The 72,089-nt window shown below is 39.7% G+C and overlaps 3 long non-coding RNA genes across 4 annotated transcripts; 2 read left to right on the top strand and 1 right to left on the bottom strand.

The window, feature by feature from the left end:
• Positions 1–4,843: 4,843 nt before the first annotated feature.
• On the bottom strand, positions 4,844–22,012 carry LOC143442417 (uncharacterized). 2 transcript variants are annotated; one of them, XR_013110612.1, is made up of 6 exons: positions 21,887–21,997; positions 20,474–20,553; positions 20,034–20,146; positions 6,830–6,953; positions 6,503–6,664; positions 4,844–5,511 (listed from the first exon to the last, which is right to left on the bottom strand). It is a non-coding gene; the product is annotated as an uncharacterized LOC143442417 (long non-coding RNA). The 2 variants fall into 2 exon arrangements; XR_013110611.1 differs by lacking the exons at positions 4,844–5,511; positions 6,503–6,664; positions 6,830–6,953 and adding an exon at positions 14,236–15,539 and having other exon boundaries at positions 21,887–22,012.
• Positions 21,881–36,914, top strand: LOC143442416 (uncharacterized). The gene is made up of 3 exons (XR_013110610.1): positions 21,881–22,020; positions 27,656–27,753; positions 36,781–36,914. It is a non-coding gene; the product is annotated as an uncharacterized LOC143442416 (long non-coding RNA).
• Positions 36,915–56,600: 19,686 nt separating this feature from the next.
• Positions 56,601–59,815, top strand: LOC143442230 (uncharacterized). Its single transcript, XR_013110243.1, has 3 exons — positions 56,601–56,738; positions 59,498–59,600; positions 59,721–59,815. It is a non-coding gene; the product is annotated as an uncharacterized LOC143442230 (long non-coding RNA).
• Positions 59,816–72,089: the final 12,274 nt, after the last annotated feature.

Raw genomic sequence — 72,089 nt, forward strand, 5'->3', positions numbered from 1 at the left:
ACTGCCAATCCTTGAGAGGGTTTGCAGACTTAATCTTTACTAAATTCAAAGTGACTATTTACTTGCTGCTAAGAGTCACATTTCTCTAATTATTCCTCTAATGAACAATCGTGTTTATGACTCAACAAGGCTTCCCTTTCAGGACTAGACTGCCCAGAGTAATTCATTTTCAGGCTTTATCTTTATTTCTAGAAGCTCTTTATATATTCTAAAGACAATATGGTTTGTTTGTTTGTTTGTTTAAATTAAAGTATTAAATTATTTTCTTCCACTTATGGCTTTTTACTTTGTGGTGTCTTTTGATGTACAGATATTTTAAAGTTTTAACAAAACCAAACTTCTCTAATAGCTTCTGGTGTGTCTCTTGCTTATGTGACATTAATGGTTTTCTCTAACTTGGGCTTGTGTTTGTTTTGAGTAAGATTTATTACAGATTTAACAGTTCCTTTATGAGGTCTGTTTTTGTGTGTTGAGAACTGTGCTTATCTTGGAGAGAGAGAGAGAGAGAGAGAGAGAGAGAGAGAGAGAGAGCACAGAAGTCACTAGGCCTTAGATATTTTACTGGCAGGAGGAAGAGGAAACATCTTTTTCTGAAATCTAACACTACCTTGTGAGACTTGGGAAAAAACTGGAGTTACTGGCTTTATCTTTTGACCTGGATGGTTCCAACCATTAGACTTGATGAAAACTTAAGTGGCCCTTCCTTCCGTGGAGCTTGGCTGTGTCTTGCTAAGCTGGCTTCCAGTGTGCAAATGTATTCTTCATTCTTTGCTTAACTTGTCTATGATTTCTTAGTATATTGTCATTGGTTATAAAACAGTGGTTTGTGGCTTTCAGAGACTGAACCAACAATCAAAGAACACGTATAGGCCTGATCTAGCCCCTCACCTCTTCACCCCCCACACACATATGTAGCAGATGTGCAGCTCGGTCTTCATGTGAGTCCACCAACAACTGGAGCAAGGGCTGTCACTAAAGCTGATGCTTGTCTGTGGATCTGTCTTTTCGCTATGAGAGAACATTTATTACGGGTTCCAATCTTCCCTTTTCCTTCATTCCGCTCCTTCCTAAATTACTGCTTTATGTAGTTTTCTCTCTCTCTTCAAATGTTTCAAACTTCCCTCTTTACCATTCCGTTTCTATTTTCTCCTGCAGATTAGCCTCTGCTGTAGTAAGTCTTTTTCATTTTTCTTCTCAGACTCAATCCATCAGGAATCCCATTGTTCCAATGAAAACAGACTCAGAAACTGACTACTCCCCCCCCCATCCCCCAGCCTCACCCCCCTGTGACACCAAGATTATCTTTTTGCTTCTTGCCTCTCCCTGGGAGTCAGTTATTAGCATCTGAAGTTTTGTACTCTACTCCCAGCCTCCCAGCTCCCTGCAGGCTCTGTCTTTTCCGGTTTTCTGCGTGGTACTCACCTTAACTAGCATGACCTCATCCCTCATCTGTAAGACTTTTTATCTTATTTCGATTCTATTTGTCCTCTTCTCAGAAGTTTATAAGTACTAATGATAAGATAAAGATTTTTTAAAAAAGAAGAGTCAAGATTTGCGTTGATTTTCTTAACTGTGTGTGATCAGCGCCTAGAACGTTGCTGCTTGTATTAAGAACTCAACATGTGTCTGTGAAGTGAGTACATATATTTGAAGGAAGAATGGACTTGTAGACTTCAATCATGAGCATTTCCTTTTGAGTTGAGAATTGTTCTGATTAGACAAGTCTCCCTTTAGGTAGACAAAAGCTGAGAAACTCAAACACACAATGAGAAAAAGAACCTGACATAGTTTTGTTTTGTTTTTTTTTTTTAACTGTGCCAATATTTCAAAGTCTCAGAAGCTCCTGGATCCTCACTATATCTGATATTTAAAATCAGGGCCTGGTGGCTGCATCGTAAATGAGGAGAAAGTGAGATACACAGACTAAAAGGAAGTAGGAAGGAGCCACCAGCCGCCCAATCGGAAGCTAAACAAACAAACAGCCAACTGTTTTTCCCACTTCCGCTGGAGGTGCTGGGAATCACAGGAGACTTTCCTGGGACATGTGTTGTGCAACAAATCCTGACAAATACATGGATCATCAAAGAGGTTTCTATTTTATATACTGAGAAGCTTTATGCTCCAGGAAATGGGTAGGCCATCTGCGCTCTGCTTATCCAGATGGAGTTCTGATTGAATATGTGAGGAGAAGAGAGGCAAACTTGGTTGTCGTGTGAACACGATCTGTTTGGAATCAGCATGGGGGTGCATCAAAGGTGGTGGTGAAACAAAGGGATTACTTTTCCCACCCAGCGTGTTCAAGGAGAGGCAGTCTTGGAAGTAAAAAAGACAAAAACGGAAAGATCGGCTTCCATTTCCTCAAAGTGATGATGTTATTGGTTGCTGTCATTGGCCTTGTGTCTCCTTGGAATGGGGATTTGGTGAGAGAAATACACGCAAGTATCATGTTGTGAGAAAAGAAAATTATTTTTAACTATAGGATCTAGGATGCTCCCTTCAATAAAGAAGAATAATTTGTATCTATATAGCATAATGTATACACCTTTTTCAGAGAATATTTGATAAATTCAACGCTGTTAGTCTGAAAACAGAACCAGAGCCAGATTTCTTAACCGTGTCCCAGTCCCACCCCACCAGACTCCAGTATACGGCCAGATCCACAAACCGTTTCCCAATCATTCTTTATTATATGAATCTAAATTAGCAGCTGAAATAGAGAGAAATTATGCAGTCAAATATCAACTGGCCTTGGCACAGCTGGAGCCGGGAGCAAGGCTCTTAATTTTAAGTCAATATTCCATTATATGTGTTGCCAAATGCACCAGCGTCCAAGGACCACACTGATGATGCACGAACAGAAAATACAAGTGTTCTTGGCAATTATCCTGTGCCAGGGTCATTGATCTTGATGAAGAGTCACTGTTGATTTACCTAAAGTTCAGTAATCTACCAATGAAAGCACTATTAAGAATTGCTTAATGTCAGCACAACCTGCCAGTTAGGGAGAGCTTGGCACATCTGACGTACTGGCTGGAATGCCGGAGTCCATCTAACTTAGGAAATTTCATTAAAATCTCCAAGATTGGCCTAGTTTCAGTGAAGTGATGCCAAAGGAGTAGAAGGAACAAAGCAGTGCTTCTCACTGCCCTAGGTGCTCACTCAAAAGGGACTCACTTTGTTTCCTCCTAAAACTAGTGCCCACTTCCGACACTGGTATAGGTCTCTTTTCTTGAGGCCTCCACTGTACTTTATACCTCAATGAAAACTCATGCAACCAGCAGAGCATCCACCTGCCATTATAGGAACTTGCCCTTATTTTATTTATTAGTGATGCATATACAGCCTTTTAAATGCCTTCCCCTAAGTGTGTTAGCAGTGTGTCTTTCTGAAGCCATTTGTTAACAGAAATACAACAGATGGCTACCCCACTTCAATGAACAATTAAAAAAATAGGGGTTTGAATTTTTTTCTCCATGGCTCTCCCATATCCCTATACAACAGCAGAGTAATAACTTTCACTACATTTGATTTTTAGTGACTCCCTAACTTTCTCATTTTCTTAAAGTGAGTCAAGCCATTAGCATGTCAGCACCAGGATGGCCTGCTCCTCGGTGCAGCTGTTTTCCTTGAGATCCAAATAATTCTGAGTCTCCCCTGAGCCTGAAGCTCTGGCTGACACTTGACACCAATCTATGAGACTTACAGGTGGAGAATCCAAGCAAACTGTGCCTAGACTTCTGACCTACAGGAATGGTGAGAGAGAAATATGTGTGTTGAGTAAGATGCTAAGTTAGGCCGTATAACATAGAAAGCTACTACAGCCGGGCATGGAGAGACACAAGACTCGTGCTGGTAAGTTCTCTGTTACTTTAACAGAGCTAGAGTCATTTGGGAAAAGGGGACCTCAACTGAGACAATGTTTCATCAGATTGGTCTGTGGATGAGACTATGAATTTTCCTGACTAATGTTTGGTGTAGGATGCTCAGGCTGTTGTTGGTCCTGCACAGGGTTGTATAAGAAAGCAAGCTGGAAGGGCCATGAAAGCATGCTAGAATCGGGTGTTCCTCCATGGCCTCTGCTTCCGTTCTTGTCTAGAGCTCCCGCCTTAGCTTTTCCTGATGTTGGACTGTACTCAGGGTGTATAAACCAAATAAATCTCTTCTTCCCCAAGGAACCTTTGGTCAGAGTGATCTATCACAGCCATAAAAATGCAAACCATGCCAGGACCATGCTTATGGACTGATCTTATACGAGCTTGAATAAGTTACTTTAAAACATTCTGCACCAGTGCCAGCAAATTCCAGGAGACGACTATATGCTAGCCGTCCCTATTATAGACAACTACTTGTCTACAAACCTGTGAAACACAAATATAGAACCCCCCACTCTGAGGATAACCCTTTCTGGGGGCAGTTTTCAGTGCCTTCAGTAAAACCACAAGTGTATGTGGGGGGTTGGTTGTGGTAGTGTCAAGATGTGTTTAATGATAGCCATCATAATAATGGGGGCATTAGAAGTCTTGGGGGAAAGTAGATTAGAATAATGAAGTCTAATTATAGGCCAGGGACACAGAAGGGTTCTTTTGTTTGAAAATCAGGGGTCAAAGCTAAAAGACACTATTGCTAGTTGAACAAAAATACGTAAGACAGAACTCAGGGCTATTTAGATGTGAAAACCCAAGGAGCGGGTGAATGGGTGGATCTGAAGGTCTGGGGTTGTTGTTGTTTATTTACTTGTTTATCTTTTTCCTCCATAGATGGTCATTTGCTATTCAGCTGGGCCTAGCTAGCCCTCAGGACCCCTGTGCCACCATCTGAACAGCTGAGATCATAGGTGCGTGCCATTGTGCCCCTAGATTTAGATTCTAATGCTGGTGGCTTGTCTCATTATAGTTTGAATTATTCTCATCTGGCATGTCTTCTGAGCTCAAGGTTCAACACTGTGAACCTACCTTCACACCACGCCACAGATCATATGCAGAGAAGAGAAGGCATATAGGTTGCCTAATGCAACATAGGAATAAGTTTGGGGTTTCTTATGTCTAACGTCTGTTTTCTTTGAGATTCCTGGGAAAGGGATATAATTGATTTAACAAAGTGCTTGGGGGAATACAAAAGTGGAAGGTGCTGAAAGTTCCAGTGAAGACAGAAAAGCAATACAAGAGCAAACAGAGATCAGGCACATAGGCAGGAAACAGCCAGACGTGCTTCAGATTAGAGAAAGCCAAGCCAAAACATCTGGGGAACAATAATCGGAAACAGATATTCTCCAAGTGAGAGCAATCTGGAAAGCAGTAATGTGGTGGGAGACCTGGGCAGTGCTGCTATGAAAAATGGGTTCTTGAAGGTTTGTGTAGCAGCCAAAACCGCCTGGGAAGTGTTTGGAAGCCATAGCTGGGCTGAGTCCATTGTACTTCAGTAAGTGCTCAGATCTGAAACCGTGCACTTCCAGTCAATCCTTCCTGGCTGTGTCCAATGATCCCTCTAGATGGGAAGAACAGAGCTGATGCCCTGCAAAAGAAGAAAAGGGGAGATTCTGACACATCCTCTCAGTTCAGGGCGGCTCGGTCTTGAGACTAACAGCTATAGTCCTCTGGCCAGTATTGGGCTATATCAACACCAAGACTGTTCATCCATCATGACCTGAGTGTACCTTTAAGACCTCAGCCTCTAACAGCTTCATTTTCTCTCTAAATACTGATTAGTTAAAATAATTACATTTATTGTGTTGCAAATATAGAGAATATATGTAATAAGCTTCTAACTCAATAAGACAACAAAGTGGGCACAGTTGTGGAACCTTAGCTCACTTGGGGCACTGAATGTCACCAGATTGCAGAAGTAGCACCCTTTCATTGTCATCTTTTTCTACAGTCACCACTCATTCTTGCAAGGGTAGCCATTCAGCTGAATCCTAACAACATATACCAGGGGTCTCACTGTGAACTTTATATAAATAGAATAACCACCAGCAATATCTTTGCCTGGCTTATTTGACTCAAGTTTAGATCACAGGTTCTTTTTTATTCATGCTGCTGTATACTCTTGTGGCACTGTACCACATTTGATTTATGCATTTTGTTAGCAATGGTCTTTGGTTTGTTTCCTTGTGGGGCTATCACCAGTAATCTTCTTGACTATTGGTCAACATCTGCATGCACATATTTTCCTCCTCACCTTCCTCCTCCTTTCTTGGAGAGAGGATCATACTATGCATCCCAGGCTGTCCTAAAACTTACAGCAGTCCTTCTGCCTCAGCCTCCTGAGTGTTGGGATTATAGGTTTGCATCACCATGCCAGACTTATTTCCTTTAGTCTTAGATAGCTTTAAAGAGTCTTAGCATAATTTTCTCTAAATTCCTTTTTGTATATACCCAAAGACCCACAAGCTTAAGGTACGCTTAGTTATTTTTTCTTCATTCCTACTTGGGGAAAAGTTCGAAACAACCAACTGCAATTATTAGTTAGTATTCTCAGCTAAGATACAAGAGTATTTATTTACCTTTCCAGATGCATTAAAAAGCAAATGAAACATACAATGCTTCCAAGGATCCTTTGAGAAACCTTTGTTTTAAATGTCCGATAGCTTTCTGTTCAGTGGTCCTGAAGAGCAGATTGATAGCTGTCCATCTCACATGCCAGGGATGAGGCCTGGATGCCATTGCTGTCCAAGGGGGGAGAACAAAAGAAGGTCAGAACTGGGGGCTGCCACCACAATTGTCTTTTTCAAACTCCTGAAAAACATTGGCAAACTTCTTCTTGACATTTTTTTAAACAGAAATATCTGATAGTTCTTCCCTCTCCACTAGAGATGATAGAGTTTTATTACCTGTTTGAGGCTTGGGTGCATAGAACACACAAATGTTGTGTGTCTATTTTCTGGCTCCTCTCAACCAGTTCTTGACTTAGACAAAATTTATTTCCCAAGGAAGACAAAGTGTGTTCTCCAGCTCCTATTCAGAAGAAGAGACACAAAGAGAAACTAAAATCAAGTTCAGCTTCTGACAGGTCATCCCATTCTTCCAGGGCCAGCATTTCTCTTACAGCACATGTTTTCCTGAGGCAAACCAGATCCAACATGATGCATTATTTAGAGAACACATTTTGCATTAGTCTGACTGCCCAGGGCACTATTGATGTGGTGAACTAACGTTGCAATGGAAAATGAAAAAGTGAAACAAAACTTTCTTGCTTTGTTCAAATGTCTTTGTGATCTATCATTAAAAAAAAATTAGATCCATAAATTAAGGCATTGTCATCCTACTTTCTGTACTAGGAGGGGACTCAGGTTAACTTGAATAACAAGAACAAAAAGACTTATCAGGTTATTGAAGACTTGAATTAACAGCCAAACAATAAGGTCTCAGGCCCAGGAACCAGTGTAAAAAAAATTGCCTGCTTTCTGTTTATGGGACAGACCCACACAGTTTAGATTTGTGCTCATGACTCAGTGACTCAAGGACTGTGGCTGCGATGGGGGGAGGGGGAGGTAATGGGAGTGGGTTTACTTAGTCTCTGCTCTGTCTCTCTATATCAGAGATGGGTCTGTTACTAGAAAAGGTGCCAAGTAGGTGCTGGCAGACAAAAGCAATAGCCTCATGCCATAAGGGTGACAGCTGAAGCCATCACATCACTGATGGGAACAGTACAAGAAACAAGGAAACATGGCCTGATAAGGAGGTAACTTGGGTAAGTGTTCAGAAGTCCTGGGTAAGTGACAGTTCCAGAAGTTGGAAGAGTTTACTTATACACCTGATCTACCAAGGGATAGATTTGTTCACTGTGGCCACATGACTTTCCTACTAAAATCACTGGGCTCCCTGTTACTTTTATAACATGCCCTTCCTTTGTTCCTGTAGCTGTGATGAAACTGCCCGATGGAAAGCAACTTAGCTCATAACTGCAGGTTACAGCTCATCAAAGAAGGGTAGTCAGGGTGCTGCCACCTTAAACTTAAAATATCGGGTCATATCACATCCACAATCAAGATCAGAGAGAATGAGTGCACACATACCTATGGCTTCACTCATTTTCTCTCCCCATGTACAGTTTAGAACCCAAATCCAGGCAATAGTGCTGTCCCCAGCAGGCTAGGGGTCCCTACATCAAAATGTAATAAAGACATTCTTGCACAGGCATGCCCTCAGGCTACGCATCCCTTACTTGGACTCTCTTCCTGGGTGATCCCATACTATGTCTACTTGACAAAAGTAACAGTTATCAATAATGTGGAGGGTTCTTGGTGGTGTGGTCTGAACATTTATGCCCCTGACAGAATGTCTATGTTAAGACTCACATTTCTAAAGAAATGACATTTGGGGGCATCCTTCAGAAGGTGACACCATAAAGAGGACCTAGCCTTTATTACTAATAGTACCCTTAGCCTTTAACCCTGGAGAGCTCTCTGTCTTCTTCTACCATGTGAGACATACCAATAAATGTCTGTTCATGAACATAGGTCCTCATTAGACATAGAACCTACCATCCCTCTAATCTTGGTTTTCTAATTGTCTGGATCTATGAGAAACAAACCCATGTCATCTAGTCAATAGTATTTTGTTATAGCATCTGAATGAATTAAGAAGAATAACCACTCCAGCGTGGTTGACCAGTTATACATTCTGGATATAATTTTTGCATATGTCTATATACAAGAGACTGGACTGCAATTTGCCTTTGCTCTATTCTGCTATGGTAGCTCCCAGTTTTCTCAGTCCTTCACCAGACTTTATTGAGTTACACTTGTGTGACAGCCTTTATGGGAATATATATGCTAGGTATAAGCCAATATTGTAGACACAGCTCTGGTCTTTGTTATACTTAGAATTTATCAGGGAAGAGAGATAACAGTTAGACGACTTACCATTATTGTGAACTATAGCTACCATGTGGTATACCAGTTCTCTAGAGTTGACTCATTTCCCTTGACCAAAACTTTATGCCCCTTGACTGGTAAGCCCCTCTCCTTTTAACTGTTCCCAGCCCCTCAACTAATACTTTGTGTCGAGGCCCTCTCCACTCCACGCTTGGCGGCCACTGTTTCCTGGCCCAAGCTGGCGCTCCGGTCTGCGGGTCAGGGTTCAGCAAGATAGAGAGTGAGGACGGACTCGAAGAATGGAGACCAGACAGAGTATGATTCAATCCCATTTATTCTTCAGTCTCTCTTCCTAGTCCAAGTCTCAAGTCTTGAGTTCCTAGTTCCTAGTTGTACTCCTTCTAGTTCCTAGTTGTACTCCTTCTAGTTCCTAGTTGTACTCCCCCTAGTTCTTAGTTGTACTCCTAGTGTCTGAATCTCTGTTACTCCAAATTGTTCTCTCTCTCCTGTCTGCCTCTCGCCTTTTATATGTCTCACTTCTAAGCCATGCCTCTAAGTCGAGCCTTTAAGTCATGCCCTTAGGTCTTGTCTCTAAATCTGATCTCTAAGTCACACCTTTAAGTCACACACCTTTAATCTCACACACCTTTAATCTCACACACCTTTAATCTCATACACCAAAGGAAAGTCCTGGGTATCTAAAGCAAGATGTTATCAGAGTGTGCTCAGCTGTTGTAGGCTATTGTAATCCAAGTCTCATGTCAGGGTATATGGCTCAAGATGGCTGCAAAGCTGATAGCCGCCTTCTGCTAAAAGTCGGCTCCCAACAACTTTGACCTCATATATTAGGTGGTGTTCCCTACAGCATTGTTTCTAATGCCCAAAATGTGGAAATAAACTAAATATCCTTAGATGGATGTATTCCATCTAAGATAAAAATATTCTAGTGTGTGCATGCAATGAAGAAGTCAGAAATTTTTCTATTTGTGACAATAGAAATAAAATTTAAAGACATTATACTAGGTGAAATTAGTAAGTCACAAATGCAAATACTCCCTAATTTCATGTATGATCTATGTAGCAAGGTTCTTAATAATAATAAAAAAAAAACAGAATTTTTCTTTACCCCATGACTTGGTGTGAACAGCTGGGTGGAAGCCTTAGTGTAATGAACACAATAAATAAAAATAAAAGACAGAAAACCCCACACCCCTTTACAAGATCAGTGCCAATGTCAATTAAAGTAGCGAACACCTGTTAGAACTTTGCATGTTAGGGAAAATGCACCTGGCAGGGTGGTCCAGTGAGTGGAGATATCTGCCACCAAGTCTAATTACCTGAGTTTGATCCCCAGGACTGATGTGACAGAAGGAAAAAAGTGAATCTCAAAAGTTCATTTCTGACTTCCACACATGTACCATGGCATGCACACGTGCGTGTACACACACACACACACACACACACATGCACACATGCACACACATACACATGTACACATACATACCATAATAATAAAACTTTACATATCTTTTCCTGCTAGCTGTTTTTGAAGACATCTTAGAATCTGATGTGTGTTTAATAGAAAGATGTGCATTTTCTGTAGTGCCAAGGTAGGCTTCTTATATAAAAACTAAATTTCCACGAGGGCCAGGACTGTTTTGACATGATGGACTAGTTTACTTCTCTTGTTGGAGCTGAGGACTCCAGTACTACAATGTGGACTGGCTTCTTGCCCCCTTCTCCTCCCTATAAGCCATCACTGTGTCTTCCATGTGCAGAAGAACCTGCATAATGAATTTGTCCATCTTTTCTTCTCTTCTTTAAATGCTAGTTAGCCAAATGTTTCTCTTCTGTCCTTGCCTTCCTGGTGGGTTTTGTTTGTTTGTTTGAACCATTTGGTTGCTGTCATGAATTACTTTCTGACTGCCAGACCTTACTTTATATTCTGCAAGTGCTCTCTATGGGAGGCCACGGTCTGTCTGCCACTCAGCCAGATGCAGGTGGTATTAAAAGAGTACCCCTATGGCAGGTGTGGTGGTACATGCCTGTAATTTCAGAATCTGAGAGGTAGAAGCAAAGGCAGGCAGTTTTCTGTGAATTTGAGGCCAGCCTGGTTTATAAAGCATATCCTGAGACAGCCAGGGCTACATAAAGAGATCCTGCTTCAAAAAGCCAAACCAACTAAACAACAGCAATGAAAACAACAAGCCAAAATGCCACCCAAAGCAGCCACTGGTGTCCTCAGCCTTTTGATACTGTGATAGGTTCATTCATCCTGTATGAATTCTAATCTCAGAGCGCTGAGTTTTTAGAATCCAGGAAGAAATAGTACTTCTTAGAAACCCTGACACCGAACTGTCCACAGACTTGACTGTCTGCAGATTTTAAAGTGTTGCAAGGATCTGAGCAGTTTCTTGCAGGGTTGAGATAGTCTGGAAGGGAGTCCATGCAAAGATCAGGGGAAGCTTCGTTGTAGTAAGTTCAGATCCCTGACATGCTTTAACCAAATGTACACTTTGACAGCCTTTTTTGTTTCTTCCCAAGGGCAATCTCAATGTTTTTTTGTTTTTGTTTTTGTTTTTTTTGTTTTGTTTTGTTTTTGTTTTTTGTTTCTTTTTTCCAGAATGAAGTTTGTCTGGATCCTGGTTCCATGGTAGGTTAGGTAAGAAAGAGTCGCTTTGCTTTTGACTTTAAAAGGTTCATACTTGGGAAAACATCAGAATCTGTGATCCCTTTGTGTTCAGTCCAGTCCCAGGGTTAGCATAGATGGCATTTGGCTTTGAAGTGTGGTAGAATGTCAAATGAGGACTATGACCCCTCTCAGATCTGATTGGGGCACATGAGCCTCCAGTCTGAGGGGGTTAATGACTGACGTGAGTGAGCACTGAGCTCCTCAAAATCGCAGTGGCTCTTCCCGGAAGTAAAGAAACAGTAGATCCCGTGAAGAGAGGTTTTTAGATATGATTAGAATAGAACAGAGATTTTCTGTTTTCATAGGAGATAGATGTTATTTTATGCATAATAAGAAAAGGGGGAAAAGGTTTTTGTTCGTTTGTTTTGTATTTTTTGTTTTTTCCCTGACTTACTTGGCTAGGCTTTTATAAAATGTGTTATCTGCATGAAGAATAAAATCAGGGTGATTTGTTACTAAAACTATCCTTAAGATGCCAAACAATTGTTTATAGAAGGTGGTAAAGTAGTCAGCTTATCTGTTCCTGGGGCTCAGTCTCTAAGACTTTGAAATACTCTTGGCTGACTAAGTCCCTGTAGACAATCTACATTAACAGGTGATATTTACTTTGCTATCAGCTCATGCAGCACTTTTGACACTTTATAATAAATGTAACTTATGTCTCTGTTGTACAATAGAGGATGTGAGTGATAGGCTAAATGATTTAATGCAACTCCCATAACTAATGAACCTGAGCTGGTGTTTGAATCTGCATTAGAACCAAATACCTAATAGGGCTTAGGCTGTGTCAGCTCCTATTTCCTTGCCCCATTCTAAACCCCCAAGAGGAAGTGTTGGGGAACTTGGTAGCTCCCTGGCATGGATGGCCAGTCTCAATGGGGAGTGAGTTTCTCCTAGCTACAGTGCAGCATTCTGTGGCTGTGACTCCCGGTTCTGTTTTGGCTTCTAGGCAGACGTCAGGGGCTCTATGCACTCAGCTTGCAACCCGCCATAGTTGGGCTGTTTTTTCTTTATTTATGGTTTGTGATCACTGCCAGCAATTTTTTTTTTCCCAAGGAGTGCATTTAAATATGCCACATTTGTATTACTCTATGTGGATGCTGGGTGAACAGTTATGATAAATCAAGTTTTAGGTGCCCTATGGGGAAAGCGCTGATGGAGAAATACATTTGAAGAAAACTTTTCTCTTAGCAGTAGTTACTTGAGGAAACAGGCTCCATTTATCTTTCTGGGGCTTATGTGAGATGAATACAGACCACCCAGAATCATGGGTCTGCATATCAGAGGAAGAAAATGAGGACTGAGCTTAGCTCTGGGTTTCTTCAAGCGTCTGTGCTGTGATATCTGAGTTCCGCTTCTACCTACTCTCTCCCTGCCCCCAAAGCTCTCCACCTCACTTTGCAAGCCTGATAAATTCAGCATTCACCTTGACCTTTCTACCTCTGCTGGGTCACAGCCCTACTGCAGCTGGAAGCCACTGTCTCAGAAACACCTTTGCCAAGCCTTTCTCCCTCACCAATCTAAAGTACCCATGATAATGATATCTTATCACCAGTTCCCTTTCCTGACTCTGCTCACCATTTGTAATTGGAAACTTATTTGTGTAATGGTTGTCTCCTTCCAAGTCTTAAAGGGTTCATATGTCCATTAGTGACTTGACAAGTGGCTTGCTCTGTGGAATGTATTTTCAACATTTTCTGGAGGAGTGTGTTCATCCTGGACTCTTTAGGAACTTGGACATATATATTTTTCCCAATTATACTTTCTCATGTTCTTTCTGTCTCTCTTGTTTAAGGCAAATAAAATTGAATGGACCTTGTACGATTTATACCTGCTCTTTAACAGTGTGGAAGAAAACATTTCAATTTAGTCTAGCTAAAATTTAAAGCACGCATTCATGCCTAAAAGTTAGCTGCATCATAGAATCTGAAGGTAAGATTTCTTTTTGTTCTTGTTATAGTATCATTTTAAAATGTATTGGTGTATCTTCTACTTGGGTTGATTCTATATAGATGGTTCTGAGGGTAAAACTTTGTTAGCTGGCAGTACCACAGGACACACAAGACAAGAGTTACAATGTTGCAAATTCAGTATATAAAATACAAAGAGAGCGGAGCTGTAACACTGTCAGTGGAGAGGAACCTTACTCCCCAGCTATGTCTGCATCTGAAAACTTCAGAACTGGAATTGTAAAGATTTGGTGAGTCTAGTTGTGGGTTCTGGGACCTGAGGAGGATGGCAGAGTGGCTCAGTAAAAGGTGATACTGCTGAATCCTGAAGTATGAGGCAGGGAACATGGACAGCAAGAGTCTGGAACGACAATCATAACTGATCTCAGAGGGCATCTAAGAAACTGATCTTTGTGGTTTTCTCCATAGTCTCTGGTCATTGTTATTACTGGAGTTTTGATTTTGTTTTTGTTTTGTTGTTTCTCCCATAGAATATATACTGATCTACTGCTGGAGTTCTTGGCTAGTGAGACTGAAGCTTCTGTTGCAGAATTCAGGAGCATTTTAGATTCTAAAGTTGAATATTTCACTCATTCCTTCAAAGAATGTCGATTTACTCCCCCAGTAAGTACTAGGTACTGAGAATAATTAAGTTCACACAGTGTTTACTCTCAAAGAGATCAGTAGAATGAAGGACAGACAGATGAACATGGGTGAAAACATAAGAGTAAGTATCACAGTGTTAAGTCAGCAATTCTCAAATAGTCTTAGGGCTCCTTTATTCTTCTGAATATTGTTGAATATATCAAAGTATTTTAATGAGGCTAATGTATATCAATATTTATAATACTATACAGTATAAGGAAATTGAGGAAGATTTACTAGCAGAAAATCATAATCTAATTAATATTAACCCAAGTGCTATATATTTAATATTTCTAATAAAATTTAACGAGATGAGCATTATTGTTTTATAAGCCTTTGAGACTCTTTGACTCCATAGATGCTAGATTCTTAGGATATCTGCTTCTACATTCAGTCAGCTGCAATATGCTGCTTTAATTGAAATACATGAACTGATTCTGGCTTCCAGTTATGAAGCTAGAAGCAGGGGTTAGATTATTGTTACGCTGTCCTCTGAATTGCCAAGTGGTAGTTTTTAAAGTTAGCTGTAATATGGGATCTGAAAACAATGAGTTTTTTTTTCTTTTAATCAGGTCACAGTCACAGTTGGTCTGACTTATACTTTGGGTAAATATTTTAACCAAGCATCTTTGCTAATATCAGACATCGTTCGTGTGAAAAATACTGACTTACAGAGAAAATGCAGGTGCATTTTATCATATAACATCAAATTGTAGAAACATAATGATATAAAATGAAGACATAATCCACGGGAAAAGCCAGTAATGTCATGCCCAAGCTCACAGGAAGACTCTTGAAGAAACAGGATATAGCCAGGTTGATGGTAGTAAGCTTTCCATAATTCTAAATTTTGTTTGAAAATATAACTTTAGCCACCAACAAATACCAACAATTGTTTCTTTAGAGTGACAGGTTCATTTCCTTCCTTTTTGAGATCTGAACAGCCATAGATTTTATGTAAGTCTTTTTTTTTTCAAGTCCAAAAAAGACGTTCTCTAAACAAAAAGATTGATATAACGTATAGACCAATGGCATGGGTACTTTTCTTTAAGGTATGCATCAAAGAGAACCAAGGCATCCCATCTGGATGAAGAGTTCTATGTGTACTTCCCATTTTGCCATCTGGTTACAAAGTATGTTCTGAAGGATCAAGTTTACTACAGATATACTTTGTAACGACATCAAGCATGACTGAAACATATTTCCTGTTTTCCCACTTTTAACTTTATAGCATGTTTCTAAAGAACACAATAGCTACTGGCATGGTTAGCTCTGGTACCACAGTCCAGGCCAACTTGCCACCAGCTTGACACAGGATTCTGTTGGCAGCATCAGCACCAGTGTCAACAAAATAACCTAATTATTCCATACTTTGAGCATCTCAGCACATCTTGGGGTTCCACATGTTTGTATGAAAGACAGTCCTCAGTTGGTGTTGCTGTTGGACAAACATAAACAAAATGGTCATGTATGTAGGTTCTCTCACGTGTGAAGAAAATGTATTGTTTCGAGGAATACATAGTAACTCCGCTTTTATGTTTCAATCCAGTTCTTTAATCCAACAAGGTATTATGTTGCTGGATAGCAGCAGTTCTGTGAATTCTTTTTGTATAGAGCAGGGCATTCATCAATTCATCTGTAGAAAGGCTTACTGTCTCTGGTCTTCTATAGGTTTCTCTGGCTAATGAAATTTAATAGCTTTCCTTATAAGCTGCCTTTGGGGGCTTCTTTATTTCTAGTTTAAAAGATGTACGTAATCATACAGAGTATTACATTGAAAGATATAAGCAATTTTTAGATTTGGGGAACTCATTACATTTATGCTTTAAATATTTCATCCCTTTATCTTTAAACTCAGAATATTTACATATATTTTGATGAATTTAATTCAGCCAAGGAGGGGAAATTAGTAACACCAATTTGTTTATGAATAGGGGATTTTTGTTTTATCAGAAAGGTGTTCTGCCCATTTTTACTAAATATACTTTTTATAAGCATTAAAAAATATTAGTTTGTGATCTTACAAGTCTGTCAATGTGTGTACTACCATAAACCATCTCAGCAGACAGTGAAGGGATGATGAATCCCCAGAGTTTGGTTTGTGTTGTGACTTGAATCTCAAGTGTCTTCCTCATGGGTTCATGGTCTGAGCCCTTGGTTCTCATCTTGTAGTATTCTTTTAAGAAAGCTTGGGAGATGAGATCTCACTGATAAAATAGAAGTGTGCTTCTGGGAGCAGGCCTTCTAATCCTTTGCCATCCCCTAACACCCATCTAGTTGTTTCTTCATGGTTATCATCATGTCACCAGCCTCTGCCACAGGCTCCTGGGCCAACAATTGATCTGATATCCCACAATGCCTTCCCTCATGATAGACTTAGGTGAGAGCCTCTGACACCAGAAACCCAATTCCATTATCCCTTCCTTAGGTCATTTCTGTCAGGTTACTCACAGCAGTATAAAAGTACCACAAACTTGGATGGATATTTTTTTCCAGATTATGAAGATATGCACATTTTTTACCTGACACTCACTGAGCCCTGGTCTAGAGTGGAAGCAGTAGCTGCTAGCTCCAGAATGAAGCCAAATACCTCCTTAAGTGACCCTGTCACTGGACTATGATATAGCAGACAGTTAAAGCCCACTATGGGGTTATCTACCCGCAGAGTAGGTTTTAACTGAAGTGGTATGGACTGTTAGGGCCAGAGAGATTTATAGGCTGGCTGCTCTGTAGTGGACATCCTACTGGCTTATGTTACAAGCCTGAGCTCACTTGCTAATGAATGGGGGAGCTGAATCAACATGCTAATGCTTTGATATAATGGAATTGAATTAGGAGCAATTTCTTTCTGCATGACAACTTCCCTATCAGAAGAACTATACTGCCTAGTTAAATTCCATCACAGTGAAAGGATCACAATATGGAGACAGGTAATAGGAGAGCTAAGCTAAGTGGGAGGGGACTTCACCACATCACTCTAAACACTCTAGAGACTTCAACTTTTCTCCTAAAGGAAAATGATTTGCTAAGCCTTGCCCCTGCCTTTTGTTCCTCCACCTCCCTTCCTCTTCTCTCCAGCTTTCTTCCTCTTCCTCTTCCACTTCTAACTTTTGTCCTCCTATTTCTCCTTTTGGCTGACACCTCTCGATTGTAGTGTGTATAGAAAGTATTATTCTGGAAAGGCTGACGTATATATAGTTCAATGGTTGAATGTGTCTAGAGCATATCTGACACACGCCAAATTTGGCTCCTAGAATTGGAAAAATGAAATGGTTATTGTTTAAGAATATTTAGTGGTATTAAAGTCAATTTTTCTAATAAATAATAATATCAACTTTAAGACTATTCTTTGGCTGCAGTGGAAATCTTCTACAGTTCACCAAAAGATTTTTAGCATTTAACACATCTGAGAGTTTTATAAATTGAAATTTTGAATGCAATTTCTAAAAACCTGAAGTTGGAATGCATTTTGGTAGAATTCTGCTGCCTTCCCTATTCTTACTAAGCCCATCCTATCCATGCTATGCACCAAAGGGCCTAATCATAGCTGCATGATGTAAGCATTTACCCTTTTCTCTTTTCAGGCAATGCAGTTAGACATACTACTCATCTTTCTTCCCTCTCTTTCCTGTCTCAGATCACTTTTCTTTGAAGCATTCTAATATCTCAGGCTGCAAACACTAACCGCCAAGCTGGCATTTATAGAGTTTTATTTTAAACATGTATAGTTCAGCAACCCTCCACCCAGCAATTTCTCCTGCCTGAAATTCACAACTGTCCCCTCTGGCCCCACCATGACTGTTTTTTCCCACCTGGCAAACAGTCTCACTGAATTCTGGGTGGCAGGGATTCACCAGACTTCTATACTAATGCTCCTGTTGAAAATGGCACCAAGTTAGGTAAAGAACAAAGACTCTCTGGCTTCAAAGGGGAACCTCCAGTTTCTGCACAGAAGGAGTTTCACACCATTTCAGTCAATAACAACCACCACCTCAGGGGAAGAAAAGCCCCTCTTCCCGACTACAAAGAAATGCCAAACAAGCAGCATTCAGCCTCCACTTTCTCTTTCTGGTGTGTTTAGCATAAAACCTGACCAGGACAGCAGTTCTGTGATAATTATTTGGACCATGACCACTGCTTGTCACACTTCTTCTGCCTCATATCCCAGCGATTTGTGGAGCTCCGATGTTCTTTGCTCACCCAGGCTTAGAGAAGTGCTGTGGATGGCACATGTGTGTACAACTCCCCCCGCCCCCCCCCCCGCCCCCCCCCCCCCCCAAACACACATCCATGCACTGGAATTGGTTGGCTAAAGAAGATTCTGGTAATTTACAGGATGAGTGATGAAATAATTCTCCTCCTCTTCCTCTTCTTCCTCCTCCTCCTCCTCCTCCTCTTCTCCATCCTCCCCTCCCTCTTTCTCTCTCTCCTCTCCCCATTCCAGTCAGCTGCTAAAATGAACCTTTGTCCTAAATGCTATGTATTTGAAGTAAAAAACAAACAAACAAACTAACCAAAATGGTGGAGAGAAGAAAAAAAGAACACATTTAAAAAATTACAAAAGTATGTTAAATGTTACCTTTCCCTCTTTCAAAACTCAAAGAAGAAAGCGAGAAGTTGTTTTTAGCTTGTTATAACCCTGATTTAAAAGGTAAAGGAGGCAGAGTCCTGTGTGGCACAGGCAGGAGCCAATGAAGTTGCTACATTTCCATTCTTCTTTCTCCTTTACAGCAGATCTCTTTCTCAGGTTCTCACTCCCCCTCCCCCTTTTTTCCCCCTTCATCCCAAATATTCAGGTCTTTTCTATCTCTTCTCTAACCTTCATCTCCTCCTGGTTTCAGTTATTTCAGAGGTGGACAGGTTTAGATTCAGCCAAAGTTCTTTGCCATCTCAGCCACACCAATTGGTGATGGAAATCTGGCACTGGGAGATGAGGCCATCTGTGGTGACGGTGGCATTTAAACCTATTTACTTCCCTGGAAAGCTGGTCAAAGCCTCTCTTTCTCTGTACCAAGTGAGGCTGAAGATTACAAACACACTGGGATTAAAGCCATGAGATGAAGTTTGGGGCAAAACAAAACCTTCTCCAAAGACATTATCAAAGCAGCCATTAGCTGCAAGTGATAAGCAGATACCCAATGTCTGAAGCAATAGCAAGGGATACTCCTGCCCCAACCCACTCTGCAGTGGAAGAAAGCAGCCAATTGGCTGAGTTACAGGCTGGATTTTGGGTACCAGTGATGAAAAGGAGAACCTGTCACTTTTTTTGTTAAATGCCCTTGAAATAATTCTGGCTGCATTTTTGTGGCTTGCAAGGTAAATGAAACTCTCTTATTCGGAGAGAACTGTTCTTGGGTTTAGTTAATGAGCTGCAGAAGAAAAGGACCACACTTTTGACCTCCAAACAGGACCCCACAGCTTGACCAATTACCTAAACCACAACACTGGAGTCCAAAGGGCTTCGGTTGTTTCCAAAACCCAGCCAAGCCTCCAGGCTGCGAGTGAGGCTATTCAGAGAGGCATGAAGTAAGCCCCAGAGCAATGCCAGTTGCCTCCAACAATGGTAGCACCCCTGGGCAGAGGCCAATTCACCATGAAGCTGCTAAAGCAGTTAGGCCTCTTTTGAGACCCTTAGACAGCTCCCAGCAACGTGCTCAACGGTTGCATTTCTATTGCAAAATTTACAAAAGTGGGTTATTTAAGATGCAGTGAGTTCATTGCTGTCTCCAGTTCAGCTTGCCTTCTGCTGAATTTCTCCTATTGTATGGAGTTGGAGAGATCTAAGGTGACTTAGAGATGAGTTTAATTTTGACATAGTGGGATAGATTTATGAGAATTAATGTCGCTTCAGTGTATGGCTGATTTATTCTTGGCTATCTTGCTATAGAAATGGCTTCTAGGCCCATGTCAAGAACAGACCATGTTCACTTACCTGGCAACCTAGCAGTGAACTGGGCTGTGAAACAGTCCCACGTCGCTTGTATACATGGAACGCTGGAGGCAAGTGGAGGACAGCCAAGGTTCAAAGTGTCTGAAGCCTGAGACCTGTTTGTAGAATGAGTATAAGAGCATCTTATTAGTAAGGTTATTATAATGATTATATAGAATACAGTATGTGACAGTGCTAATCACTGCTTGGGTGGCAGGAGAGGTTACTCTTCCTTCTTACTGAAGAATCTGAGACATCACTATGAAAAGATATTAGAAAACTTGGTGATTATGACTCTGGAAATTTTAAAATGACCTCATTATTGTCCAGATTGCGAGAAGAATGTTGAAAATCCCAGTATTTGAATAGCAGATGATAGACATGTCTCCCATTCTAAATGATTGAAAATGTCTCAAAACACCAAACAAGGTTTGGAGGCTCACCTATATAATTCTGGCCTTTGGGAGGTGAAGGCAGGAGGATTGCAACATGTTCCCAGCCACATGGATCATAGAATGAGACTCTGTTTAAAAGAATTTTAAAAAACATCTTCAAGATGACTTACAGTAACATTTATAATCAGAATCAGGACCCCCTCCCCCAAATGTCACTGTCAGAGGCAAAGTCTGTCTGATACTGTTAAATGGCTCTCTGCTTCATTGATTGCACAGTTCTCTGAAAATAGGGAGAGTGAGTGACTTTGAGTTTAATAATATATGGTGCCTGTCTGGGGACATAGGTGCTCAACAATGACTAATACTCCTCTCTGATTGCTCTTTTTATTGGTCCTTCATACATGGCCTCTATTCAGTCTGAGTTTTAAAGATGAAGTTGAAATAGACCCACTTATTCTCCATTTGGTATCATTTCTAAAGTAATGGTTGAAATCATCTCTAACGGGAGATTTTTTTTTTTTTAAATGACACCTTGAACATTTTTGTCAGTTAATAAGCAATAGGCTGGCTGGAAACAAGGGAGGCCATGTATTCTTCTTTCCTGCCTAGCCCACATTCCATTTCTCTCTTCCTCTCTTCCCCTCCCCCTTCTCTCTCCCTCTCCCCCCTCTCTCTTTCTCTCTCTCTCTTCTCCCCCCCACCCCCCCCCCCACATACACACACTCTAAAAGATAAAAGGTTCCTCATTTAACTGCAAGCCATTTTCCCCACACTGGACAGCCCCGTCTTCATCCCTTTCATCCCACATCACCTTGGTGAAACTTAAAGAATGTGCCCATACACAAAAGAGACCTCTCTTCTGGGAGGTTGCACCCTTGGGGCCCCAGTAGGTTTGTCAGGCCAGCTATAGTTCAGGGATCTTAACTGTGATTCAAAACATTAGACATATTGCCATGCAGGCTCCTAAGTATGAACACCTATGGGTGGTGGATGGCAGAGAGAGAGAGAGAGAGAGAGAGAGAGAGAGAGAGAGAGAGAGAGAGAGAGAACCCACATACACCACAAGTGGCCTTTCCCACTTGCACCCACCCAGCCAAGAGAGTAAGGAAATAATTCCTCTTTTGTCTGCCAGCTGGCTTTCAAAGCCATTGGGATGAGCCTGCTGGACCTGTCTGGGAAGCTTGTTAAACTGTACCGAGTAAGTCAGGAAGAGGGAGGGGTAGGGAAAAGATTAAAGGGCGAATAACAATCCGTGTGAGGCAGTGGCCCCACTCTGAAGAAGCAGATGATCTAAGGAAAGGAAGAGTATCCTTCTCAGACCAGAGACTGCCTGCAAAATGCAAATGACCCGCTCACAGCTGCCTCTGGCAGACAGCCACCCTCCTCCCAGGGAATAACGGGAGAGCAACAATTCCTTCCTGAACCCCAAAGCTTACAGACTTCAAACAAGAAAAAAGAAACCTGACATGCTCTTCTCCCGTATCCCAGGGAACTCATCCAGCCCCCAAATTGTGCAGATGACCTCATCATCCACAGCTGTGTGCTCCAGTCGCCCACCCTCAGCCCCGGAGAATCACATCTGGCACGGAGCTTTGGTACCTGGGGCTGCCCATAACTGGCTTTCAATCACATGATGCAGCCAAGGGCCAGTCTGTTTCTGAGTAATGGTCTTGGTTTCTTGCATGGGGGAGGGGTAAAGTAAGGCCAGGGCTGGGTACGTTTTCATTTTTCATCTTTACATTTATGTGCAATTATAGACACGGCCTTAGAAATAAGGTTTAGTCTCTTTGAATCACTTCTGCCTCTCTTTTATTGTGGTAGAGATAACACTGTTATGCATTCGGCTAGGATAACGGCCAGATCAACAGACCCGCTTAGGAGTATGCTTGAGGAATCACATAGTTCAGGTCGTTTGTAAGAAAACAGTGAAGCAGTATAAAAACCATCCTCAATGGACTATGGATAATTAATTAAAAAACATGAGAAGAAGGGGGAATGGTACAAGACCTTTTTGCAGCACATATAATTGATTAAAGATTATTGTTGAATGTATATAAAGAATTACAATACATTGAGAGAAAAGGACAATGATAAAAAATTGAATTGAGTTGACAAAAGAAGTCCAAATGACTATTAAATATGTAAAAGTTTCCTAAAACATATACATCAAGTAAACAAATTAAAATACGAATAAAGCCCACTATCAGGTGTTTACTATACCAGATTTTTATGATTTTTACATGCTTACTCTGTTGTTGTTGTTGGTTTTTTTTTTTTTTTTTTTTTTTTTTTTTTTTTTGTGGTTTCACTATTGTTACTGTTTGCCCTGGATGATCTTAAAGTCATGAGACTACTGCTTCTGCTTCTTGAGTGTTGTGGTTACGGGCACGTGGCATGGTGCCTGACTGGTGCTAAATATTTTTGAGGGTGTGGAATATCAGGAATTCTCATAAATTCTTAGTGGGACTTACGACCATTTTGGCAAAAGCATCTATTATAGAAACATATCTTTTACACCAGAAGATTAATCTATATATAATATAGATTCATATTCCTAGAAAACTTGTACTTGGGGTGTGTGTATGTGTGTTTGTGTGTGTGTGTGTGTGTTAGTTTTATGTGAACCTGACAAGCTAGAGTTAGTTGAGAAGAGAGATTCTCAATTAAGAAAATGCCCCCACAAGATCAGCCTGTGGGCAAGTGTACACAATTTCTTAGCAGCACCTCTGGACAGGTGCTCCTGAGCTGTATAGGAAAGAAGGCGGAGCAAGGGCCAAGGAGCAAGCCAGTAGGCAGTGTTCCATGGCTTCTGCTTCAGTTCCCCTTCCTCTTTCTCGTCCCGACTTTGACTTTCTTGAGTAACAAGGAGTGACCTGAGCAATGCAAACTAAAACAAACCTGGTGTGTTTACTCCTTGTGGTGCAGACCTGTAACCTCAGATATTCGGCAGGCTAAAGCATAATCAAGAGGATCACAAGTTCAAGGCCTGCCTGGACACAGTTAGTTCACGGGTAGCCTGGGCAGCTTAGTGAAACCTTATCTTAGACCAAAGACAAAAGATGTGATCAGTGGCCGTGTACTTTCTGCCTGCATGAGGCACCAGGCTCAAACTTCAGCACTGAAATAAACAAGTGAAATATCAAACAGGATACATATGAACACATTGAGTTACGTGGTTAAATCTTATCAATATGTTTTGGGAAGGAAAGCTGAGACACAAGGAACATACCCATTTTCCCACGAATAAAATTTAACAGAAACCAAGTTGTGTGATGTGGGGATGGCTACACTGGTGTAAGGCTGTAATGAAACAAGGTCTGACTATCTAGGAATGTTGGTGGAGAGTGGTCATGATGGGGAAACTCTCACCTAAAGCATTATCTGTCTATCTTGTTCTAGGTGTTTACTGTTTGGTTTGTGTGTCTTTCCAATGCAGATGATATTTAGCAATAAAGTAGAAATTAATAAAATCATAGAACTGTAGTGAGAAGAAACTGTGTGAGAGAAGGCACTAGACTGTTGACCAGGAGCAGAATCTGGCACAAAAAAAAAAATCCAAAAAACAACAAAACATTGTTGACTGTACAGTCCTTGTGTTGGGAGTTTACAGAGAAGGTTTTATGACAGACTATTAGCTTTGATTTAAAATATTTCATCTCATTCTAAACCTTCAATAAATTGCTTTAAATGTAGAAATGCTTTGAATAAGATTGATTTCCTTTTGAATAAGAGAAATCAAAGGAGAAAAGGCAGATTAGCACAGAAAAGAGAGAGAAGCATGTATGCATTCAGACCAAAGAATTTTGAGTGAGGTATGACACAGCCGTTAAGAGTGTGAGCTGATACATAAGCACAAAAAATACTTTTTTTCCCCCATGAGACTTGGGCAGAGTCACATGGGGAAAGTGGGATTAGAACAGGGAGACAGAGAAAGCAGAGGGCGCGGGCTCGCCCTCTGCAGGCGGCTGCCTAAGCCGCTGCGCCACTGCTCGTTCAATAATACTTTCTTTTAAAAGAAAATCTATTTATCTATCTAATTAATTAATTAATTAATTTATTTATTGTGTGTGCACATGTCTCTCTGTGTGTATGTAGTACCTGAAGAACCAGAAAAGGGCAACAGATCCCCCTAAAGTTGGAGTTACAGGTGTATATATAAAAGTAATTATCAATATTATGTACATATTAATTAATGCCTGAAATTAATATGGCCGCAGTTATTCCTTAACTATCTAGCTCCCCAAATAACCACACGGAAATGTTTTACCTCAAAGCTTAGGCCTTATCTGGGCAGACTCTCAACTAGCTCATGTAAGTTAACCTGACCATCTAGCTTCATCCAGGCACATGGCTAGCTATATTTTCCAGGCCCTTAGTTACTTCTATCTCTTAGACTGTCTCCTGCTAAAGGCTTCCTCTTTCTGCTTCCCAGAGTTTCTTTCTCCCTCCCAGGAAGTCCCGCCTAGCTCTCGCTACTGCCCAATCACAGGGTTTAGCATTTTATTACCCAATAAACTTGGAGAGCAAGGTTTGCACATCAAAAGCTGGTATGCAGAAGAATTGGTCCTCTTGGGAACCCTAACTAGGGCTATAGAATTTAACATCTGAATACATAGCAGCCCAAGACCAATGCCAGCAAAGATGGCTGCTAGCTACTCAATATCTGTGCTGTGAACCTAGCCTTAGTCCTCCACAAAAGCAACAAGAGCTTTTAAGCTTTGAGTCATCCATCTAGCCACAAATACAGAAATCTTCAAGAGGGCATGGTGTTATGTAGAAGTTTTCTCTGAGAGTAAAACCTTCCATCTTGGAGTCTCCGGAAACCTCTTAAGGCAAAATGTTCACAGTGAGGTAAAACAACAGGATATTCTAAGGGGAAGTGAAATACTGAAAGGATGCTCCTTAAAACAGAAAGTAAACAACTCAAATTAGCTTCAGGAAGTCCCTGAAATTGACCAGATTCATTAGGATTCTCCGCAGTAAAGACTGCTAAGAGTCACTGTCAGACAAGCCCACTGCCTGAATGAATCAGAGTCCGGAAAGAATCAAGAGTCCTCTGGCCGCCCTGCCAGCTGAACAGCCTAGAGGAAACACAGACCAGTTGAGCTATTTGGAAGAGGCTCAGACCAGCTGGATGCCCTCTAAAGAATACTGTGTGGTGGTTTGAATGAGAATGGCACTCCCTAGGCTCATATAATTGTTTACATAGTCCCCAGTTGGTGAACTGTTTGAGTATTACCAGGATTAGGAGGTGTGGCCTTATTGGAGTAGGCATGGCCTTTGTTGAAGTAAGTCAACTTGGGATGTTCCTTGAGGTTTCAAATGCCCACACCAGGTTACATCTATGCTCAGCCTGCCAGCCTCTTGGTCAGGATATAGCACCATGCCATGTGAGCCTCCATGATGACAATGGGCTAACTCTTGAAAACTGTAAACAAGCTCTTAATTAAATGCTTCCTTTTATAAGTGTTGCCTTGATCATGGTCTCTTCACAGCACTAGAACAGTGACCAGGACACTATGTACAACCTGTTAAGCTGCCTCAGGCTGTACAGTGTGCTCCAGGCTCCCAGTTTTGTGAGCTGTCACCCTTGCTGGGGTGGGCTTTGGTGATGCAGTTTTCTTAGAGTCATTTCTGCTCCTGTGAGTAACCCTCCACCCATATTCCTGTAAGTAATCCCAATAAAAATTAACAGTTCAACAAGTTGGACTTTAATAGTATCTGTGGTTTGGTCTGTTGTCGGTTCCTTATCTAGGGTGAGTAGACATTTGTTCACATTTCTCAAGGAAAAGTCTATCATCACATAACCCGTGTGGTGTCACTTGGAATCTGGAATGTGGCTGAAACTAAATGGGCTTACATCCTCAAAGCATGGCAACCCAAAACATCTTATCTGATGTTTAAGATCCTGGCTTATGGCAGAGCTCTCTTCCTTTCGTTCTTCTCTATTTCATACAGAAATCTTTCATAAACAATAAATTTTATCTATTGTATATGTGTGTGCACGAACGTGGTATGTGTGGGAAATCAGAGGACAGCTCTCAGAAGTTGGTTCTATCTTCCCACCCTTTGGGACCTGGGGGTTGTAGTCAGATTGTCAGCTGTGGCAGCAAGCAACCTTACCCACTAAGCTATCCTGCTAGCCTCCTGCCTACAAATCTGAAATTTATGCTTCATTAGGTTTTACTGTCTGGTTTATCATTTTATAATGCGCTTCATGGATATTTTGTCATTTTAAAATATATAAATGCTTAACTTGCCTATGATTCCACTTAGTGTGAGGATAGAGAGTGCTCAGTCTGTTCCTCTAGAAAACCAGCTCAGTATTTTTTTTTTCTGTTAATTAGAAATGTTTTGTGTAAGCATGTATTTAATTTTGATATTTATGTATTTCCACCTCATTCTATTGATTCTGTTCTAGTGCTGAGACTGGTTCTTGGTTTTGTACTTCTGTGTGTGAAGTTAGAACACTGGTCAGGGAAGACTTTGTTGTCACTACATTCCTGCTGCTTTTGATTTTTTTTTTCAAATACCCTCAAAATCATTTTGCTATACTACAAAATAAAAGTAGACAAAACCAAAACACTCAACCTTTTTTCTTTCTTTTTTTCTTCCCCTCCTTTTTTCCTCTCCTCGCCCTTCCCTTCTCTTCCATTCTTTCCTCCTCCCCATTCCCATTTTCCGTTCCTTTTTTGTGTGTGCTAAGGGGTCACATCCAGACCCCTGGACGTGCTAGACAAGCACTCAAGCACTGCTACATTACTATCATTTCCCTCCTTTTTTCTTTTTGCAACAGAATCTATGTAGCTCAGGTTGTCCTCAGACTTATGGTCCCTCTTCTGCACAGAGGAATGCTGGGATTTACAGGTGTGAGCCACCACACACCAGTCTAGTTCGTATGTTTTTCTACTGATTATGTGTATATATGTATGCGTGTGTATTTTTAAAACCTCAATATTTCTCATTTTAAACAGTTTTATTTATCAATCTTAGCATCTAGCATTAATTCTAAAACTTAATTTTAAAAATATTTGTTTATATATTATCAAAATATGAGTTGCATTGTGATTGAGGGAAGTCAGGTGGGGTTTAAAATACATTACTTTTTTTTTTTTTTTTTTTTTTTTTTTCTATTTAATAGAGAGTCTTTCCCGTTCTGCCACTGAGTTGCCAGAGGCTGTTTTGGCTTGTGTGAGTTCTCAAGTGTGCTGTACCTTTTCTTCTCTGTAGATGCTTTACTGGGAAGAGAAGATACCCCAGAGCCCTGGATCCAGGTCCCATTTGTAACAGAAGCATATTCACTGACTAATAAGTCATCAAATCTCAAGGTATAATTTGTGTCTTAGTGCTGCACGGGGTTACAGAGCCACTGTTGCTTTCTTTATTTCAGCCCTATTGCCAGCACCTTAACTTGCTCTATGCAAGATGGGTACATGTCTGTTTTTGATTGTCTTTGCAAGGTGTATTCACTAAACAAGGCATGCTCATGCCCGGCTACCTGCCACTGGTGCCTTTTGTCAGATTCAACTCCACCAGAGATCCTGCTACTTTTATTTAATTCTAACTTTATCCTTTTTATGATAATCAAATGTCAATTGCCCAAGGCCAGGGATGAAGAAGTACTGTAGAGTGTGCCTAGGGGTTTCTGAAGTAAAGGATTGGGTAATTTATATTTTTAATATAAGTGATTTAGAGCCTGCGGCTTTGATCCAATTAAGTCGAGAATCAAATTAGCTGAAGATAAAATGAAGATGGAACGGAGGGAGTCTTCCTGGCTCTCAAGTTTCCTAAAAAGAAGCTTGTCGGGGGACAGACGTTCCTGTCCTTGGCTGCACACTGGCATTAGTTGAGCAGCTTCTACCAGTGCAGATGACCAGGACCTGACCCTGCAGACTTCAGGGCAATTGACATGCTTATTGTTCCAGATACCAGATAATTCCAACTCTCCTCACATGGTTTTAATATGCACTTGTGGTTGAAAGTAACACAGTTTCTGATACTCAGTGAGCTAAATATCCAGGAGACTAATGTAAAAGTGGAGGCTTCAGAGGTCTGGCTCCACACCTTGTGGTACATGGACCAGAGTCAAGTTTAGGGATCTGTACTCCTCACACATACCCAGAGGATGTGTTCTACACAGAGATGTAGCTCTCTGACCACACATGGCCCCATCTCCACCCCACCATATGATACTGACTCAGTTCTTGCAATATACACGTATCTTTTCCCAGCTTGAAACATTCTCCGGCTGCTCAGTGTCTTCAGAGGGGCTTCCAGGCCCCCACCTGCTCTACCTGTTAGTCATCATCTAGACTTTTTCAGATACCCAGTTCCAGCTACTTCCTATGTGTACAGTACATCCTTTCCAGAATTAACTTGTGCCCTCTTTGATAGTGTTTGCTTAAGTAATTACCTCTCCCTTCAAAGGCCCTTACTCTCTTTATCCACCCACATCCTGCCCTCCAGCAGCTAGATGCCAGGACTTTCAACCTGATCTGTTCACATTAATATCTTGATGCTTCCCCTGTGTGCCTCATGCTACTCGCTTTGCATCTTACTTGCATTTTGCTTGGTTTGTTTGATTCTGAGGTGTGGAAAGGTGAACCAATCATATTTTTCTATAAATGGCACACACTGTCTCCATTCATTGATATCCAGGGATTCTTATATCTATTGAATAGTTGTAATATGAGGTTAAATGTTTTCAGCTATTATCTAAAGTTTCACCTAGCTTAACAATAGGGCCAAGATCTAAAAATGCATGGGGGCATGCATTTAAGAGGAAGGGACACTAGAACGATTGCTTTGGCAAACCAAAGGCAAATCTGGTCTATTTAGGGTCTCCCCGAGGAAGGCCCTGGCTGATGCTTTTTCTGAGCAGTCTGTATGTTACCTGCCTGATCTCTGGAGATGGAGAAAGTAAGATATGGTGGGAATGACCAGAAACTAACTCACTTTGCTCCTTTCCTCAAGCCTCATGCAGGGAGTGTTGTGGGTTCACAAAGCTAAGTACCAATGTTAACTCTCCCAGGAAACTGCTGGAGAGGAAATTAAAATCCAAGCATCCAAGAGGGATGACAGCTTAACCTCTGCCAAGGCTTCCCAGCTGCAGGGCAGGAATTAAGCTGTCATCCCTCTTGGATGCTTGGATCAGACCTGCTTCGGCTGGCTCAGCTTCTGAATGAACAACCTGCTCTTCTCCTCTTGGACTGCCCTTAGACTGAGAACACTGCTCCAAGCAGGTAATATGGGCATTCTCTTTCTGGGGCAGAATTGTCCAGCCCCTGCCACTTGTCTCCAGGCTTGAAAACTCAGTAGAAACCTCTTCCATGGGATTCAGCTGCAGCTACCCATAGCTGAAGTAATGCGATTTGCAGAGGCCTTGAGAAAGTAGCTTTAGCTATGCACACCAAGGGAACTTTGGCTGCTTGGGATCCTCTGGCATCTAGACCATTGTTAGCTCTCCAGAGGGAGGCTCATGCCTATGAAAATCAAAGCTGCTGAGGGCGCCACTTTTAATGAGATCTTTCAAAGGGATCAACCTAAATGGTCCATCAGAATCATAATGTCAGGTGGATTTCATGCTCTAGACAGATCTGACTCTCTCTCTCTCTCTCTCTCTCTCTCTCAAGCAAATGGTAATAAACATAATTTAAAATTCTTCTGAGAAGATACTGATTTATTAATAGGAGCTACTGGTTTTCTGCATTGATGGCTCCAGAGACTTTCACTGTAGGGTTGCAATGCCTGGCTCTCCCCACCAAGCCTCCAGAGCTTCCAGCCATCAATTTATCAAGCCAGGATGACAACTTCATTGTTGTTCTTTGGAAACTCTGGCTTTTCAGAAGCTCTCAGAGTGTCAGGCTCCAAGATGCTTTTGGAAAAGTATTCTTGTGTAGAGTAGGAAATCTGTTAGAAAAATGCTGCGTCTTTTGAAAATCAAGATAGAACCCACTTCTTGCTCTCTTTTACCCCAAAGAAAGCATGCCTTTTTCTGGAACTTCCTAAAAAAAAATTAGATGGAAATAAAAACTGTTCAGGTTGTGTGCGGCTGTGGGCAGGCCAGATGTTATCATATTCTTTGGCTTGTGGAAAGGAATTTTGCATTAATGTGAAAAACCCATGAATTTTCCAAAATTGCTGTAACACATTACTACAAGTTTGGTGGCTTAAAATAACTTAAATTTGTTCTCTTATAGTTCTGGAGGGAAGACACTCACCCCTAGGTGCTGGTAGGCCTGGGTCTTTCAACAGGGCTCCAGGGGAGAATGTTTCTTCACCTTTTGTAGTTTCTGGTGGCTGCCCTCATTCCTGGGCTCATGGTTTCTTCTTATACTGTTCTGACATCTGTGTCTGCATTCATGTCGTCTGCATTTTAGATTCTGACCTTCTCTTTTCTCTCTTCATTCTGGCTAGCCTGATCTCCTTAGATCTCAAAAGAAAACACACACACACACACACACACACACACACACACACACACACAAACACACACAAACACACACAAACACACACAGAGAGACACACATCCATAAACACACACACAGGCACACAAGAGGAAGGAAGGGAAGAAAAAGGTTTGGAGACGGAGCGAGTCCTGCATTTATAACATATTAACATATTAGACACTACTCATGAACTTTAGGATTAGAATGAGGCAACCTAGGGTCCATTATCATGCCCCCCCCCATGCTATTCTTCTGCCATTAGCTCATGCTGTATCTTTCAACCCTGTAGTTGTCACAGAAATGTTTCCATACATGCTCACGATGGATTATCTGAAGGCAGCTCATTTTTTTTTTTTTTCAAAATAGGTGCCAAGGTCAGATCCCAGGGCTACATGAACTAGGAGTGCTGGACTCTGGGCAGGAGTAGAAGCTATACTTCTGACTTGGGCCTATTCTTTACCACATGAGCAGGACTTCTACAAGACCTCCTTTGAAAACAGGTTCTGACCCTTCTCAAGGAGGAGAAACCAATGCACCTGGCCAAGTGGTGAGCGGGTGCTGGCACAGTGCCTAAGTTTTATCCCCATATTAAGCAGGCACCATGTCACTGCTGGAAGTTCAGAGATAAAAGGCAGCCACAACTCTTAAAGCTTCCTTACAGTCTTACCTATTAAAGCAGGCTCCTCACACTCCAGTGAGCAGAGGAATCACCTGGGAGCTTGTTAAAGCAAAGGCTTGGTTCAATAGGTGTGATGTGGGGTGGAGATTCTATGTCTCTAACATCTCAAGTAGCAAGGGTCTAGAGGGGGCAAACCATCCACAGGTATTTCATTTATAATATGACTTAAGTGGTTTGCCACAAATGAGAGAGTAGGGGAATGTATCTAGCCAAAGCTTGAAAAGAGAAAGGATGAATCCGAGGGGGAGTGAAACAGTCTGTTTTCTGAATAGCAGCTTGCCTGGCAAAGAGCTGGGGAGAAGGAAGGGAGGGAGACAGAACAGCACATGCAATGGGATGGAGACAAGATCCTCAAAGGGCAGGAATAGAAGCAGGACTGTGGCAGAGTGTAAGGTTGGAAGGGTAGCATGAGCTGAGGTCACTGGGCCAAGTAACGTGAATCAGATCACATAGGCTGTGTTCCTCTGGGTTTAGAAGTTTGGACTTGGTAGAGCAAGGAACAGAGAAAACAGATGCAGAGAATGGCTTCTGTTGCTATCCATTTTGGCAAATGACTACATAGTTTTTATTGGTAGATGGCAGGGTACTTAAAGGAATAACAGGTGATATACTTTTCAAACAAAGGTTTTGCCATGTATAGTGGCTCTTGTGTGGTGGCCAAAACAGGAGGACTGCCATGAGTTCACAGACAGCTTGTGCAACAGAGTGATGTCATGCCTTAAAACATGCATAGTATAGGTGTGAAGGTATTATTTAAAACCCATGGGCATACCATAGCAATGCATATTTGAAATTAGCTGAACTCTTCTCTTCCACAGTGATGACAGGGCATAAGGGAAGTTCTGGCTCCTTTGGAAATACTGATGTCTAGATAAGCTGGGGATAGCAGGCCAGGATCAGCAGGGATGGAAGTACTGTCTGATTTCTGTGCTCAACCTGCCTTACTCTGCCTTACTCTGAACCGTATCTGGTCAGCATAGAACGTTGGAAGTTGTTGGAAAGCTGCCTCTTTGCATTCCCATTCTCCATTCTTATTCCTACTACTGCCTCACTATTGGAACAGAAGTTGTAGAAACTGACCTAGGATAAGGGGCCAAAGGAAAATTACAGCTCCGGGAAATAAGGAGACAACTAAGATCGATACAAATGTCCATCATTGATTTGCTGGTTGATATATATCTGACTTGGCACTAGGAGTTTGACATCTAAGCATTTCATCCTACATTATCCAACCAGACAGACATTCGTTTTCCCTTTTTAACATTTACTGATGAGAAAACTAAGGCTCATAGAAAAAGAATGCTACTTTTCAATGTGGTGTAGCTAGGAGTTGAGATCATGACTCTTTGACTCTAAAGCTGACTCTACAGAATCACCTAAACCAACAGTCAAAATGGGTTCTAATTCAGCTAGGGAGTTTGTTAAATATTCAACATGTAGGGCAGTGATGTGGTCCAGGCGTGGTGGCTACAATCAGGAAGTACCAGACATCAGGCTCCATGAAGGTACACAGAGAACAGTCTGTATTAGAAAGACCAGCTGGCCAGTTAGTATGCTCTAGTCAGAATGGACAAAATGCAAACCATTACAGAGAGGTGGCCAGAAAGCTGGCAGTAGGTAGAAAGGGCAACACAATGAATCAGAAACTACTTATCTGCAAGTAGGGGCAGTAGGTGGAGATGTGTCTCAAAGACAATGTCAGAGCCACATTTCTAAAACTGGTCAGGTGGTCAGAGGCAGATAACAACTGTCTTAATTAACTGTTGTAATTAAGGGCATAACTCATCTTCTCTTGCCATCACTGGATCCAGGCAAACTTAGATCCACCCTAAGCAGATGACTGCAGGAGTGTATGTACACGAAATCTGCTTTTTAAATTGATTTTTCTTCTCACATCTATCTTCTCTTCTGCATTTTAGTCTCTAGACTATAATGTAGAGCCCTTGTGTATCTCCTTAGTATTGATGTTCTACTGTCTTGAATGTACCCTATCCTATCCAAACAGACACTAAAGAGCCAGACCTGGTTAGTGCATGCACTGAGTGGGAATCACCTGAGGGAGCTATGTTAGAAAGAAAATCTTTGGACCCTTAGTCTGTACAACCGATTGGTATTGAGTAACTTTGTTTTAAACTTTTACTTGATAAAACTTGTATATATTTATTATATATAGGATGATGTTTTTAAAATGTGTATGTCTCTTGGAATAGGTAAACAAATTAATACACATATGCTTCTTCTCTCTCTCTCTCTCTCTCTCTCTCTCTCTCTCTCTCTCTCTCTGTAAGGAGAGCCTTTTAAATGTGTCTTTTAGCTATTTTTTAAGAATTTAACACCCTGGAATTAGCTACAGTTATCATGTTGTACAATAGATCTTTGAGTTTATTTATCCCGTCTAACTGAAAATTTATATCCTTTGACAAATATTTGTACCCTCTGACCCTGTTAACTTCTATTCTTGTCTCTGCTTCTATGAGCTCAACTGTTTAAGTTTCAATATGTAAGAGAAATCGTGCAACATTTGTCTTTCTTCGATTTATTTTTACATAACATTGTTGTGGTTTGTCTCTGTGGTCATAAATGACATGACTTATTTTTTTAAAGGCTGAAGAATATCCATGTATGTGTGTTCTTTTATCTATTCATCAGTCAATAGGCATTTAGGTTAATTCTATATTGTGACCTATGAATAATGCTGCAATGGGAGGGGAGGGAGTGCATTTTTGACTTGTCAATATTATTTCCTAGAATGTATGATGAGACTTCTGGACTCTATCCAGAAGTTCTATCAACCTTTTTTGAGGAATCTTCATACTGTTTTCCATTACAATTGTATAACTTTCTATTTCCATGAACAGTGCATAAGGGTTTTTTCTCCACATCCTTTCCCACACATCTCTCATCACTTTTGATACCTATTTGAACAGATGTGCAGTGATATCTAACTGTGGTTGCAATTTATCTTTCTCTGATCATCACTGATGTTATGCACATACTCGCCATCCACTGATATGTTTTATTTTGAAAAAAAAAATATTTTCAGCTCTTTGCTCATTTTGTAATGTGGTGGTTTTCTTTGTTTTGATTTGACTGCTTTAATTTTTTTATATTAACTCCTTGCCAAATATATGATTTAAAAATATTTTCTCCCATTCCATATCTCTATGGCTCTCAACTGACCATTTCTAAGCTTTTTAATTTGACAAGGCTTGAGTACTTTTGAAAAAGAACCCACTGATGCTGGTGGACCCGAGCTGGCCTTTTTAAAATCCCTATCCTGTTCACCTTTGATGTTACCCTGGAGCCAGACGCATGACTCTCCTTCTCCCCTGTGAATCTCAGGACCCGTTTTAACTCTATACACATCTTGTGTCTGCTTTCACTGTGGAGGAGTCCTTCACCTTCTGAAGCATCCTCCATCTATCCTTTGCGTCTCTGGAAATCATCCCTTCTTCAACTAAGTATACTCACCCTCTTCATAAATCAGTTTCTGTTAGTGTTAGCTCCAAAGTAGGGCAATTCCATGAGAGCTTTTGTTCTCAAAGACACTGGCTAAAGGTAATTACTTAAAGTATAAAAGGCCCTTTACTACCACCTTGTCAGAATGGTCAATAGAAGACAAAAGAGGAGTTCTTGTGTTTCTAAAGAAGACAGTGTGGGATGTGTTTTTTCATTCCATGTTTACCCCATCCTCTCTGAGCTTCTTTTTGATATTTATGTTCTATAACATAAAATGGGCCACTTATTTATGCTTTGTCTAATCTTCTCTTTCTTGTCATTTAAGCCCTTCTGGGATCTGAAGTCAGGTATTATAATCAATCTCTTATGCCTTCCCCCTCCCCTGTATTGAGACTGATAACATCCTCTGAGGCTGATAATGCTTCTGAATTAAGGAATGAAAACTATGTACATTACAGGCTGGAATGACAAAGTGCTTCTCAAGATGCAGGAGGAGCACCTTGCTTTCAGAATGAGGGTTAAATGAGGGTGTCATTGTTTAAAAGGAAATGGTTTCCATAGACTCAAATGTTAGTTTCTCACTGTTTGGAAAGGACTAGGAGGTGTGGCTTTATTGGAGGAAGCATGTCACTGGGGTGTGCTTTGAGCTTTCAAAAGCCCATACCAGTTCTCAGTCTTCTCCCTCCCTCCCTCCCTCCCTCCCTCCCTCCCTCCCTCCCTCCCTCCCCCCCCCCCCCCCTCCACCTCCTCCTCCTCCTCCTCCTCCTTCTCTCTCTCTCTCTCTCTCTCTCTCTCTCTCTCTCTCTCTCTCTCTCTCTCTCTCTCTGCATACTGCCTGTGGATCAGAATATAAAACTCTCAGCAACTGCTCCAGTACCATGTCAGTCTGCTCCCTGCAATAATCATGGATTAAGTCTCTGAAACTATAAGCAAGACCTAAATTTAATGCCTTCTTTTTTTATGAGCTGCTTTGGTCATGATGTCTCTTCACAGCAATAGAACAGTGACTAAAAGAATGGAGTGGCAATTATGCCCCAGTCTGTAGATTCTGATTGTTAATATGTCTAGAACCACAAAGCAACCGGGAATGTGATAATCAGACTGTATCAGTAATGTCCATGGAACCACAGAGGACATGTAGGAAAAATAAAGGATTTCTGAAAATGTCCTGAGCAAAAATTTGGGGCTGGATTTTGAGGTTTGGAGGTATCATTAGAGAACTCTTAGAGAAGTCAAATAATTTATATCATGTTTTTTGTAACTTACAGAATTTAGATTTTTTTCTGATAAGACCTGTACCTATTTCTTACATCACATCCTTCACAGACATTGAGAATGTTGGTTTCATCCAAATGTTACTGTAATCTTTAACATCACTAATTGGCACACAGTATTTAAGTAGTATAGTGTGGATAATGATCAGATCAAGGTAACTGGTGTATCTACCACCTCAGACATGTTACTTTTTTGTTGATGGAGTACTCAGATCTCCTTTTCTCTGTTCACTGTTTTGAAATATTCAGTTAATTGTTGCCAGCCAGTACTCTTGTATTGTTCTATAGAACGGTCAAACTTATTCTTCAACTATCTTCTCTCTGTTTCTCTTTTCCCTACACCTTTCTCAAGCCCTGGTAGCCACTTTTGTATTTTCTACTTTTCCTTTTGATACCAACTTTTTAGCTTCTGGATACAAGTAAAAACATCTGTTGTCCTTCTATGTCTGACCTCCTATATCTAACAATGTCCTTGTCCTCTAATTCCATCCACAGTGCTACAAGGACAGATGGAATCTACAGACAAATGGAACCTTCTCCCAAAGCTACAAGGGAACTTAAAGCTCTAAACTTCTAAGCTGAATATAAGATTTCATAAAATATATTTATATTAACAATAAAAGGGTAAAGTCTTTGAAAGAAGAAGAGTTTGTGTGTGTGTATGTGTGTGTGTGTATTTTTTCTATGTTAAAAATAAAAGGGAAACAATGTCACAGGACATCTGGATTATATATACTCTTGCTATACTTACCACCATGAAATTAATTATTATAAATTATACATATTTTAAAAGAGATAAAAATATGACAAACAAAAAGAATGAGACTGAGAAAATAGATTCTAGATTACAGGCCATAAAGCAGAGATTAGAGGAATTGGAACCTACAGCTACAATAGAAAAGGCAGTTACAGATAAGAAAAATCCACAAAGGCTGGAGAAATTAGAATGGCAACTCATAGACATGCAATATATTGAATTAAGAATTCAGATCCTTCTTATGGCTACTGCCTTAAAACAGTGTCATATAATAAAACAAATGTTTCATTTTTATACAGTTTGAAGAATTGGGATATGTACATATGTTGGTGCATCATATTATTGATGCATATTAGAAATTCCAATGGGCTTCTGCCATAAATTCTAAAGGAGATGATTCTGATATTATACATTTATTGAGATGATGACTGCTTTGGAGATGCCTTTGCTGATCAAAGCTGATGATGCTCAGGCATATATGGCCATTAGAATATAACAATTTTATGGACACTATGGCATGAAGACTATTCCAAAAATAGTTTACAGTCCTACGGGCCAAGTCATGTAAAAACCTAGCAGAAATTTAAAGGAGATGCTCTTAGAACAGAAGGAGAATAATAAATATCCCAGGGACAGATTAAATGGATGCTTTGTTGATTTTAAATATTTTAAAAATCAATAAGACAGATAACACAACTGTTAAAAAACCAATGGATTTTTAGAAAGGACTGATGAATTAGATCAAACTATAGACATCCTAATTACAAAATGGAAGAAAGGAAATATGTTGCATTGGAGAGATTTTACATTTGTTCCAACAGGAAAAGAGAAACTATGTCTTCCATCCAAACTATTGGAAATAAGCTTTGGTCAGGGAAGACCTCCTGAAGATCTTGGCTACAGAGAAGAAGAGGGAGATTGGCAAGATGAACATAATAGGAAATATATGTTTTCTTCTGCTATTTGGAACAGCTGTGAGATTGGCTGAGTCATGAAAAAATGTCTATACAAAGCCAATGGAGAGTCCTTAAGACTTATTATGTCATCCTTTCATATGGTGTAGATAAAAATTTATATTATAGTTTTGATTTCAATCCAAACTAACTTAAGAAAGACAGATGTCATTCACCTGCTAAGACAGGGAGCGGAAGGAAGGTCATATTTGGCCAAACTGTGCACCTTGCACATTCTGTACATCATTGGTACAGAACTATGTATTACTTGTGCTAAACTATTTTCACAGAAAAATGACAACCAAGGAAGCAGCCCTGGCAAGATCTACGCTCAAGGATGCTGGGACACCTGGTCCTGCCTCAGACTGTTTTGATGGTGTTTCCTTGGGAGACTTATTGCAGAATGGCCTCAAGGACAGTTGCTGATCCCAGATAACTTCGCTTGATCCAGCCTTACAGACTGATCCAGTCAAGACTTCACTCAAACCTGGACTTTCTCAGTATACAGAGACTGGACAACAAATACTACAACTGGCTTTCTGAAGACCATTTCCCAATTTTCCTTGGATCCCCAAAAGGAAAATACACCCCCAAATTAGCAGGAAGCAATTTTAAGAAAACTTTGTCCTTTCCCCAAGAGGTGGGGTAGAGAAATTTTGGTCACTCATTGGATATTGGATGTTTGTTGTTGTTTAAAAGGGGATGGAGGATATGCAATAGGGAGGATCCTCCCTTCTCCAGTTCCCCAGTACTGGAGTTAATGTCCCAAGCCCACTTCCTTCACCTGTGTGCTGCGGATGGAGCTCGAGTCCATATGTTTGCAAGGCCAGCATACTGAGCTGACTACCTAGTTCATCTTGGTTTTCTCCCTAGTCTATCTCATTGCCTTTTCATTAACTTTCAAGTAAAGTGTGCTCTTTCAGAACCCTTTCTCCTTCCCTCTCTTCCCTCCTCCTCATGGAAGACATGCACACAGAGAGAAGCTCACAGAAAAAACATCATGGCTGTGGGAGGAGGGCTCTCCAGCTCCTAAATCTGTTGGTGATGAAGTGGGTCCCATCTGGCCACTGAGTATGGCCCATTTTCTCCCACTAGGAAATCCTACCACTGATTCACTTGAGATAACCTTACCGTCTGGGTCTTCTGCACACTGGTCAGGTTTGTAGGGCACAGTGTTCCTGCACCACAGGACAATTTGTGAATTATTGTTTTCCAGGCAAGTAAGACACAATTTCCCTGGGCTCTGAGGCTTCCTCCAAGACTCAAAATTTCAGTGCTTTTCTGATCTAGCTGCCCTGAACTCCTAAATTGAGATGGTAAAAGATTACAGCAGATGACGGTGGTTATAATCCCTCTGTAGGTCTGCCTAAGGAAAAGAACTTTCCAAAAGTTTCAGGGAAATTTCTTTTGCAGTAGAAACAGCTTTGGACACAAGGTTGTCTCATTGTAAATGCTTGGGTGTCATAATTGGGTGGTGCTTCTGCTGGGTTTTTTGTTTGTTTGTTTGTTTCTTTCTTTCTTTCTTTTTTTTTTTTTTTTTTTGTCAACTTGACACAAACTAGAGTCACCTGAGAAGTAAAACCTTAATTCAGAAATTGCCTCCATCACATCTAAGGCATTTTCTTGATTACTAATTGATGCACTGTGGGTGATGTCATCTCTAGGTAAATGGACCTGAGCTGTATAAGAACTCAGGCTGAACAATTCTGGGGAAGCAAGTCATTAATCAGACTTCCTCTGTGGTCTCTGCTTCAGTCCTTGAACTCCTGTACCGACTTCCCTCAGTGAGGAATGGTAACCTTAAAATAAAATAAATCCTTTCCTCCAGTATGTTGATTTTGGCGACTGTGTTTATTACAGCAACAAAAGGTGAACTAAGCTAATGCTCAATAAATGGTAGTGGTTCTGAGCATGCTCCTAGGCATTTAAGTCGAGAGCACATCTGCTAAATGGCTGAGCTTCCTTGTGGGGCCTTGAATGCTCTCTACTTGATAGAGAACTCAGTTGTACCAGCTCATCTTTGAACCCTCATGCTTACAAAAGCAGGATCCTGAAGCACTAGCTGTTATTTTGTTTTGGTTTATTGTTTGTTGTTTTAATTATTGCTTGTTCTTGTTTGTTGAAATGCTGAGGAATCAAATCCAGCCCCTTACACATGTCAGGCATGTGTTTTACCACTGAGCCACATCCCCAGCCCTGTTTTTTGTTGTTGTTGTTGTTGTTGTTGTTTGCTTGTTTCTTTTTTTTAATTGGCCAAGTATTCGAGGTTCTTCCCCACCTTCTCTTCTATTAGTTTGAGTGTATCTGGTTTTATGTGACGGTCCTTTGTCCACTTGGACTTGAGCTTTGTACAAGAAAATAAAAAAGGATCAATTTGCATTCTTCTACATGTTGTCCTCCAGTTGAACCAGCACCATTTGTTGAAAATGCTGTCCTTTTTCCACTGGATGGTTTTAGTTCCTTTGTCAAAGATCAAGTGACCATAGGTGTGGGTTCATTTCTGGGTCTTCAATTCTATTCCACTGATCTTCCTGCCTGTCTCTGCAATACCATGCAGGTGTGTGTGTGTGTGTGTGTGTGTGTGTGTGTGTGTGTGTGTTTATCACTATTGCTCTGCAGTACAGCTTAAAGTCAGGGATGGTGATTTCCCCAGGAATTCTATTATTGTTGAGAATAGTTTTCACTATTTCATTATTCTGGGTTTTTTTGTTATTCCAAATGAATTTTTAGAATTTATCTTTCTAACTCTGTGAAGAATTGAGTTGGGATTTTAATGGGGATTGCATTGAATCTAGATTGCTTTCAGCAAGATAGCCATTTTTACTATATTAATCCTGCCAATCCAGGAGCATGGGAGATCTTTCCATTTTCTGAGATCTTCTTCAATTTCTTTCTTCAGAGACTTGAAGTTCTTGTCATACAGATCTTTCAATGGCTTGGTTAGATTCACACCAAGGTATTTTATATTATTTGTGACTCTTGTGAAGGGCTTCATTTCCCTAATATCTTTCTCAGCCTGTTTATCTTTTGAGTAGAGGAAGGCTACTGATTTGTTTGAGTTGATTTTATATCCAGCCACTTTGCTGAAGTTGTTTATCAGGTTTAGGAGTTCTCTGGTGGAAGTTTTAGGGTCTCTTAAGTATAGTATCATATCATCTGCAAATAATGATATTTTGACTTCTTCCTTTCCTATTTGTATTCTTTTGACTCCTTTTTGTTGTCTAATTGCTCTACCTAGGACTTCCAGTACTATATTGAATAGGTAGGGAGAGAGTGGGCAGCCTTGTCTAGTCCTGATTTTAGTGGGATTGCTTTAATTTTCTCTCCATTTAGTTTGATGTTGGCTACTGGTTTGGTGTATATTGCTTTTACTATGTTTAGGTATGGGCCTTCAATTCCTGATCTTTCCAAGACTTTTACCATGAAGGAGTGTTGAATTTTGTCAAATGCTTTCTCAGCATTTAGTGATATGATCATGTGGTTTTTTTCTTTGAGTTTGTTTATGTAGTGGATTACATTGATGGATTTCTGAATATTGAACCTTCCCTGCTCTGAATTCTTGGGATAAAGCCTACTTGATCATGATGGATGATTGTTTTGGTGTGTTCTTGGATTTGCTTTGCAAGAATTTACTGAGTATTTTGCATTGATATATATATATATATATATATATATATATATATATATATATATATATGGGAGATTGGTCTGAAGTTCTCTTTCTTTGTTGGGTATTTGTGTGATTTAGGTATGAGCTTTAGTGTGGTTTCACAGAACAAATTGGGAATTGGGGAGTGTTCCTTCTGTTTTTATTTTGTGGAATAGTTTGAAGAAAATTGGTATTAGGTCTTCCTTGAAGGTCTGATATAATTCTGCACTAAAACCATCTAGACCTGGGCTTTTTTTGGTGGGGAGACTTTTAATGACTGCTGCTATTTCTTTAGGGGTTATATGACTGTTTAGATGGTTTATCTGCTCCTGATTTAACTTTGGTACCTGATATCTGTCTAGAAAATTGTCCATTTCTTCCAGATTTTCCAGTTTTGTTAAGTATAGGCTTTTGTAGTAGTATGTGATGATTTTTTGAATTTCCTCAGTTTCTGTTGTTATGTCTCCATTTTCAGTTCTAATTTTATTAATTTGGATACTGTCTCTGTGCCCTCTGGTTATTCTGGCTAAGGGTTTATCTATCTTGTTGATTTTCTCAAAGAACCAGTTCCTGGTTTTGTTGATGCTTTGTATAGTTCTTTTTGTTTCTATTTGGTTGATTTCAGCCCTGAGTTTGACTATTTCCTGTCATTTACTCCTCTTGGGTGTATTTGCTTCTTTTTGTTCTAGAGCTTTCAGGTGTGCTGTCAAGTTGCTAGTGTATGCTCTCTCCAATTTCTTTTTGTAGACACTTAGAGCTAAGTGTTTTCCCCTTAGCACTGCTTTCATTGTGTCCCATAAGTTTTGTTATGATGAGCCTTCATTTTCATTAAATTTTAAAAGGTCTTTAATTTCTTTATTTCTTTCTTGACCAAGTCATCATTGAATAGAGTGTTGTTCAGTTTACACGTGTATGTGTGCTTTCCATTGTTTTTGTTATTATTGAAGACCAGCCTTAGTCCTTGGTGATCTGATAGGATGCCAGGGATTATTTCAATATTTTCGTACCTGTTGAGGCCTGCTTTGTGACCTATTATATGGTCTATTTTGGAGAAGGTACCATGAGGTGCTGAGAAAAAGTATATTCTTTTGTTTTAAGATGAAATGTTCTATAGATACCCATCAAATCCATTTGGTTCCTAACTTCCATTAATTCCAGTGTGTCTCTGTTTAGTTTCTGTTTCCATGATCTGTCCACTGCTGAGAGTGGGGTGTTGAAATCCCCCACTATTATTGTGTGAGGTGCAATGTGTGCTTTGAGCTTCAGTAAAATTTCTTTTATGAATGCGGGTGCCCTTGCATTTGGAGTATACAGGTTCAGAATTGAGAGTTCATCTTGGTAGATTTTTTTCCTTTGGCAAGTATGAAGTGACCTTCCTTATCTTTTTTGATAACTTTTGGTTGAAAGTCAATTTTTTTCTAATTTAGAATGGCTACTGCAGCTTGTTTCTTGGGACCATTTTTTTAGAAAATTGTTTCCCATCCTTTTACTATGAGGTAGTGTCTGTCTTTGGAGCTGAGGTGTGTTTCCTGTGTGCAGCAAAATGCTGGGTCCTGTTTATGTATCCAGTCTGTTAGTCTATGTCTTTTTATTGTGTAATTGAGTCCATTGATGTTAAAAGATATTAAGGAAAAGTGATTGCTTCCTCCTGTTACTTTTGTTATTAGAAGTGAAATTATGTTTGTGTAGCTATCTTCTTTTGGGTTAGTTTGAAGATTACTTTCTTGCTTTTTCTAGGTTGTAGTTTCCCTCCTTGTGTTGGAGTTTCCATCTATTATCCTTTGAAGTGCTGAATTTGTGGGAAGATATTATGTAAATTTGGTCTTGTCATGGGATATCTTGCTTTCTCCATCTATAGTGATTAAGAGTTTTGCTGGGTGTAGTAGTCTGGGCTGGCATTTGTGATCTGTTAGGGTCTGTATGACATCAGTCTAGGATCTTCTGGCTTTGATAGTCTCTGGTGAGAAGTCTGTTGCAATTCTTATAGGTCTGCTTTTATATGTTACTTGACCTTCTTCCCTTACTGCTTTTAGTATTTTTCCTTTGTTTTGTGCATTTGATGTTTTGATTATTATATGATGGGAGAAATTTCTTTTCTGGTCTAGTCTATTTGGTGTTCTGTAGGCTTCTTGTATGTTCATGGGCATCTCTTTCTTTAGGTTAGGAAAGTTTTCTTCTATAATTTTGTTGAAGATATTTATTGGCCCTTTAAGTTGGGAATCTTCACTCTCATCTATACCTATTATCCATAGGTTTGGTCTTCTCATTGTGTCCTAGATCTCCTGGATGTTTTGGGTTAGGAGCTTTTTGTATTTTGCATTTTCTTTGACAGTTGTGTTAATGTTTTCTATGGTATCTTCTGCACATGACATTCTCTCTTTTATCTCTTGTATTCTGATGGTGATGCTTGCATCTATGACTCCTGATTTCTTTCCTAGGTTTTCTATCTCCAGGGTAGTCTCTCTTTGAGATTTCTTTATTGTTTCTACTTCCATTTTTAGATCCTGGATGGTTTTGTTTAATTCATTCACATGTTTGGTTGTGTTTTCTTGCAGTTCTTTAAGGGATTTTTGTGTTTCCTCTTTAAGGACTTCTACTTGTTTACCTGTGTTCTCCTGTATTTCTTTAAGGGAGTTGTTTATGTCCTTCTTAAAGTCCTTTATCATCATCATGAGAAGTGATTTTAAATCTGAATACTGCTTTTTTGGTGTGATGATATGTCCAGGACTTGGTATGGTGGGAGAACTGGGTTCTGATGATGCCAGGTAATTTTGGTTACTGTTGCTTATATTCATCTGCTTGCCTTTTGCCATCTGATTATCTCTAGTGCTCCCTGCACTCATTGTCTCTGACTGGAGTCTGTCTTTCCAGTTATCTTCCTTGTGTCAGAACTCCTCAGAGTCTGTTGTCTCTGTGATCCCGTGATCCTGAGCTCCTGAGTGGAGGAGCTCCTGTGACTCAGGCTTTCTCTGAGATCCTGTAGCTCAGGCCAAATTTCCACTTTGCTCTACATTTCTCAGTTCACTCAGTTCAGACCCACAAAGTTCCCCTCTCTAACTGGAGGTAGTGATTCACCCAAGTCTCAGATTCCAATCAAATGGCTTACTCAGGGTATGGTCTCCTGCTCCCCGACCCCATTCAGCCACTGCTCTGGTTGAGTGTAGAGAACAGGCTTTTCCAGGCACTGCCCCGATCTGCCCATGCAAAAGCTCTGTGCGGCTTTTGTCATTTTTCTTACCCTCTCTTAAAATTATCTGTCATTGAATGTACAGTGTAGATTTTCTGAGTCTTGCCTTTAGTCTTAAGTTCTGACCCTCAGCAGTAGCATCTATTTATGCTAGGAGAACAGCAGTCTCCAGCTGTTGCTGAGCCATCAGGAATGGACTCTGGATTCTCCCCTCCTCTCTTCTGATTTAAAACGCATTTTTCCCCTACTGAAACTAGTATTTTTTTCCCCATTGTTATCCACCTTATAAGATAGCTTCTCTCCAGTTATCCCTGGTTTCATACTCAGAGAGTCTTCCAGAAGGGATATGGGCATTGCCTACCATCTTGGAGAAACAACCCTTTTTCTTCTAAGTTGTCCACTGCAGGTGTTATGTGTGTGACTTTCAGCAAGGTGTTTAGCATCTTCCAGTCTAGTTTTGTTGCTTATAAAATGAGGATAATAAGATTACTTACCTCCAGAGGATTAGATGAAAAATTATTAGCTTTCTCAAGCACACTCAGAAGAAGGTTTAGTATCTGTTAAATGTGAATTAGAATCATTCCACCATCACTAGAGATGGAGCTGAGTTCCAGGCACTCCCTCAGCATGACTGAAGTCTTAGCTCCCATCCCCAGTATTGCTAAATACATAGAACAAAGAAAAAGCCACCACTGACACATGAGGAACAGTGGCAATGTTACTGAGCAGTCTTTCCATCCTCCCTATACACTTGGGAGAAATGTTGAAAGTTTGACATCTGTCACCTCGAATTTTTAAAGCTTATATTCATAAGTATATATTTAATAGGCTCTTTCATGATTTTGTAGCTTGCTACCCCCTTAGTATCTTTTGAACTAGAACACATCATGAATCAAGACTCATGGTTTTCCTCAAACTAGTGGACAGAATAGATGTGCCAGTAGATGTTTATACTCACAGTGGGACCAAAACTGGTGATCATCAGCACCTTCTGACCTCCTCATTTGTTTCCCTGACTGAATTCCTGGAAGTAGAATTTATGCACTTTCATCAAGAGCCATGGCTGGCACTTCTCATTTCTAAGATAGGGCACAGTGTTCTAAGCAGTTCCTTTCCAGCCATGCCCTCTCCAATGGAGGTGGTGTCTAGCTGAAATTACAAAAGTTATTTTAATGACTGCAGTCCTAAAAGACATTCCTGATTACTCTCTAAAACCTCTACTGCACTCTCTCTCTCTTTTTAAACAAAAATATTTATTTATTTTTGTATGTGCATTGGTGTTTGAGGGTGTCTGATTCCCTGGAACTGAAGTTTCAGCGTTTCAGACAGTTGTGAACTGCCATGTGGTTGCTAGGAATTGACCTCTGGAAGAGCAGTCAGTGCTCTGAACCACTGACCATCTCTCCAGCACGACCTCTCTTTTTATACTTGAGATTTTATTTTAAATATCCTCCAGTTGATCTCCAGAGTGTTGGTTGTTTCTCTATAGTTATGGTTTTACCACCTGATTTTTCCTTAACTAAAATCTCAGCTATGATTTTATAGATATAAACAAGGTAACTCAATCCAGTGAAATTAACTAAACCAGAAAATAGCCTTGTGCCCAGAGAAATGGCTTACTTGGAGTAGAGTGGGGAAAGAGACAACATTCCATTCTTAAATTCTTGTCTGATCACCTGAAAGATGGGAGGAATTTCATTGAATCATCACAATAGAAATATACTCAAAAACCTGAAAACATTATCTTTCACCATGGAGCCTTTAAGGGCAGAAGGGAAAGTGCTTGATAGCTAGGAAAATGTGGGACCTCTCAATACCCCCCTCTTTTCTCTGAAGTGTGTTCTTGGTTTGTCCTTCTACCCTTAAATATCCTCTATGTCCTCCTCAGTTCAACTTACACTGGTCTTCTGAACTTTCCCCTGAACTCTCTGACTTTACCAACCCCCTCCCCCATTAAAAGATTTACTTTATTTATGTGTATGTATTTCACTTGTAGACCACTGCCCTCAGAGGCCAGGTGAGGGAGATAAATTTTGTGAGCTGGAGTTGTGACTAGGTGGTTGTGAGCTGCTCAGTACTGGTACTGGTAGCAGAGCTTGGGTTCTCTGGAAGAGCAATAAGAGCTTCCAACCATTGAACATCTCTTAAGCCCCACTCTTGCTCCTCTTTCAATCATACAAATCTCCTGGAATTCCTAGTCCAATTAATTCGTGCATCTACCACTTAGTTATTTATAGAGTAATATTCTTGTATTATAAAAGTAAACAAAATGATTTTCAAACTAAAGGCATTTACACTTTAATTAGATTATCACAAAAAGTGATAACACAAGTATGGCAATGCATACCTAATACCAGCGCTCAGGAGGTAGAGGCAAGAGGCTCTTGAGTTCAAAATTAGCCTGGGTTAAATAATGAGAACCTGTCTAAAAAGAAATAACAACAACAACAAATTCCTAAAATAGACTTGTTTGGATGCTTGCTTATTTTATTCTTTATTTTTAAATTTCAATTTTATTTCTTTCCATCTTACATGAATACATTTTATTTTTTATCAAATTCACTCTAACTCCTGACTCTAATCCTCCTTAAACCCTCCTACACACCCTTCTTTCAATTTCACCTCATATATGTGTATACATGTGCTGTGTTAATGCATGTGCATATGCATGCATGTGCATATATAAATATGCATGCACACACTCACAGACCTACTGAGACTAAATAGTTTTGTTCACATGCATGTTAATGTTGGTCCCTCTACTATACAATGGACAATCTGACAAGGGACCCGCCCCTAAGGAAAACAGACTTTCTTTCCCACTGCAACTATTGACTACCTGTGTCTTCTCAACTAGGAGTGGGGCCTTTGCTTGAATGTAAAACCAGATTGATCTTGTGTGGGTCTTGTATATTCATCCACAGTTGTTGATAATTCATAAGTTCAATTGCCTGTCTTCTCCAGAAGAGACTTTCTCAGCTGTCATTTCTACCCTCTGGCTCTTACAAACTCTCTGCACCTTCTGCAATATTCCTTGAACCTTGGGGGAAGAGAATGTGATATAGATGTCGTACTTAGGGGTGAGCACTCCAGGTCACTTGTTCTTTGTAATTTGATCATTTGTGGTTCTGTGTCAATCTTTGTCCACAGTACAAAGAAGCTGCATTGTCCACTGTACAAAGGATCAGAGATGGACTACTCTACAGGCATAAGGATAAATAGTTGGAAGATAGCAATATGATAGTAGAAGGCCCCCTCCTGAGGTCTGACCTCCATAGTCGTGGGTTCTTGGCCAGGCTGAGACTACTAGGTATGAGTTCCTTTCTGCATAGTGAGCCTTAAAACTAGGAAGACAGCTACTGGTGATCCCCCAAGATATTGGTGTTAGTACTACACCAATGTATGTATCTTACTGGAGGAGTAATTATTGTAGTTCTCAAGATTTACAGCTTGGTAAGAAAGTTAGCTCTTTTTTTGTTCTATTGCCAGCCTTTCTGCTTTCTTGTTTTCAATAAAGCTTCTATTGGATCTTTCTTTGGATCTTTGGATCTTTGGATTCAAGCTACAGAGAGTGCGTGGAGGGCTCTTGTGTATTTTCCATTGCCTTTAAGTCATCGAATGCTTGTTTTTCTTCATTTTTCTTTTTGACTTTTAATGTTGTGGAAAAATATATACAGCATAACTTTTTGTTGAGGCCCACATTCTGCCTCAACACTTTGGCTCAACACTTTTGGGGCTAAGTGCTCTGGTCAAGAGAGAGAGTGGCTCTTGGGGCAAGAGACTTGAAGAATGGAGACAAGACAGGGTGTGATTCAGTCTCTTCTATTTTCTCAAGTCTCTCCTATTGAAGGGAATTCTGAGGTATTTATATACACAAGCAGGAGAACACAGGTGAAAACATTTTACCACATGCACCATACAGCTGAGGTCACTAAACAGCAAAACAAGCTATGTGGGATAAACAATATATTTATCAGAGTGTGCTTCAGCTGTTATAGGCTTTTGACAACCAAGTCTTTCATCAGGGTATATGGTTCCAGATGGCTGCAAAGTTGATTTAGCCGCTTTCTGCTTAATTCAGCTCCCAACAGGTCCCCCTTTTTAAATTTTTTTCAAAAGGGAAGGCTGGGAAAACTTACGGAAACCGTGCCTGTCCTAGGTTGGAACAAAGGACCCCAGCCTCACTTAAGATGGTGAGGCCTCCCTTATTTTAGGGGCAAGGGTCTCGATATGCTCTCTTACCCGTCATTGGCTAACCGGCTTAGCACGCAAGTTAGGGGTTAATCCTTATCAGTCTTGATGACAGAGGTTTCAGAGTCCCCTACTTCCAGCCTGTAATAGCGGACCTGTATGGGTTTCATTTGTTATCTGTTGCCGTACCAAAGCCATCAGTTTGAACAGCATGAACCCAAGAGACAAGAGACTTAATATCTAAACCGTTGATATAAAAGCAACACTCTTTAAGGCAACACACAACTTCCCCTGTTGGAGAAGTGAAAGGTCTAAGCCTTGTACCCACAAATTTATACCAATGAAATCCTTGAATTTTGCATCAGCTTAGTAACAATTATACAGATTAAGACAGCCTAATATTAACCACCTCAGTCCCCAAGTCCAGGGAATTGGGGCGCCGACTCTTCATTAACTTCTTCAAGCTGAACATGGGCGTTGAGATATTAGAAGAGGGATGAGGGGAAGGGTAAATTGATAAGCATCTGAAGTCTGTCTTAACTGCATCCAGCTGGAAGTCCAGGGCATCAGTAAACATGCAGGTGATAAGATTCATTCTCCAAAGCTGTGTATTCTGCAATATACAAATCTCAAAACAAGTTTTAGTATCAAGATAATTATATTGATTCTCTGAAATCTAGTGTTCTGGAGGCCTACCTCTGTCATGTCTGATCCATATAATTCTGGAAGACATAACTACTACCTTAATGACCTCATCAGAAAACTCATAGAAAAACCTTTTTTTCCAAATTAGCCTTTCCTTAAGCCAGTAACCAGAAAAACCTTTACATTGAGTTTTTATCCAGAAAAATATAACTATATAACTCAGAATCACACCCATTTTGAAAGTTAAATCAATTAACATTATCATTCTGCTTAGCTCTCTGTCTAGAGCAGCCTTCTATTTATTCCTCGCGTCTTTAAAACTTTTCTCATCTGTTTCTGCTTATTTTTTTCTTGCCCCGTTTTTGTTACTATAACCTTTATCTATCTGTTTGGCTCTCTTGACTCAGAGCAACCTGCAATTTACTCCTTGCATCTTTAAAACTTTTCTCATCTGTTTCTGCTTATTTTTTTCTTGCCCCGTTTTTGTTACTATAACCTTTATCTATCTGTTTGGCTCCCTTGACTCAGAGCAGCCTGCAATTTACTCCTTGCATGTTTAAATCCTTTTTCATCTGTTTCTATTTACTTATTTCTTGCCCCGTTTTTGTTACTATGCAATCACCTTTGTTTCACTTCCGAATTCAGCCAGCTCCGTCAGTCGACTGGTTCTCCAGCGCAGGAGTGAGGATGACCGCTTCCAATTCCCGTGGTGTCCTTCACTGTATCCCGCTTACTGGAGCTCTAATGTTGAGACTCTGTCAGTTGACTGGTTCTCCAGCGCAGGGTGTCTTCCACTGTATCCCGCTTACTGGAGTCCCTGTTCGGGCGCCACTAATGTTGAGGCCCACATTCTGCCTCAACACTTTGGTGCTAAGTGCTCTGGTCAAGAGAGAGAGTGGGGATCTTGGGGCAAGGGATGCGAAGAATGGAGACAAGACAGGGTGTGATTCAGTCTCTTCTATTTTCTCAAGTCTCTCCTATTGAAGGGAATTCTGAGGTATTTATATACACAAGCAGGAGAACACAGGTGAAAACATTTTACCACATGCACCATACAGCTGAGGTCACTAAACAGCAAAACAAGCTATGTGGGATAAACAATATATTTATCAGAGTGTGCTTCAGCTGTTATAGGCTTTTGACAACCAAGTCTTTCATCAGGGTATATGGTTCCAGATGGCTGCAAAGTTGATCTAGCTGCTTTCTGCTTAAGTCAGCTCCCAACAACTTTTATTATTTGTAAGATATAATTTGGTAGCATTACATACATTTGTAATATTGGGTAACCATTGCCATACCCAATGCTCAAAGTTATTTTATTATCTAAATGTAAACTTCAGTATAAACACTGTTTCCACTAAGCATTAACTTCCTAGCCCCCATCCCCTTGGCCCTGATAATCTCTTTGTACTTTCTATCTCTATAAATTTGCTCATTAATAATATAATAAAATAATATAGTATTATAGTAATATAATTATAGAATATATATTGCTTCATATAATTATAACAAAATAATATAATTATAGAATATAATATTACCTCATATAATAATTTGCAATATCACAGTCTTTGCTTTTCTATGTCTGCAATATTTCACTTAGCATATATTTTTAAGGTCTACTTCATTGTGCTATTCATCAAACCCCATCCCTTTCTTATGGTTAAGGTATATTCCATTTTATTAGAACACATAAAACTTGTCCATTCAGCTATAGAGAGACATGAACAATGCCTATCTTTGGGGTACTATAAGTAGCATTTCTAGAAACATCATGCACCAACATCAGTCTGAGATACCAGTTTCAGTATTCTCAAATCCAACTCTTGCTGGATCCTATAGTTTGCTAAAAGTTTCCTGTACTGTTTTCATGGTGGCTGCATCCCCTTTCACTTCTACTAATGATGCAGAGAAGACACAACTTCTCCAAGTCCCTGGCAGCATGTTATTTTTCTTTTAAAATCATAGTCCTCCCAGGAAGTGTGAGGTAATATCATCTCGTGTTTGCACTTCCAGAGTGAATAATGATGCTGATTATTTTTTCTTATGCTTATTGACTGTATATCTTGGAAAGATGCTCTTACCTGCTTTGCATTGCATTGTTTGACGGTTTGCTGAATTATAGGAGTTCTTCATATATTTTGGATATTAATATATTATATATGATCTAGAAATGCTATCTTTCATGTTTATATAAAAGTAGCTTTATAAAACTTCCTTTGTATTAAGAATTAATTCCCAGGCTGGAAAGATGGCTCAGTGGTTAAGAATACCAAGTGTTTTTCCGGAGAATTTGGGTTTGTTCCCAGCATCCATATGATGGCTCGCAGCCCTCTGTAATTCCAGTCCCTGGGAATCCAATGTCCTCTTTAAATTTTCAACATTCCTGCCACATCTCCTGAGTGGGATTGCCAGCATGTGCCAATATACTGAGCTAAAAAGTCCTTAATTCTTGTTTTGTTTTTTTTTTCTTTCACTCAAAACTTATTTAGTAGGATATTTTGTAATTTTCAGAGAAATGGTCTGTTTTATTAATCATCTATTATCTCAAAATTCTAAACATATATTGCTTTAAATGGTTATAATTTTTAAAACATTGTTTTGTAAGCTAAAATGAGCAATTTTCATGATTTGTTGAACATGCATGTGAGAAGGTACATTTTCTATTGTAAGAACATGAAGTTTGATGTAGTCATAATAAAACACATGAAGAAGTCATCACATATTCACATTCCTTATAGTTCTTTTTTGCCCAGTTGATCTAAGGGGTCAGTGTGAAGTGACATTAAATTCCTCTGCCACTAATATATATTTATTATATATTACATATTACATACTATATTTTTATTATATATTTACCATATATCATATATCATATGTCATATATCAATCATATATTATATATCGTATATCAATCCTATATGCTATATCATATCTTATGTCATATATGTCATAAATCATATATCATGTGTCATATAATATCATCTATATATTTGTTTGTTTCTTTTTGAGGTACAGTTTTTGCTATATCATTGTGTACATAAAGAGCTTTTCAACATCTAGATTTAAATGTGCTATTATTTCTAGAGGGCTTTTCATGATTAGAGTTTGAGTATCACTTATGCACCAGAGTTATTTGCCTTCTTTAAAGACTGCAATTGTTTGGACACTCGGTCTTCTTCATCATCTCTTCTCTCACTTCTTTTTTCTTTTCTCATGTTTCTTTTCTCAGTTATTTCCAATAACTGTTTTAGTCTCTTCAGACTGGTCTGGAAAGAAGTTAGAGTCTGAGGAGTAGGCTCAGCAGTTAAAAACACTAGCTGCCCCAGGAGACCAAGTTTCAACCTTCCATTCCCACACAGTGTTTCATAGCCAATGTAACTACAGTCTCAGGAGGATCAGTGCTCTCTCTGGCCCCCACTGGCATTACATACACAAGACACACAGGCAAAACACTCACACACATTTAAAGAGAAGGCTGGGTAATTTATAAATAGACACACACCTCTCACGCTATTATTAGCACAGATAAGTCCCAGATCAATGGGCTGGCATGTTTTTGGTACCCAGTGAGGGTCCCGTTATTAATAGTCAAAAGCCTGTGTACCTTCAGGTGGCACAGGGACATACAGACAAATGGATACTCCCATTATCAAGGCAGTAGTCCCATTCTGAGGGTAGAGCCTGCTCGGTCTTCCAAGTGTCCCAGCTCTTGTTACTATTGCTCACATCCAATTTTCAACATACAAAATGTGGAGATGCAGAAGTGACTGTGTAGCAACATGTCCTGAATTTCATCTTAATCTGCCCCCTGTGAAGCTTGTAATTTCATCTTCATTTTTAAGATAGCCTCCTCTTTTTTTCTTCAAAAATTTCCTAATTTCAATACAATTGAGTCCAACTGTAACTTTGATAATGTTCAGTTTCTTGAAAGTTTTTCTGTTTCCAGTTTTAGTTCTTAAATTCTTTTTGCAACTATTAAAGAATAGTGAATTTATGTTTCTATTAAATAAAGAGAAATAAAAATCAGTTAAAGATAAGAAATTATGATAACATTAAGAGAAATTTCTTCTAGATGTTGAAGAAAAAATATTTGATTTGTTGTTCAGGTTGGGGAGTAGCAAAGACAGAAATGAATTCAAACATATATGAAAATACAAACAATACAACAGAAAGAATTATGAAGCGGAAATAGTAGAAAAATAATTTACATCAATACTTTCATCATAATGAACTAGCTGTGACAAGGAATACTCAAGGAACATAGAGCTATTAATGTGATTTCTAGTTTCTAGAAATCAGTTTGGGATCTATGTAACGTTTTTAAATGTGTGTGTGTATTTATTTATTTATTTAATGTTATTTACGTATTCACTTTACATCCTATTCACTGCCCACTCCCAATTACCCCATCCCTCAACTCTTCCCCCACCCCTCCCCTTCTCCTCTGAGCAAGTGGAAGCCCCCTGGTTATCCCTGACTCTCCACTCCACCCTCCCACCCCCAGCATTTCAAGTCTCTTTGAGGCTAGGTGCTTCTTCTGCCATTGACACCAGACAAGGCAGCCCAGCTAGAAGAACATATCCTCCAGACAGCCAACAGCTTTTGGAATAGTCTCTGCTCCAGCTGTTTGGGACCCACATGAAGGCCAAGCTCCACAAATGTTCCATGTGAGCAGGGAGGCCTAGGTTCAGCCTGTGTATAGCCTTTAGTTGGTGGTTCAGACCCTGATAGTCCCAAGAAAGGGTACAGGTTAGTTGACTCTGATGGTCTTCCTGAGGAGTTCCTATCCCTTTGTGGCCCGCAATCCTTCCTCCTATTCTTCCATAAGAGTCACCAAACTCTGCTCACTATTTGGCTGTGAGTGTCTGTATCTGTCTGTGTCAGCTTCTGTGTGGAGCCCCTCAGAGGACAACATGCTCCTGTCTATATGGTTCAGGAGTCTGATGGAAGTAGAGGAGAGGTGGGCGTAGAGTCTAGTTCTCAAATTCTTAACCATATGCATTAAAGGAAATCTTTCCATGTATAAGAATATTTAATTCACTTTGGAGGTTAGTTATATTTTTTTTCCTTTCTCCCCCCCCCCCCCCAACTCCTTTCTGAGTGGAATAGAACTTTCAAGAGAAATTAATTTTTGTTCACATATTCTTTTTACACTGAACTTTGTTGCTTTGTTGGATTTTGTTCCGAAGCATTTGGTGGATGAGTGTCCTTGTTCCAAGAGCTCCTTCCGTAGCACTAGGCTGTGCAGATTTGCTAACAGTGCCGGGGATGGGAGAGCAGCATCTTCCTCAAAACTAGGACTATATTTTGTTCCCCTTTATTTATCTCTTTCGTTTTACTGCCATATCTCCAAAGGGCACCATATTTTTTTGCATTTTTCTTCAGAAAAGAAAAAAACTAATGCTTTCCTGAGGTTTCTACTTTCAATATATTTCATTTTCAAGTCTTTCCCTATAGATGAACTTGTATAATGTTAAGTCCTGGTTCTTTGTTGAGCAGTTTGGCACCTAATGGTGCCCCTATCTTCTGGAGTGTGCTCCTCCTGAGCTCTCTTTTTATTCTTATGGAGTTGTTCAAGTCACCTCATCCCTCCTGCCGAATCACAGATATGCGGAACAACACACAGCTCTGTAGGAATTATTTGAAAATTGGTTCTCATGGGAAGTTTGAAATTTATGGCATGGTAATTCTTAATGTATGTGGGTAGGCTTAGATTTTTCAAAACCTACTTTGATAAGGGTTCTTAAATGCTTTACCCTCCATTATAGCCCACTGATCAAAGATAGAGGAGGAAGATGGTTAATAGGACAAGGGGAAAGTGCACCTGTTTAGAAGTACTTTTGGGGCGACGATTCCAATCTTTGTTTTTAGTAGTTCAGTCGAGTCAGCAGCAGCATCTGAATCTAGAAGAAATGACAAGGCTCCACCGATCAGCAGGAGTCCATTGAAGTGGCAAGAAGCAACCAGAACACCACCAGAAGTTATTTGGTCCATTTCTCTCTACAAAGTCATGGCAAGCAAAGATCAGCAAAGAAAGCAAGGCAAACCAAAGCCACAGCACTGTCCACTGTCTGGTGGGTTACACTTGTACTATTTGCAAACATCATGTGTTCTCTCAAGCATCTGCTTCAGCAAAATATTGCATACATTTTCACCAGACAGCTTCCAGAAAAACATCACATATCTGTTCTCAGCAAAGCATTCTCTCACATGTCTGCCTTCAGCAAAAAATCCTCTCATAAGACAGTCTTCAGAAAAATTATTACATGACACAACAACATGTCTTGTTGCCAAAACCCCAGAAATTCCAACTTCATATGTATCAAGTATTGGATTTTTTTCCATTTATTGATCATATAGTTTATATATGTATTTGATTCAACTCACCATAATTATCCTCAATAGAAGATACTAAGTTAATGAGTATTATTATATTTAATATTTCTTCTATGTACTTTGCAGTTATTTATCAAAGATACATTTACTAGATTTCAATGAGTGATTACATCTAAGTAAATTATAATGAATCATTCAGTAACATTATCCCTGTCTTCCTGCTTTGAACAGAACTAATAAAGGCTTTATAAATATATACATTTTTTTGAGACAGGGTTTCTATGTATAGCTCTGGCTGTCCTGGAGCTCACTCTGTAGACCAGGCTGGCCTTGAACTCAGAAATCCACCTGCCTCTGCTTCCCAAGTGCTGGGATTAAAGCCACTGCCCGGCTTGGCTTTATAAATATTTTGCTCTCTTTTTTTAACTGTAAAAAATTTTTATTGGTTAAAAAATACTATATTCAGAAAGTACCTTACACTCTTTTAAAATAATTGGCATAATTTATTTTATTCATGGATACATAAAAACACTGTGTGTTGGATTGAATGAGACTGTCTCCCACAGGTTCATATGTTTGAATACTTCCCAGAGCTGTTGGCGGAACTGTTTGGGAAAGATTAGGAGGTGTGGACTTGTTGGAGGAGATGTGTCATTGGGAATGGAATTTGCAGTTTCAAATAACTCATGCCATTTTCAGTTGGCTCTTTCTGCATCCTTCTTGTGGATCAAGGTATGGGCTCTCAGCTGTTCTTGCCGTTGTGCTTGTGCTCTGCCATCATGGACTCTAACCCTCTGAAACTATAGGCCCAATTAATGATTTTTTTTTTTATACATTGCCTTGGTTATGGTGTTTTGACACAGCAACAGAACAGTGACTAATTCACACTGGAAATTAGGGAAAACAAATAATGAAGTATATTTTTTTTTTTAGTAGCATGACAGAGACAGTGCTCCCAGCTTGTTTTTTACCCTTTCTGAGACAGGGAGTTGCCGTGTAGCCCAGACTGGACACTAAAACACACAGTGATCCTGTTAAATGAATTCACCACCACTCCCAGCACACTCTGGTTGGTTCTGCTGGCTCTGCGAACAGAAAAGAGTATTTTACTAGGAAAGTTTTCACTTCTAGCATCACTCTAACACCTAGGGAAGTTTGGGCTGGACACCTAAGGTTCTTTGACAATGAGATTCCTCAGGGACAGAATAGGTATTCAAAGAAGTTAATATTTCAAATAATTGTCAATATTCCATGGTGATTCTCTCAAAAGGCTCAGAGCTAGGAAAATCACAAGACTTTATTCCCTCTTCTGACAAGCAAAGGTCTCATTTAGATATGAGCCATATGAGAAGCACCAGTTTGACATTCATGGATCCTGCCAAAGGTATAGCAGGCTGGATACTTACCACCCCAAAAGTATTTCTCCTATCTATCTGGGCTAACTAATCCCTGTTTGATAATGTACCTTAGATCTGAGAGATGGAATGTTTTTTCTCCAAGGCTCTTCCACATTCACAATAGGCCCACCACTAGTTGGCTGGTTGGCTGTAGCCAGTACATACTCTACTCTCGCCATACGTGTGTCTTTTACCTTCGTACACTTCACTGTTCAAAGCCTTCTGTTTGCTGGTGGACTACAACTCCACCTGTAGGGTTTACTCTTCCACTGCCCAAGACTCCAGCAAACCAGCTTCCTTCTGTCATTAATACCATACATTGTGGCCTAGGAATGACAAAGCTGGAAAATCAAGGCTTATTATCAGCTAAGAGTGGAGGAAAGATTAGAAAGGGAAGGAGATACTTTGTTCTGTTTGATACAAGGGTCTATGTAGCACAGGTTAGCCTCAAGTTCATGGCAATTCTATGGCCTAAGCCTCCCAAATATATATATATATATATATATATATATATATATATATATATATATATATATATATTTAAAGCAAAGTAACTTTCCTAACTTAATAGAGAACAGGATAAAAGTAATACACAAATATAATCTAGACATTATAGAATATTGCAATAGGAAAAAGAAAAACTCAAACCAAACATCCCTTTGCACAGAGTTCAAAATGATCAGGAGAGGAAAAGGAAATTTCTCTCCATCTGAATTATGGAGGAAGTTTGGTAACATATGTGTCTGAAATGAAGAATTGATGAATAAAAGATCTGGGATGGTCTTGTGGCTTCCAAGAAAGCAAAAGATAAAGATCCTGCAAGATGAGCCAGAGGGGAGGTGGGGCTGGTCCCAGAGGGCCACATAGATGAGACCTCCATCCAACAGAGCTGACAGAAAATATCCTGGGACATGTTATAGATGCACTGTGTGGTACAGAATATTGGGAAGCTCTGAGGTTCCAGCAGAGAATCAGATGTTTCCCAAGGCTTTGTATACTTGCTCCAAAGAAACCTTAGTGTTAAGATTTGTGAGATAAATTTGTTTTGCCTAATTAGGTCACCTAGGAATACATGGGGTTTGTATGCATTTGCCCAAGTAAAGTTTGATATGAGCATCATACAATATTTTCTGTTAATTAGATTTCTCCACATAGCATTGTGGTGAGAGCACTTGTCTTTTATGAAATCTCAAGAGTACTGGTGAGGGAGAATATGCCATCCAGCGATATTTTGCAAACTAATTACCTGAGGGGATTCAGAGAAATTCACGCAGATGGATGTACTACACAAGCAGTGAGCTTTTATAAAGCATGAAGTAGTCTAATTACAAAGCAATTAATATAATGCGTGGCAGTTTTTAATTCTCTTCCTTATTTTGTGTGATATTTAGTTTTATTGGAAAGCAAAGCAAAACATGGAAGAATTTGTCTACTTCTAGTTTCACTTTTTTAATTATTCCTTAGTCATCTTGATTGGTCGGCAGTTTTAACTCTAAATTTTATTCATAAACAACTTCAATTTGTTTAAAAATTAACTGGTAATGAATACATATTCACCTTTGAGTCTTAAAACCATGTTGTTGGCTCCCGAATGAGTAAGTTAAGCTGCTTCCATCTGGCCCTGTGCTTCATGCAGATCCTATTTTACTTAAAATTCCCTCCCTGCCTAAAGACACACGATGTTCATCACTTCTGCCATAATTTTAAAGCTGTTTATTAAATATTTCTTTGAAACTTTTCAGAACAATGTAAGCATTACAGAAACCATGCGTTCCTGGCTTTTATTTTGTTTTGGCATTGCATCTAAAATTAAAAGGAAAGCCTACAGAAATTGAAAATGCAGCAGTTTTGGGCTGGAGAGATGGCTCACTGGTTAAAAATACTGACTGCTCTTCTAGAGGGCCTGGATTTCATTTCCAGTACACACAGTGTGGCTCACAACCATCCATAACTCTAGTTCTTAGTGATCTGATGGCTTCTTCTGGTTTCCTCGGTCACCAGGCATGTATACAGTATGCAGACACGTTTGAGCAAAAATCTCATGTACATTCTTAAAAGTTGAAATGCAAACATTTTCTCTTTTGTATTTCCAAGACAGTGTTCTGTAAATGTGACCTTAAACAAATGTGGAAAGAGTAAAGAGGACAAAGTAAGACTGGAAGTGATTCTTAGAGCGCCTCCTCTGTGTGCTTGTCAGGTGAGTGTGGGGTGTGCTGGGCTGGGCTGTGATATATATATAAACAGTGCAGCTTCTTTTATTTATTTTAGGCAATACCTGCTAAAATTATTAGCTCAATAGACTCACTTTATTTTGCAGGAATAAAGAGTGTGGGAGTGGATTTCCAGGAAGAAGGCATTTCACCTTTTCATTCTGCACAGCCAGAGAACTGCTATCGATTTTTTTTTTCAGGTGAGTAGAAACCATATTCAAATTAGAAACTGGAAATGCCAATCCTTGCTTTCCCACCGACCATGGTGGGACTTTCTGTTTGATTCAATTATAACTATTGTTAGGTGTGGAGAAATTCGTTGGGAGGAACGAGTAGAAAATGCTCTCCACAACAGAGATAGTGTTTTAATTCTTTTCCTGTTTCTGTGATAAAATATTCTGACAACAGCAGCTTAAAAGAGAAAGGCTTTATTTCTGCTCACAGGTCCAAGGACAGACAAGCCAGAGAAGCCAAGGCAGAGGATTTGAAGCAACTGGTGAATTTACTTCCCCAATCTTAATAATTTCATTGATCTAAATAATAGATTGGTAATGTGAAGGCATTGTTAGAGGTGAACAGTAGATTCCTAGTTGAAGGAAGTCGGCCACTGTGGATAGGTCTGCGGGAACTCTGTCTTGACCTGATCCCTTCCTGTGTTCCCTTTCTTTGCTTCCTGTTTCACCATGAGTAAGCTAATTTCTACCACATGTTCCTGCTACCTTGAAGGTCTACACAAATGAGGATATTCTAAAATGACACTTAAGACTATTAAAACAATGGCCCTGAAGAAATTAGAGTCCCCAAGAATCTCATGCTGGGCAAGGGAAAGGACCCCCTAAAAGAGATTTCACATTGTTACAGCAATCTGTTAGAACACCTTACAGAATAAGACTGAAGCCCAGACAATGCTGGGCGATGGTGTGTGGGATCACACATTGACCAGGATTGCTCAGACATGCACATCCTTGGGCTTCTGTTTAAACTTTAATCTTTTCAGGACCCTAAAGAGGACATGGAGGAGTCACTGGATCTCTTCATGTCTCTCCAATGTTTCTTCTTCTTCCTTTATTTGCTTTTTTACCATTAATTTGGTTCTAACGGGATTATTTAGGATGACTAGCCAACCTTGGCTTGGGATACAGACTATCACTCCAAAGTTTAATAATATCACCATGGGATCAGCAGAGCCAAGGACTGACCTGAAACCACGTTTAATGAATTTTTTACTCACCTTAAGTTGTTTTTGTCAGTAATTCTGATCATAGTGATAAAGAGCTAACACAGTTATGTATTTTCTCTTGTGTAGCTGGGCTATTTAAATAAGCTGTCCAGTTTTTTTGTTTTTTTTTTTTTTTTATGTTAAAAAGTATAAGGGAAACCAGTGTGGTTACAGGCCACTATGGGTAATTGGTTGGTCAAGTCACACATTTGTTTTTGTTTGTTTTTTGTTTTGTCATCCTGCAACCCAGGACGTTCTCACAGCTGTGATTCCAGAACTCCTGCTCCTTAGATTCTGCCTCCCCTGCATCTCTTCCATCTCTAGTGAAATACTGTAGCTGTTTCTGTTCTCTTTTTCAGGTTCCCTCATCTCTCATCTTTTGTATCCATCCCTATGAAGTCCTCCACTGGGTCTGGAAGTGTTCTCTGACTAAACAGGCTGCTGCAGTGCCCAGCATGGCTTCCCTACTTACCATGTTACTTCATGAATTTTCTCTCTGTTCAGACACCACATGGTTTAGTTTTATTATTTTTAAAATACACCCAGAATATTTTTTTATGGTCTAAGCTCTCAGATCATGTGTATTTTCTGAAATTGGATATACTTACGTTTATAAAGTAACTGTATATATCAGACTAAATTAAACAACTGATATAATAATACACCGTAACCACATACACCATGCTAACTTAAACAAATGGAATAGATGTACATATTACAGCTCTCCTATGGAATCCTAGGTATGTGGCTGCAGGATTTATGCACAGCAATCTGCAAAGAGCTGCTCAATAACTACCCTGCTGATCTCACATTAATTGTAGAATAGCCATTATTTTTTCCAGTCAAAAATATTTAAGACCTTTAAAATTAATATGTTTATATAGGAAATTTGGAAAGTGCCAACAGAGAGAATCAAGCAAAAATGTCTCAAGGGAAAAATGTCCCATATTCTAAAACAATGTTGTCAAGCCTTGTGTATTACGTGGGCCTTTTCTTCTACAGAGGCTTTGGTGAGAATGTTTGTCTGTCTGTTGGCAGCCAGAACTGAGACTGTAGAAGCAGGAGGAGGAGGGTGCTGAGGAAAGCTTCCATGAAATGGCTGAATTCCTAGGAATCACGGAACAACTTCTGCAGTTTTCTTGTTTGCTATGCTCACGGCGATGTCCTCTGATTCTCAAAGTAATGAAGCAGTACCGCTATTGATATTTTGAATATGGGCAACCTACTTCAGACAGGTGAGACAATTTGCCTAGGGTGGCACAGTTGGGACATCCTGAAAGACTGGAATCTACAGCTGATGGGACTTGCAAGCAGGCAAGCAGGCGTCTCTCTTTCTCTCAAACTGTTCCACAAACTGCCAATCAACAGGATCACCCACAGGGATGTGGTATTGGAATCCTTTTTATTTGTAATTGTGTAGCCTGTTGAGAAGAATGCACTGGAGACCAGGCCCATGTCTTTGGCCCTTTCCAAAGCCTGTTAGAGCTCACATGCTTTCTTTGTATGATCTATAAATGTCTAGACTCTGCTGGCTGTCTTTCTGCCTTGTTCTCTACTTAATGCTCAGTTGTGGGCAACAGACAGTCACTCCAAATGCTGAGAACCGGAAATCACAAAGACCCCAGCAGTTTAGAGATACCGTTGACAAGTGATGGTCCCTATTTGATTAATTGGTCCCTCCTGCTTGAGGGACCAATTAAAGCCACAACTAAAGACAAAGCCACAACTTGCATCCCATGCACCCTTAGAGCAGGTTACTCTTTCAAGGCAGAGGGAGGAAAATTCTAGAACCTGAAGCTGATAGCCCCAGCTAGCCTGCTGGATGTGTTTACTTTCTTAAGCTTGAATTGTGGTCAAAACTGGACACAGCTGTCCTTTCTCAAGGAGATTTCATTTCCAGACTGTGTGTTTGGATTTCAGCTCACTGTTTAATAGTTTTAGAATTCAAGCTGTCATCTTGAGGCAGGAAGGTTAGCACTCGGCTTAAGATGGACGGGAGGTCCACGCTTCTCACTTTCGGAGTTGTTTCTTTGTTTTTCTTTCCATTTGCCTGCAAACTCAACAAAACTGAATCACAGTTGAAACACAGGCTGTTTTTACACCCCGTGGGCTGAAAAGTTGATTTACTGAACAGTGTGTGGAGTCTCCAAGAAAACAGAAATATCCACAGAGAGTTTTAAAAATCTACAAAATATGACAGGATTATGAGAGGGAAATCTTGTGAGAGATTCTGTGGTTCTTAGCTGAAATCCCCAGAGAGGTTCTAAAGCTCATGTACTTCATCAATGGTCATTCTGAACCATCTTGTAAATGCCCTTTATACGGTATCTGTTAAGCCAGAGAGCTAAAACCAACTCCCCCCTTCTTTTTATTTTATTTTATTTTATTTTTTTGGTGACACACCAGCGGCACTTCTATTTTGCTATAATTCACAAGTGTTGGTTCAAAATGTCTGGAAGATGATTAGCACTTGCCGAGCCCATGCTTTGTGAACACGCAATGCTGGACGCCATGGATGATCATGGCTCTGTCCCTTCTCTCTGGTAGAGGACATATACATACTGTCCTGCGATGGAAGTGAGACTCTGAGGGCAGTTATAGAGAGCTTCATGCAGCAGCATCATGGACGAAGGAATGAGCTCATGTGAGCTGGGACATTTTGAAAAGCTCCTTGGTGGTGTGATTCAAAACCAATTTGTAGAACCTGGAAGGAGTCAAATTGACTGAATGAAGAGTACTTCCTAGAAGGTCCAAGGTAAACCAGATCCTGTAGCATGGAGAAATAGGGGCCACACATGGGCTTCTCCCTTGCCTTTCTTTACCTGAACGTACAGAAAGGTGGCATTCCCATTGTTCTGGCAAATGGAATGAAAGTTAAGTGATGTATGTCTTTTCTTCTAAGATTTTTTGGTTTGTTTAGCTAATTGAATGCAGAGGATCCAACAAATGCCTGGGAGGACTTCCCAGATGGTTATCCCATCAAATGGAAGGAGTCAGCATGCTGGAACCAGAACTGCCTGGTCAGGGAGCTTACAGAAAAGGAGGAAGATTGTTCTATGAGGAAGATCGAAAGCTTTCTGGTTAAGGAATACTACCTACTTCCTTTTGGAGACAGGGTCTCACTATGTAACTCTGGCAGCCTAGAACTTGCTATGTAGACCAGGCTAGCTTGCCTCTGCCTCCTGAATGCTGGGATTAAAAGTGTGTGCTATCACACCTGGCTCAGGACTACTTAAAACAAACTTTTATATATGTTTTAAATTTTAATTTAACATTTTAATGCAAATATATTTATTCATTTTAGCTAAACAAAATAAAAATGTTTATAAACTGCAAGTGGATTTCATAAATGTACCAAATAAATATGTGAATTCTTTATTACAAAGTCTATATGAACTAATATAACTAAAATGGACTTTAAAACTTTTTTTAGTTAAAATATAATTATATTATTTCCCCTTCTCTAATATAAATAAGAGTAATACATGTTTATTTTAGTTAAAATGGAAAATATTAAAAAGCCAAGGAATAAAGCAATAGTTATTTATAATCCTATGTTGCTGGAATGGCTTTCAAAGTAGTCATTCTTGTGTCTCTGTATGTAATGTTGCACAGACACAATGTTCCCACTGCATGGTCGGCTTAATTATATAATACAAAACATGTATGTTTATGGATACAATCTGTTTTATGTGATTAATTTTCTGTTGTGTTTTGTTCTGTTGAGAGAGGGGCTCATTTTGTTATGCAGAACAGCCTGACCTTAAAATCATGATCCTTCTGCTTCAACTTCTCAAGTTCTGAGGTAACAACCATGAGCCGTTACAACTGGCTACTCTGTAGACTTGAGTTTTAAGGGATAGCATAGCTTTTTGTTTTGTTTAAAGATTTCATACACGAATACACTGTATTTGCATTATTCGCACCTCCAAGTTTCCCTAACCTTTCAGTATGTGAGCACAACAGAATTTTTACCTTTCCCCATAAAGTTAGATACAGGTTTCTTCTGGGAATCTCATCATCACTTTGATGAGAGTAGGTATCATTCGTAAGTATTTACCTGGGTTCCAGTTATTTTAAGGTTAGATATTTAAAAAGTATGAAAAATTAAAATAAAAGCACAGTGTGTGTAAAAGCCAGTCTTTCTGAAAGACATTACTTAACTTTCTTACTAGCTGAATAAGAAAGCATCAGCTTTGTAATATTTTTATCAAAACTGAACAGCAGCATTAAAAAACCTATACTGCTTTTATCGTGTGTCAAAGTCTCAAGGACAATAAATTCACGATATATTTGGCAACCTATTTTTAGTTAGCAAAATGGCTGTCTCCTGCTGAAGTGGGTATAAATATTTCATTTTGAGCAACTGTTAGCATTCTCTGATGACAGTGAGAGGTTAGCCAATCGTGTTTAATACAAGCTGTGCTAAAGCATGGACAAACCATCACAAATCTCAGTGACTTAATGTAGCAGAATTCTAATTCCTTCTCAGGCCTTAGGTATCGCTGGTCAATTTTAAGTTTGTTGCCCATCATAACGCTTGGGGGGGGGGGAGATAGAAAATCATACTCATTTTTCCTTTTTTTTTTTTTTCATCTAGAAGGGCCACATACCATCTTTGCTCACATCTCTCTGGCCCCTGCTAGCGGTATGCCTGGCCACACCGAGTACAAGGGCATAGGAAAGGAGAATGGGTTAGAGACATCCAATGAACAGGACTAATGGTACTATACTATGTCTGCCTTTACTTTGTGGCAGGGGCCACACCCATGGTTAACTTCTCTGTAATGGCCCTAAAAGCATCTCTCTATATTATCTTCTCTGCTGAGCTTCTAAGAAGAGGGTCAACAAACATTGACCTTAGATTGCCTGCTTGTTTTTGTATGATCCACTAGCTAGGAGCTTTCTTTTTTCCTTTTAAAGTAATCTGAATAAAAAGAAAATTATCATTGAGTAAAGCCTGAAAATTATGAAATTCAAATGTGTGCTCATACATAGTCATACTGGAATACAGCCATATGCCCTTGGCTATGTATTGTCTATTGCCTATGACTGGTTCCAAGATATGGTGTGAAAATGGAGAATCTGTGACTGAGACTTGTGACCTGAGAGCCTAAACCCTCATCTCAGACATGACTGCTTCCCCAGAGGTGTTTATTTTCTAGATGTGTCACATTCAGCTAGATGGAAGCAGATTTTTTAAAAACATTGTGTCTATTGTGCAGTTGTGTATAGTTTCACAGTTGTGCAGAGTCGTGCATAGAAGAATGATGAGGATGGAGTCCCAAGAGTTAGTCCAGTCTAGGAGCAGACAGAAGAAAACAAAAAGCACTGTAATTACTGAGAGGAGGGACTTCACTTGAAATAGAGGCTTCAGTCACATGCTGGACTAGATGTAGATGAATTTCTCACTAGACCTTTAAGTCCCTTGAAGATATAGCATGTAAATCTATCCAATATGTTAGAACTAACATGGATTTAAACATAAACCTTCAGTGACTTGCTGATATAAACACATGCATACATATACACATGTATACATATATAACAAAAAAAGGGAAAATTAATTCTTCAACTAGGAGAAAAGAACACTAGATTTTGCAATCTACTTTCCCAGCACACTGTTGCTGGAAATATTTCTCTTTCAACTCTGATTTGAAAAAAAAAAAAAAAAAAAAGGTTTCTCTTTTTTTTTTTTGGAAATGGAGTTGGCTTTGTGTGTGGAAATGGAACTGGCTTTCTGGCAGACTCACTGGGTGTGCTGTGTGGGGTATTTGAGAAACACAGGTTCATTTGTTGTCAACATAATTCTTGTGCTAAAATGAGGATTCCTGAGGTAGTGTGTCGACCCAGGGATACAATGCATTTTTCTTCACTCAGTGTTCAAATGGTTCTGCATAACAAGGAAGGCTAGGGCTGGAAAAGGAAGCACATCACATATGTATTCCAACCAAGGTAAAAATCTATTCTCTTTAAACACCCCAAATGGCTTCCCTAATAACCGTGTGTATAGACCCCACTTATCTGTGCACGCTAATCAGCTCCTCTCATCCACCTTCCTGTGAGAGGTTTCTTCTGTTTGTTTGTTTGATTTTGTTTTTCAAGACAGGGTTTCTCTGTGTAGCCCTGGCTGTCCTGGAACTCACTCTGTAGACCAGGCTGGCCTCTAACTCAGAAATCCGCCTGCCTCTGCCTCCCAAGTGCTGGGATTAAAGGCGTGGGCCACCACCGCCCGGCTGAGAGGTTTCTTCTAATCAGTCCTAAGTCACATCCATCTCTGGAGGATGGTCCTTCCTGACCTTATGTCACAGTCAGAGGCACTGGAAGCCTTTAGATAATTTCCAAGAGCAGGTTTTCCCCCATTGGAAAACAGACACCCTAGCTCTTCTCCTTTCCTGAGATATTTTTAGGCTTTTTAAAAAAAATTATTCATTTTATGTGCATTGGCATTTTGCCTGCATGTATGTGTGAGGGTGTCAGTCAGACCTTGGAATTACAGACAGTTGTGAGTTTCCATGTGGGTGCTGAGATTTGAACCTGGGTCCTGTAGAAGAACAGTCTTAACTCTTAACTGCTGAGCCATCTCTCCAGCCCCGGTTAGTTTTAGTTTTAATCAAATATTTTTGAATATTTGAGCATCTTATTTATTAATAATAAAATCCTTACAATAAAATATCATTCGTCTACAGATTCAAACCCCAGTATGTGTGTTTGGGTTTCTATTTGTTTCATTGGTCACATGTGTGTTTCTGTGGCAGTGCCAGTCTGTTTTTATTACTATAGCTCTGTGATATATCTTGAGATCTGAAATGGTAATTCCTTCAGGACTGTTCTTTTTGCCTAACATTACTTTGGTTATTTGGGTCTTTTGCAGTTCCATATGAATTTAGGATTTTTATTTTTCTATTCCTGTGGAGTTTTATTGAGATTACATTGAATCTGTAAACAGCTTTTGGTAGAATGGCAATCTCCACAATATTAATTCTAAGAATCTGCAAGCATAGGAGATCTTTCCATTTTCTACCATCGTTTTCAATATCTTTCTTTGGCAATTCAAAGTTTTTATTGCAGAGGCCCCTCATTCTCTTAGTTAGGGTTATTCTTAGATATTTTGCCCTTGAAGCTGTTGTAAATGTGAGGGTTCCATGGGCTCTTTCTCAGTGTTGGTGCATAGAATGGTTACTGTTAGTTGACCATGTATCCTGCCACTTTACTAAAAGTGTTCCATAAATCCAGCTAACTACCTGTGGCTAGTGAGGTCATAGAATCTAGAGGAGAACAGATTACTGCCATTTCCCAAACCAGTACAGTTACCAACTGTATTCTAAATATTTATCCCTATACCTACACTCTATTAAAGGTAGCCTTCACACCTTATCAAAGAATCTTCTTTTTTGCTGGAGACAGATACTATTACAAGAACCCTCCCTCCCACCCGCCGGTCAAAATGCAGAGAACAACAGACCATGGGATGCCCAGTCCCAGTTGATTGATTCATCTGTATCATATCCCCTACACCTACAGCTCATGGAACACCATAGAAAAGGGGTCAGAAAGACTACAGTAGCCAGAGGACCAGTGAATCTGCTATGATATAGTGTCTTCTATATGTGGCAGAGAAGTGGCCCTGTGATATCCCAACAAAATGGTTGTCCAAACAAGATCTGGCCAATTACACCACAAATTGACATGTTGGCATGGATTGTGGGAAATATCATAAAATTCTGCCTGTAGAACAAGAACTATTGGCAAGTAATGACTCTTAAGAGAGGTGGAATTAATCTTCCACAGGAGCAAGATCCTCAAACAGTTATCCAATGCCAAGTTGTCAGCCCTAAAAGTAAATACACATGGGCAATGCTCAATGGACTCAACAAGTTGCATTTTATATATTTATATGTAATGATATATCATAGCTGTAACTTACTCTCACATGGATTTCTTCACTTAATCTCTTCCCAGCTCCTGTGTTGGGGAAGGCAAGCATTATTATCCATGTTTTCCTGAAGCCCATGAGATCTGTCCATGGGAATCATCAATGGATAAAGCCTAGGTCTAATTCTTGACACTCTGGCTAATTGTGTTCCTCTGTGATGTCATCTCCCAATACTGCCACAATAGGGCCCAACTGTGTCCCATCCTTGAGAATTTGTGGGTAGACTTTTCTTTTTAAGAGACATTCTCATTGTGGTCTTTTTTTTTTTTTTTTCTGTGAGAAACATCTCTTCTGAACGTTCAATTCAGGTTGCAGGATGACTTTTATAAGTTAGATTCTGTTTGGTAACAAGTGCATGAACATCTATTTCATTTCTCTTCCTTTGGTTCAAATTTATTTCTCTTAATGTGTAAGAAAAATTTTAACATCAGGATCTAAAAACTACATTGTCTTATAACATTATTACACAACACAATACTCCATATTACCATATGGCTTTCAGTCCTCCATGGAATTTTTATCTTTTTAGGTACCTAGAAGATTAGAGTTTCAACTCTGGGGAGAAGGCAATCACAGAGACTTCTCTCCATTGGATTCAATGAAGAAATGACTCTGCATCTCTTTATAAATGTCCTCTGGTGAGAAATGATTGACAGGAAAGATATCCAAGTATAAGCCTATCTACTTCACTTGTGGTGGGTTCATGATGTGGGTCCTTTACTTTTCAGCATCAGTGTAAAGAACGATCCATAAAATCTTCAGACAGACAGAACCCCTGGGACTTAGCAAATATTATGTGTTCCATGTTTTATAAGATAGCCAAGTAAGAACCTTTCAGGGGTGGAAGTCCAGAGCTCAAGTTACCCCATGCTAGAATAACATTTAATAACAAAAGTTGCTCATTTCCATACTTTTTTCCAAAGCCAAAGAAAAATATACATTTTGTTGCAAGTGTTAACATGGAAAATCTGACTGGAGATTTTTCTGAAATAACAGTAAGTGGTTGTTTGGAGGTATTGTTTGCAAAGCAAGTTCAGAAAGGGAACTGTCACATTGGTCTTTTTTACAAAGCATGCTCTACCCATTCATACTACTGCTTTTTCTGTTCAGCCCCAGGATGCAGTAATATGTCTACTCACTGAATGCAGATTAAATTTCCAAGTTTCATAGCTCTTCATGTTGGCCACCCTGGAAAGACTGAGAGACAGTGCCAGTTTATCTTTAGAAAACATTGACTTCTCCAAACTCTTGAGATATTTGGTGATATAAGTCTACACAATGATCATTTACAGAGACACTTTAAGTTTGTGTTTTTGTGGACACCCCACGACTCAGAACAAGGGCTAAGGATAGGGTAGGGTAAGGAAGAGATTGACCTCCTGACAGATGAGGTCATAACTGTCCCTCATCTCTGCCTAAGCCTCCTAGATCTGTCTCTCATCTCACTGAAGAAGCCTCTGCTCCTTCATGAATCATTCATGCCTTCTGCCTTACAAATATATTTTAAATTTATCCAGACAATAGATCAGTAGAAAGTTAGAGATTCTTCCTATGGTAAGAGTAATATTAATAGATACCTGATGGATAGGATGAGGAGATTTAGCTGGACTTCGAAGTTATGATGGATCCAGAGCTTACATCTTAAATGCTCAGGAGAGGTCACTTATTCTGTGAAAACCACACTGATTTTACTGTGTCAGCCACACACAGTGTCGATGCTGCAGATGCGGATGACACCAGGAGTCACAGTGGGAGTGGAATAGAAGAGAGAGATGGGAAGGACATTGACAAGTTGTCCAGACAGAAGGTACCCATCCTGGATTGTCCTCTAGTCATGGGGACGGCATACTCAAAATCAAGGGTGACTCTTGTATTGTGGGAACTTAAGGTCTGCAGAAGAAGCAAGGTGCTGATCATATCAAGACAGGGGTGTCTTTCTCCAACCCCCACAAAATGGTAAATCTGGAGCTACAAGGTCATAGTTTTATCAGGATACTGGGAAAATTCACATCTCACGAAGGGCTTGAGCAACCCAGACGGGTTTGGTTTACTATCAGCCTTTTTTTTTTTAATTCAATTTTCTCATTCTCAATTTAGATGTTAAGGAAACTGAATTGCATCCACAACACTGTCTGGTGAGCATAGTAAGTGAATAAGTTATACAAATTAATTGGGTTTATCAGCTAAGATATGGAGGCACTCCGCCCCTAAGAGCAGCGCCTTGCCAGAGACCGTCAGATAGATACTCCATGGCAAAAACTCAGGGTCTTCTCTCAGCACGTTTTAGAAGGGCCTTCCCAGTGTTTGTCTTCCAAGTTATTTTTGCCACCATCATAACGGTCCATTTTCCTTCAATCCCAGTTTCTTTCTTCTCATAAATTAATATCTCCAGGCAAGCTCCAGCTTTTAGCATCACTATTTTTATGAAAGTAGAAACAATAATTTCTACAAAGCTTTCTACAATATAATAACACCAATAGAGAAAAAGTCATGCAATGATGTTAATTGCAATGTTGTTTATAATATATTTACAAAGAACTATATGTTGATTAGTTGAACAATTAGCTAAATAAAAAGTGTTATATTTATTTAATAGCATATTATGCTGCCATTGGGGGAAAATTAGATATGTACTGACTTGACAAAACATACACAAGAGAAAAACAAGATGTACAGTCACAAAAAAACCTAAATTCTTTCTTTATAAAAATGCATATATTTAGATACATATATATGTAACATAAATGGATTTATTCATATACTAAATATATTTAGATACACACATGTGCTCAGATATAAATATAAAAATTATCAAGAAAAGTAATAATTTAATGTGTGAACAGTTGTTAATGCCAGGGAAAAGACTGAATTAATTAATTAATTAATTAATTTGTCTCTGTGGAAGTCAGAAGACAACTTTTGGAAACTGGTTCTCCCTTTCTATCATATGGGAACCAAGGATTAAACTCCAGTTGTCAGACAAGTGCTTTTATCCATTGAGCCATTTCATTAGACCATATGGGTTTTACATCTCTTCCTTTACACACACACACACACACACACACACACACACACACACACACACACCATATACATACACAGTGCAATTATGGAGCAACTTCTTCTTCTTCTTCTTCTTCTTCTTCTTCTTCTTCTTCTTCTTCTTCTTCTTCTTCTTCTTCTTCTTCTTCTTCTTTACAAATCTCTTCTTTCTTCTCTTACTCATAAGCCTCCAGAAATCATACCATCTTAAGAAAGTACTTTTATCTTAACATAAGTTAACATTCACTGTAAGAATTGCTGAATATGAAAGCATAATTA

The sequence above is a fragment of the Arvicanthis niloticus genome, chromosome 5 (assembly GCF_011762505.2).
Source record: "Arvicanthis niloticus isolate mArvNil1 chromosome 5, mArvNil1.pat.X, whole genome shotgun sequence".
NCBI lineage: Eukaryota > Metazoa > Chordata > Mammalia > Rodentia > Muridae > Arvicanthis > Arvicanthis niloticus.